General features: G+C 46.8%; 2 protein-coding genes across 4 annotated transcripts; one reads left to right on the forward strand and one right to left on the reverse strand.

Annotated features, from left to right (window-relative positions):
* Window positions 1-9,642: 9,642 nt before the first annotated feature.
* RPN1 (ribophorin I) lies at window positions 9,643-17,366 on the reverse strand. The gene is made up of 10 exons (XM_063412073.1): window positions 17,115-17,366; window positions 16,223-16,287; window positions 14,738-15,044; window positions 14,261-14,470; window positions 13,119-13,311; window positions 12,695-12,794; window positions 12,291-12,429; window positions 12,007-12,126; window positions 11,302-11,547; window positions 9,643-10,240 (listed from the first exon to the last, which is right to left on the reverse strand). Exons 1-10 carry the CDS (start codon window positions 17,340-17,342, stop codon window positions 10,058-10,060), a joined length of 1,791 nt encoding a protein of 596 aa, XP_063268143.1. The 5' UTR covers window positions 17,343-17,366; the 3' UTR covers window positions 9,643-10,057.
* Window positions 17,367-17,455: 89 nt separating this feature from the next.
* LOC134558327 (uncharacterized) lies at window positions 17,456-38,972 on the forward strand. Of its 3 annotated transcripts, none has more exons than XM_063412074.1 (2): window positions 17,456-17,591; window positions 37,118-38,972. In XM_063412074.1, exon 2 carries the CDS (start codon window positions 37,386-37,388, stop codon window positions 38,691-38,693), a length of 1,308 nt encoding a protein of 435 aa, XP_063268144.1. In that variant the 5' UTR covers window positions 17,456-17,591; window positions 37,118-37,385; the 3' UTR covers window positions 38,694-38,972. The 3 variants fall into 3 exon arrangements, 1 of the variants encoding a protein (XP_063268144.1); XR_010082333.1 differs by lacking the exon at window positions 37,118-38,972 and adding an exon at window positions 27,811-28,614 and having other exon boundaries at window positions 17,465-17,591; XR_010082334.1 differs by lacking the exon at window positions 37,118-38,972 and adding an exon at window positions 27,825-28,614 and having other exon boundaries at window positions 17,492-17,591.
* Window positions 38,973-70,916: the final 31,944 nt, after the last annotated feature.

A 70,916-nucleotide genomic window follows, 5' to 3' on the forward strand; every position in this document is an offset into this window, starting at 1 on the left:
AGCATCCGTTAGGCTGCATGACTGACATGCCGTGTTTGTGAAACCCACTGCACTTGCGGTTGACCAGAGCACTGAAATAAGCCCGTCCGGAATTGGTGTACTGCTCTGTATCCTGATGTGGTGAGCAGCTCTGACTGGTGAGGGTGGGGGCAGTCCCACAGGGGTGACTGGTGGCAGTGGGACTGCAGGAGCTTGGCAGCACCACCATGAGGACCACATGTAGGGCCCCGCCGGCACCCGGAAAGCTCAGCCAGGCATTAACGGAACTGTGATAAAAATGAACGTGACCAGGACAGCAGTGCAGGGGAGATTAATGTCAGATAGTCAGAGGGGAGGAAACTGAGGCAGACAGCATTCAAACAGATACTGAAGCACACTGAGGGGGAAGAGGAAGGGAAGGGGGTAGATGCTGCTTTTCTCAGCATTGCTGCATCTGCAGATCTCATCCCTCCCTACAGCCTTTGAGAAGAGAGGAAGGGACAAAGGGTTTACTTGAAGTGTGTCTATCACCCTTGTCAGCCCTGTCCTCCAAATCCTCACACCCCTGCAGGAGGGGGACCTGCCCCTCTATACCCACCTGAACATGCACATCAGCACTTTTCACTGCCTGAGACCTTGATCTACATCTCTTGTGGGTACCTGTCCAGGCCAGGTTTGGTCTGCTGCCTATCAGCAAACCTTTGACTGTGATCGGAGCACTCTTTGATGCAAGAAGGTGCTTTTCTGTGGCTGTGTAAAGAGCAAAGCTCCCCTCATCACTAGTATCAGCTGATCTGGCCTTGCCCACCTTGCCAGAGAAAGACTGGTTGTCCAGTATCTCTCCCACTGCCTGGTCCTCGGATTCACCACAACTTCTTCAGAACCTCACAGCTTCCATCCATGCAGGTACAAGAGCCTCCCTGAGGCCTCCTTTGGTCCATCGCCTTTGGTGCACTGGTTTCTCTCTGCCCTCCTTGCTGATGACATGCTCTTTCTCACCTGAATGAGGCAATCCATGTCCTTACCCAGCCTCCAGTGCCTCACCTTCCCTCCTGATTCCCATCTGTGCCCTGGGCACTTTGAACGTGTCTCCCAAAAAAGTATCCAAGCTCCTTAATACCTGTCCATGGCGTCACGCCAAACAAAAGTCTCACTGGGATAAATCAGAGAAAAGACATCTCCTTAGCAAGGCTTAAATAAGTAGTTAGAGGAGCTGGGGTCCAGTGGGGCTATGCACACCCTGTTCACAGCTTTGCCCTATCTCCTGCCCTCATCCTTCGTATTTCTGCCCTGCATCCCTTTCTGCATGCCGAGTCTGGGGTTCAGCTCCGTGCTGGCCCGGCTGAGCCAGCAAAACCCCTCGAAACGCCAGCCCAGGGTGGGCCGAGGCAGAGGAACCAGGTTGTCCCTTTGTCCCCGCGGCAGGCCAAGCGAGGGCCTGCAGGGACCCCTGGTGGCGGCCGGGAGCCGAGGGAGCTTCTTCAGGGGCAGCCCTGCATCCCGCGGAGCTGGAGAGTGCCCGCGCCCAGGGAGCTGCCAGGCTGGAATCTTAGAGCAAGAAGGGGGCTCCTACGTACAGCATCCCCTGAGCAGCCCCAGCTCCTGCTTTTCTGCTGCAAGAAGGAGAAGGGGAACCAAGGACTTTTTGTCTCCCCTGGACTGGATGAAGAGTCAGGGAGAGATATTTTCAATCTCAGTCCCATTCTAGTCGGTTTTCCTTCTTCCTTCCTCGCATGTCTGCCGGGGAGTGGGTGGAGGGGCCGGCTGGAAGCACATGTTCCTGTGCCGGCCGAGCTATTGCAAAGGTGATGCCTGCTCCTGGCTGTGAGGCTTGAGGTGGGTAGTGTCAGAGCTGACAGTCCTGGGCACAGACAGCACGGGTGGCTGACAAAATCTTCTTCCGTGACCAGTCAAGGGTAAATCATGTTCCTACATGCAAGGGGTGCAATGCCTGTCTGGACTGCCTTGTTCCATCACTACGTGTGTTTGGTATCCAGGGATGCTGAATATAAGTGATGAAAATTGAAGTCCACTTGCAAGTCATCAGTAAAGTGTAAAGATAACAAATTTCGGCACTGTCCTCCAATAGAATTGTTGCTAGTTCATAAAGCTGTCATGTGAAGGTGCCCTGTGGCACAATAACTGGTGTCCCAAAGGTAGCAAAAGCTGCTGCCTGTTCTAATTCTCTGGGAATGTCCCAAGGTGGAGGTTACACCCAATCTTGTGGGCAGAGCTGACCTAGGACCCTGCACAGGCCATGCAAGCAAAGGCAGGGGGCACTGCGGGCATAGGAACCAGCAGGGATGGGGTGAGAAGGGAGGGCAAGCAGCTTGCAAGCCCAGCTTGCTGCCCCTGGGATGGGCATCCTCCTGTGTTCCTGGCTCCTGTGGCTGCTCCCCCTCCTGAGTTCCTGGCTCCTGCGGCTGGTGCCCATGCTCCACTCCCATCACTCACAGAGGTGGTGCTGTTCACAGGGTACTCTTGGACTCTTGGCTAGGATAAAGCTAGGAGGTTTTTGTATCCACCCACCTCCTGGAGAGCTGCAGCCTCATTCAGAAGTGAGTGTCATTCATTTATCCGGATGATGAGGAATCCTTCAACCCCTGTAGTTTTGTACAACGAGCTCCTTTTCAAACAAGCCAGGTGGTATGTATCCCAAACAGCACCTCCTGAAATAAAGGACCAATCAATCAAGGACACTCAGCTAGGATGCTTGCTCTGATGCTCTGGTTGTATTATTTCTTTTTAGCCTTAGCACCTCAGTAATTCACCTGTCCAGAGCTGGTGCTCACTTGATCCTCCATTCCTCAGCTCACACCTTGTCCCTGCTAACCCACATCATGTGGATGTGCTCTTTCACCACCATCTTCTCTAAATCCTCTTCATCATCCCTCTCTGAATGCCTTGAGATTGTATAATCTCCCTGGGTGCCAAAGAGGCACACGACACACCACACAAGAAGCGTGTTGGTGTGTACATTGAGCAGCAGAGAAGTGTGGTTTTGGCTGCCTGGGACCCTGAGCAGCTGTATTTGGCTGAGGACACCACCCCGCCTTTTAGTGGTAGCAGCCCTGGGGGCTGGCCTTGAGCTCCTCACTGTCATTTCCTTCACCAATCCCTTTTTCTCTTTGCACAGCAGGTTTACCAAAGAGGTGCCAAGCATCACCATCACCTTCCCGCATCCCTGTTCAGAACCATTGCCACTGTGATGCTGCTCTGTGAGCGACGAGCATGAAAATGTCACCATGGGAGGGCATTTGGTAAACCAGCATCTCTGGACTTTGGTCCAAGCCCAGCAAGCCCTGAACCACTCCATTCAGGACCAGTTCAAGAGTCAGAGGGCAAGAAGTACCCATGGTCTTTTTGCTTGTGTACCTGGCTGAGAATAAAATGTTGTCCTAATGGCAAGCTCCAGGCAGAGCCTTCCTTGCACAGCCACCCAGTAGCCTTGTAGAGTCAGGAACTCTGAAGGATGGGAGGAGACCACTTATGTTGTGTCTCCAGCAGCTGGATGTGGCAGGGTATGATGGTCAGAGGCACAGTGACATGGAGGCAGCCAGCAGAGCCTGCATGCCTGAGCCAACATCTCCCCTTGGTGGGGAGGGACCCAACACAATGTGCAGTCTGGCTTCTGCTTTAGCTGTGAGCTCACAGCTTCTTTGCTATCTACCTCTATGCTCTCTGAGGTGCTGGGGGCAGCTCCTCTCTTTTGAGCATCCCATGACATGCAGAGCTCAAGAGATGTGGGATACTCCCAGGTCACTCTTTCCCGGGGTTGGCTTTCTCCAGCCTGTGCTGTCCAAGTGATCCTCTGCACTGCTGGCCAAGTGATGCTCTGCACCTCACAGCTGTGCCTCGTGAGCCCTTGCCATGCTCAGCCCTCATGTTCCCATGGGAGAAGAATGCTCCCCATCTTCTTTGGAGCCCCTGGCACAGCAGAGGCTTCAGGCTGGGCACTACAGAGAGCCACACAAGTGACACAAATGGAGCACATCCCCTGACACCAGAGCTATCAAAGCTGGGTCTGCCATGGCAGGCAAGGCCCACACTGACCCTTGTGATGATCCTCCAACTTCAGCATGCATGGTTGCTGTCCTTGGGAAGTGGAGGAAGCTCAACAGTGCAAGTTGGAGCCCCTGCAAAAGATGGCAGAGGGGCTGGACAGGGAGGATGGGGTCCCAGTGAGCCCACCATGGTCCCAGTGGGGTGGCCTGCCTTGGCTGTGCCTCAAGACCTTGGAGGAGTCCCCGAGGACATTTCCTGTTTGCTGCCCATGCTGAAGCATCGACCCTTCAACCGCCACCAGTCCTCTGCTTCCGGCAGGGGCTCCCGCCCGGAGCCCCCCTGCATTATCAGCTCACCAGATGCATTTTTCAGGATACTGTGGTAAAACTGTGCCGGGCAGGCGCTGTCATTTGGGGTTTTCTCTCATGTCAGCTTTGAAGACAAATTGGACGAGGAGGAGCAAGAAGGGGGGAAAGAAAAAATAATAAATTTAAGCCCCCCCCAAAAAAAAGAAAAAAAAAAAAAAAAGAAAAAAAAGAAAGAAAGAATGATGCTCGCCACCATCCTAGGCCAGAGCTGACCCATGTGCCAGTGTGGCAATGGGTCCCCCAAGCGGTGTGGCCAGCAGTGGCTGGGGACAGGGCAGGTGGGGGTATTCAGCATGGCAGTGTCATCCCCTGGCACTGTTGGCCTCTAGTGGCAGTGGAGGCAGTAAGGTGCCATTGCAGTACCCTGGACCTCACAGGCCCCACCAGCACCATTGGAGATCTTCTCCCATCCCTCTTGGCACTGTCACCCACTGGGAAATGGTCCTCATCCCAATGCTGCTGCTGGCAGGACATGGTCCCCCTCTAGGACACAGCCCACCTTGCACTGGTGAGGTGCTGGGAAAGAGGGTATGAGATATACCTTACCCTTTAGCCAGAGGCAGCTCAAACTGGCCAAACTAGTCTCTGGGTCTCTGGTCCAAAGCCACCAGATGGTGCTGAGCAGCTGACAGACTGGGTAGACTGGGAAATAGACAGCATTACTAGGGATGAAGGGAGGGAAACAGCAGGTGGGAAGTCCGTCTTTCCATCTGTGGAGCCTGGCAGGGAATGTTTACCAAGTCTGCCATGGGGATGGGGTACCCAAAGTTGTGGGCCCCACTGGAGGAATGGTCCATGGACAGATAAAGGGAACAGACCATGGATGCTCTTGACCCTGAGAACTTGCCAAAACTCCCTGTGCTGGTGCAGAATGTGCACAGGTGTGATGAGGGTGTGCTCCCTGAGACTGTAATACAGCAGGCAGCATTAAAGCATGACTGCTTACATGATGCTTGGCATGTGCTCAAGCTCTGCTTCCTGCTGAAGTGGCAGGGTGAGGTCGACTGGAAGAGATGTTGCTAAACCAGGCATGCTTTTGTATGTGCTCCTCCAAGGTGTACACAGACATGGCAGCTCCAGAACCAACCACAGACATGCAGGATTTGCTCCAAGGTAAGCCCAGTGATTTTCCTTCACTGGATGAAAAATACATAAAAAGGTGGTTGGTCCCTGCAGAGCAGAGGGGAAGTGTCAGCATGGGGAGGGGAGAAAGGGTCAATTGTATGGAAATAGTACTGAGCTATCCCCACTCACAGAAGATGGATGCAGGGCTGGCTAGGGCAAGAGGCTGTGGGTGGGAGTTACAATGCACTTATATAAAACCCCAAGTTTCTTTCCAGCCCTTGAGTTCAAGCATCCGCTGGAGGATGAGTTGGAACTCCTGGGCTGGTCTTCAGTTCTAGATTTTCCCTTGGATGACTGTAAACTAGAAGTCAAAGACAGAAAAGCTGTTAATTTCGCTGCCCAGGACCCCCAGGAGAAGCTGTGGGTGTGGGTATCACCGTGGTGAGCAGGGGAGGTGTGGCAAGGTGGTGGGAGCAGTGGGATGCCTGTGCAAGGCAGGTGGCTGTGCTGTGATCTGAAATCATGGCTGCTCACTTTCACCAGCAAATCTTGCATGTGTGTGGTTTCCTTTTCCCTCTGCTCCGTACACTTTTTTCTTCTCTGCATCGTGTTCCTTTTGCTGTGGAGGCAAATTTCAGCCCTTTTAATCTTTTGGTTCCAAACTCTGCACAGGAATAAAACTAAACACAAACTCCCAGAAGGGCTCAGATTTAATTACATGTGAGATGTTAATCTGCTGGAGGGTCTCAAGTGCTTCTATATATGAGCTTTTCTTTTCCTACTGCTGTTCTGCAATTCCCCTGGCAGATGCCTCCCAATTCCTAACAACCTCCCCAGGCTATTTTCTCTGAGCAAGATCACAAGTGAACTTTCTAGCTCAGAAAAGCTTCTGTGAAGAGAAGCAGAGACAGTCCTTCAGCAGCTCCCACCTCTCTCTTGAAGGTTAGGCTATTTTTGAAGGCAGCAGGAAAAGGGAGATGGTCCCCTCCATCAGCCTGGGATTCCCTTGCCCACAGGTCTCAGGTTAGATGGCCACAAGTGTGGCTGAACGCAAGAGGAGCCCTCGTGCCTGGATTCCCTGGTGGCAGTGCCTATATCCCTACCCAATGTTGGCTGTGATGCTTTGGGAACCTGCTGGCTCCAGTTCCTCACAGCTGATGACCTGCCAAGCCTGGAAGAAGTAAGGGATATCATTGCAAAGCAGCAGCTGGAGTTCAGGGAGATCCCAAAGACAGCCAAAAATGGTGCTGGCAAGGCCAGCCCTGGCCAGGGACCTGGTGGAGTGGCCCTGGTGGCAGAAGCCAGTATGGTGACAGTGGCTGAAGAAATAACTCAAGTCCCACCTGAGCCACATGGATGAGCTCCCTGACAGCTCCATTTGGGCTGCTCTGCAGTAGCTCCTTCTTGTCCTCAGTGGGCACCTTGCGTCACACATCTGGCAAGGAGCATTACCTGGGCACGTCAAGGAGTCTGAGCGGGGAGATCAATTGGAAACCTCCTTGGATGTATTTAGTTTATAAAACCCAACCATGGGAGAGAGATTTTAAAGCCAGATTCCCTAGAGCCCTCAGGGCTGATGGGGAAGACAGCAGATGAACAGGTGACCACCTTCCTGACCCAATGACATTTATCCCTTTCCCAATCCCATGGACTTGAAGCTGCTCCCTTTAAATTTGGCAGAGACAAACAGCTACAGCCCTAAACTGATTTGCTGCCATCAGGTGTTGCTGCTCTGCCCCTCCCCTGGCTCCTGCAGATCCTAAGCTCCCGGTAGGTGTTGTGGTTTTTTCCATTTTTTCTCATTTATTCACAGCAGTAAATCTGCAAGAATCCAGAAACGGCTCAGGTTTCTAGGTCACTCTGCTGCTGTGTATTTGTTAAAAGGTTCCCTGATGTATGTGCTGCTGCAGGAGCAGCACTGGGGCAGAAGGGGCCCAGGGAGCACAGTGTGGGAGGCATGTCCCCCCACAGAGGGCAGCAGAAAGGAGCTGTGTGGAGAGGAGTAAGGCATCACTTCAGCACTGGCTGTTTTATTCTCGGCCTCAGGAACTGGGGCAGCTCTCCTTGGTCGGGACCAGAAGCCTTTCTAGCTGAGGCTGCCTGCATTCATCCTATTTATAGCTGCTATCTTTGCAGATATGGTTTCCATTAACAAACATTATCTCAACCTGCCCAGTAGCTGTGTGGGCTGAGGTGTATGCTGATTGATCAGATCCCCTTGGGATAGAAAGACACAGGCACTATCAACCCCACAGGGATTAGTAACAGACACCACAAGCTCCATTGTACCCTTGGGGGTCTGAGCTGTGGGTCCAGCCAGGCAGAAATGCTATCTGGGAGGGAAGGGTGACACTGCTTTTCCTCTGCTCGGGGAATAGAAAGTTAGGGGTATCTTTGGGATCACCAGTTTTATCCCTCCTCTTATCCTCTGGACCTGCCTGCTTTGGCTGGGTACAACAGGCAGCCCTTGTCTGGCTTTGGATGCACCTGGTACTCCCTGAGTATGGTGTGTGTTCTGGCTTGATGAATTAATGATAATTTATTTGATTTTAGCTATTTGCACCTGGTCAGGCAGGACTCACTGTCTCAGGGCTCCCCATAGCAGCTGGACAGGGAGCAGATGGGCAGGGATTTAGGCTTGCTCACTCTGCTGCCAGGTGAGGTTTGTGGGCATAGGACAGAGCTGGCACCTGGTGACAATGTGGTGGTGGGTGCTGGGCTCAGGCCTGCTGCAAAATATTCCTAACAAACCACTTTGGAAGCTGTGTGGTGCCACCGCTAAGCCTGACGATAAATGAGGGACTCCATAGACATTTCTGGGTTGCGAGCAGGTCAGGGGCAGGAAGCAGGAACTCCCGAAGTTTATTTACAATGTCACTTATATACACTCCTATAATGTTCATCCATTGGAGGATGAACTCCCCACCTCCTAATCAACACTGGTCAAACTAACCGTCCATCACCTTTTCTCCTCCCAACTAGAAATATGTAAACAAGGAGAGACAGTTAGCAAAACACGGCCAGTGTTTACATTAACAGGCGGGAGAGAAGCTGCACATTCTCTTTCAATGTGAGCACTTGACACACAGGAAAAAACCTCATGGCAACAGTGTGGTCTTGGGCAGAGGGCTTTCCAACTCACTGCATCCTCTGTACAAGGAGAAAATCCCAGGAGAGGATAAAGACTACTTTTATCTCAGCTAAAAGGGGCTAGTAAGGAGCAGAGACAAGTACGTCTGAGACAGACCTGAGGTATGTAAGTCCACGACAGAGGGACAGCAGTGCAGGTAGTCTGGCAAAGGGCTGGGAAGTGTCCTGCTGCTTGTGCATATACAAGCACAGGACTTGCAGGCAGCACTAAGCCACAAGGGCTATGTTTGCCTCAAGCCTCACATGGTGCCAGTGTGAGGCACTGTGACAAACCTTCACTCCCCAGCACAGCCACATTTGGCAGTAATCTCCTTGTGAGCCACCACTCTGTGGGGAAATCATGGGCTTTGCCTGGTCTGCAGGCAACCTCCAGACTCTCTGCTGAATCTGCTTCCCACAGGAAACTGCAGGTGCCCAGCGGAGAGGGCTACATACCACTTACCACCCCTGCCCTGCACAGGCACCCAGCCATGGGCAGCTGCCACCAGTTGTAGTTCAAGGCAAAAGAGAGGGACACATAGCCCCTTCTGCCCTTCGTTTTTTTTCTATATGAGGATCTCTAACCACTTTGATCCAAACAACTATGCCAGGCAAAGGCAGTAGGGGAAAACCATATTGCTGTCTCTGCAGCCATGTCTGAGGTATTCAACAGTGAACTGAGGCAAAGATGCACAAAAAAGTCTTAGGGGACTGATACCAGCAGGGGATTGCGTACACTCCTCAAGGTATCTAAGTGTGAGTAAGGACTTACATGGACAGCACAAGGGATGCACGGACTTTTGTCACATGCAGCACAGTATGAGGATGGCAGGAGGGGTTCTGTTGTTTTTCTCTGTGAGGGTGTAGGTGCATGCACAGTTTTGGGGAATAAGGGCTTGGCCTTCTCCCTGGTCTGGGTCAGGGCTTTGTGAGGTGGCAGAGCTCTGACCTCAAGGCACACAACTGACAGGACGCAAGAGTGGTCAGGGCTGAATGCTGTTCCATAGAGAACTGCACTGCCTGGCCATGGGCAGGATGGGGCCACCCAGCCCTTTCACCTCCCCCCAGCCCAGCACAACATGTATACGCAAGGCAGTTTTATTTCAGAGTAGAACAAAGATCTCTTTTATTCTTCAGGGAGCTGAGACCTTCAGCTTTGCCATGAGTTTGTCTCTGCTCAGACTGGCTCCTTGTGTGCATTTACTCAAAGCACATCTATACAGGGCAAACCAAAAGCAGGAGACTGTTTCATAACTTGGCTGAGTCTCACCTCTGGTAAAGAAATCCCATTACCCAGCCAAACACGAAGTCATTGTCCCTTGCACAGCATGTGCTGCTGAGCAGACAGGCTCTATAGAAAAATCTAAAACCAAAATGTACTTTCAGACATTCCACATCAACTTTTCCCTAACTTTTCTGGGAGTGAGTTTTGGCTCAAAGTGTATCACACTCACCTCCCTTCACACATCTCCCTTCATACCTCTCCCCTCTGTGCAGTTGCTAAAGCAGAGTTACAGCGCATCAAGTATGTTGTCAATTTTGGAGACCAGGTCCTGGCGCTTGTTGGAATGCATCTTCTCGTTCTCAATGTACGTGTCCTTCTTGAGCTTGCCTGCCACCAGCCGCTCTGCCTCTACCGACGACTTCAGGACCAGTTCCTTTACTTGTCCATCCAGCTTCTGAATCTCACTTACCTGACAGGGTGACAAACCAAGGGAGTATTAGAGGAGACAAAACAAAACAACAAAATCCCTACAGTGAAGCTGGCATAGAAGAGATGGCAGATGATAGCAAAAGATGAAGCCAGTGCTAAGCAGAAACATCTCTCATTCCTGAATGTTGCCTCCTGAGCCGCCACATTATGAGGAATATTCTATGAATGGGTAACTAAGGAGTGCAGATAAAAGGGGCTCCAAGGACCCAGGGCAAGAGACTGTTAAAAGAGTATTTGATGATGGATTTCAAAGGCTTCAAGCTAAATCACAGCTCTGACAGCTGGAAGCTGCGTCCTTACAGTTAATGTTCATGAACATTAACTGTGTCCCTACAGTTAATGTTCATGGTGTGTGAGTGGTAGGTCTGCAATGACAGAGAGCTACTCTTTGAGTTAAATAACAGATTAACCAAGGTGGCTGTTGGCTAAATGGGCCTTAGAGACTAAAGTGTCCCTCATTTGGGGTTAAGTGTTAAAATATATTGAAGGGAAGGATAGTGGGTGTGTGTTCATTGTGCCATGGCATGATATCATGGCAACATGATAGCGCAAAAAACCCCTGGAGGAGCATCCTGTTACCAAAATTCTGTCAGCACCAAATGCGAATGTGCAAGAAAACAAGAGATGAGGAAGAAGATTTTGGGTTGACTGGTAAGTACTACTTACTACTGGTGTAAGTAGTAGAGTTAGAACTGTCACAATGTCGATAGTTTCCATTTTTGCTTAAGTGTCACTACCATAAGCTCAATGAGAAGCATCAGGATTGTGTTACAAAAGCACTGATCTGTACAAATGCAGCTGGTTCAAGGGCTGTTTAAGAAACAGCACAAGCAGCTGTTTATCAGCAACACTTACAGGCCTGCACAACTGAGATTATTGCAAAAGTAACACTATTCACACGCCCTTGCAGAGATCAAGCCATTTTCAGAGGAAAAAACCCAACCTAGACTGGCTACAAAAATTAAACCCCCAATTAAAACTCATTTATACTTGACAGAGCCAAGAACAGGAGAGCTTATAAAATAAATTTGTATTTCTTACTTTATCACATAAGTCAGAGCCTTCTGTCTTCAGTTTAGACTGCAGAGAGGCTATTTCATTCGTCAGGGCCTTGTGCTCCAACTCCAAAGACTTCTTGCCACCGTTCAGGGTGGAGATGTCCCGTGACTGCTTGTATTTATTCACTGCTTCATCAAAGTGACGGTACAGCCCAAGTCTCTTGTTCACCAGAGTAAGCACCTGCTCTGTGATGCAGGCAACCTTCATCCTAGCTTCAGCAGCTGGATCCTGCAAGAGGGCAGGAGGGAAGATCAAAGCAGTTGTATCTTTGACCTGCATCAAGCCATGCCTGCAATCTGCCACAGGACTGTTACAGAAACTGTTCCCTTTGCAATTAAGTTAAATGACAGTAATTAGGTGAATGGTGCTGATTAGGGGAAGCACCTTTCAGCACTCAGCCCAACATAGAGTTTAACAGTGAAAACAGTGCAGATGGAGAAAGGCAGACATCCCTTCTTCTCAGGGGGATTCCTTTTTATGCAGCAAGCAAAACTCTAGCTAGCTTTGTAATACCAGATCAGGCCTACAAGAGTACCAGTGCTCAGACGCAATAAAAACAGGCCTTTAAATAACCAGTAAAACATTGGAATGGCAGAAACATTCAGCAAGAATTACTGATATGAAAAATTGCCATTCAACAGCTGAGAAATCTGCTTATATTCCCACAGGGTTCTTCATCATTCAGACCTTGGTGATGGAAAAGTCCAGCCTGACATAGATGATCACAGTGAAGAACAAGATGTAAAAGGCTCCAACCACCAAGAGAGGCTCTTGCAGCATTAGGATTTTGTTGAAGGTGTAATGAACCTACAAGAGAAATTCCAAACACTGAGCAGTATCCCATGCTACTGCAGGGTTAACTCCTCAGGCAGCAGCAGAACCACCCAAGCAGTCCAACAAGTGTTTATTTCTCAAGTGTTTTGACCAAGCTACTGAATTCAGAGGCACAACTCCTTAGAGGCAACACTCACCACGATGTCTTGGATGTGCTGCTCCACCAGGTTGCTCTTGTGCGCCACAATAACAGGACGTCCAAAAGTGTCCAGATATGTGTAGTGAAGCTCATCCAAGGCACGACTGATTTCATAGGGGCTGTCCACATGGATATTCCTGTAGATAAAACCAGACAGTCCCATATGACTATGGTGTTTGAGATGACACAGCCCAGTTGTCTTGGGCAACTGTAGCCTCTAGCACAAGGTAAATGATGCAGTTTAAACAATGCTCTACAAGGAAGCAAAGCTGTGTTCCAAGATCTCCTTCATATGCAGAGTCATGGTTTTGATTCACTGTCCCCAGGCCATTAGAGCAGACTGGAGAATTGCCACCAACACAGCACTGTCTGCAGTAACAAGCCAGGCAGAATCATACTTACTTGGCTCCTTCTGGCAAGACAATCTTGACAGTCAGAGAGTCTGTAACTTGCTCATCAAACACGTGGTCAACAAACCTCATCTTCAAGGCATACTGATCACCTAAGAGTGCAAAGCAGAGTGGTTACAGTTCCTCAGAGAACAAAGGACAGCCTTGAAGCTCAGCTCCCAACCAGGGCAGGAGCAGAATTTGCATGGATAATTGTGCAGCAGGGGGACACCAGCTCACTTAGATGTATTTTAAACAGATGTCTACAAAAACCTGAAGGAAGTACAAAAAAGGTGGATTTGCATATTCTAGAAAAAATAGCTGGCAACTGTTGTTGCTAAGACCCTATGTACCACAGCTTTCAATTCTTTTTTGTACAGCAACTACCTTTAAACACATAGGAGGACGTTTTTATTCCCTTCCCCTCAGCCACCCACCAAGACTGTAGAGGTATTCGTAGCTTGGCAGGTTATAGCCAATGATGTAATGGGTTTTCCAGCCCCCAAAAAGCGGGAATCGGGGACGGATCTCCATCTCCACAGAATCATCCAGGACAAGAAGGTGGCTGGTGGAGATGTTCCCAATTTCATCTCTGTAATACACGTCCTGCGCAGCAGCTGGGAGAATGGTCTGTAAGGAAAGAAGCAGCAGTGGGTGCATCAGAGGGGAGCTACTTCCAGTGAAACTGGCAAAACCCATAAAGGCAGGTAAGTATTGAGAAACTGTGCTCCCACATGAGACATGACAAAATTCAGTTGCACTGAGTGGTAAAATTGTGCTATTATAAACAATCCCACAAGTGGCTCCCAACAATAAAATCACTCGGCCTCCAAATGAATGTGCTTTCTCCAGCTGAGTTTCTAACTACCCAGACAGCAAGGGATCTCATCATGCCCACCAGGACAACTTCCTTTTCATTCCAATCTGCTGCCCTAGCTGACTGGGCTTGCTGGCTTTACACTCAGCAAAATGAGATTTCTGTTTCGCTGCACCACCCTAGAGAATTACAACAACCAATCCTGGAGACTACAAGCAGTGAGAAAGGTTTTGGTTCAGATGAGAACATGTAATACTTTTTACATCTGTCTAGCACACCCACAGCTTTAGTTCCTGTTGAGCACTTTGTGAACAAGGAATGGATGGGTGAGTTTCCAACTAATACTGTTCAACATGAGGAGGATATGAGAGGCGACTCTGAAAATAAGGAGGTGGGGACACAATGAATGGTCCTTGCACAGTGGAAAACCCGAAGCAGGGATCTCAATACAATGGTAAGGGAGGGACTCAGAGGATCTCTAAGACTGGAGGGGTAGGAGTGTGGAGAAACACTTCGTGCCCTGGTGTGTGAAGTGTGTTAGACCAGCAAATGCAATAAGGGGTGTAACTTCCTAATGCTGCTTCCAAAAGCTATTCCTATCCAGCATAAGCTTTCTCTTAAAATAGACCAGTTTTAATATTCTTTGATTACTGGGGCATGGTTACCAAACAACAGGCAAAGAACAACTGCATTTTTTTTCCTCTGGGGATCTAAGAAAGAGCGAAGCCATAACTACAAAAAATACAAGTGCAAAATGTCAACCTTAAAAGACTTGACAGAAGAAATCCCACTGTCTGGCTGTCTCTGGTAGTCATATCTGGAGAAAGGCCCTTTCAGCACTGCTCCTGTGTGCTTTAAATCAACTGTCTCTTCAACCGCAATGTTACCCCAGTGAGACACCTCAATGACTCGTGTCATGCTGGTGATGGTTAGAAATGGACTGTTATTTTCATAGTGCACCTTCAGAGTGTCCTAATGAGGGAAAAAAAGACAAACTGTCAGTAAGTAAAAGTAAGGAGCAAGCTCCCCTCACAATGATCCACTCCATGTGTCACAGAGAACCCTCCTTGGCAGATGCACATGTTCTTGGCCTGTACACATGACCTGTACACAGGTCATGGCTGACCTGTGATTTCTATGTGAAAGCCTCTGCTTCCCACTCTCCAGCCTCTGCGACACATGTTCCATATCTGGAAGATGCTCTCTGCAGAGCCACAATCCCCTTGCACAGAAATTTACCTGGCTGTATGGAGGGATGTCCTTGAAGGGGCCATATTCTATCATGTCCTCAGTGCGGGAAGGGTTGCCCAGCTTGGTGTAACTCTCCACATTCCTGGAGGCCAGTTTGACACGGGTTGTTTGGGTCTTGGTGACATATGGTGAGTAAAAATAATGATTTCCTTCAAAGACCACAAACTGCTTCTCACTTTGGGTGATGTGAGTAGGATAAGGCTGCAAGACGTGTGTGAAAACCATTTCAACAGAGACACGGACCTTGGCTCCGGGGGCCAAAGGAGATGGCAGCTTCACTGAGAAGAACTTCCCACTGGAAGGGAGAAAAACAGGTAAGTCATGTGGGATCTCCCTTGAGAGAGCGTTCAAATTCACTCACTGCAACATCCCCTGTGGACAGGTGACCATGTATCACTTGTGTAATGTATGATTTGGGCAGGTATTTTACTTGCTCCTCCAAGACATAGAGATGTCTTGTCCCAGCAGGTGTCATTGCTGTGCTGGGGAAGCAGCACAGGCTGAACTGTGTCCAGGCACAGTTACAGTCTTTGCTTCACAAAAAACCACCTAGTTCCCTTTTTGAAAGAGGAATGGTGACCCTTCCCTAATCCTGCATTTACAAAGCTTCAGCAAGAGTATTTTCCAGTCTTCTCCAGATGACAGGAATGATCTTCATCACAGGAAGCACAGGCACAAGTCCAGAAGACAAATGACACACATCTTAAGCACCTGTTCCCACAAAGTCTGTTCACTCTCAGATTTTTGCCCACAGGATCTGAAATTAAGGAATGGCCAGAATGGGAGCAAGGTTTTGGACTGAGATTCTACAGAATGGATTGAGACTCCATCAAATCTGTAAGGATTCACTAGACAGACTGAAGTGATGCCAGAAGCAAATAAACTTCACGTCATACCTGGTGGCCCAAGGGCAGGATCACATGAGACATCCACATCCAGGCATGTCAGAACCCAAGGTCTACCTTGGCAACTTAACTCCACAGCTACTGTACTCTTGAAACCCAGCTGCATTGTGCTTTTGAGCCACTTTACAGGCACTGCTTACCTCTCAGCTCTTGTGGCTCAGAAACACCTGCCTGCAGCACCTACATAATATTCCAAGCTTGGCAGTACAGAACCTGATGCAAACAGTAGCATCCTCTCTCCCAGCAGCAGGAAGAGCCTGTACTGGGCCACAATACCCAGTGCTCTGTGGTGCTCAACACATAGCCACAGGGCACTAAACCCTCTGTAGTCACAACTGCCAACCATCTGAGAGTTCAAAATGGAGTAATGGGTACGAGCATAACCAAATGCTTCTCTCACCTGGTGTCCCAGGGGGCCAAGGCACTGAGTACAAGAGACTGAGCACAGCTGAGAAAGAAAATACTCATGATCTCTAGGTATGTGAAACTAGGGTAGTATCTCTGCTTCATTGTGAGGACAACCCCCCATGCACAGCTTTACCTGTTGACCTTAGAGGGTGATACTCACCTTTTGCCCTTAACTTTAGTCTCTTTTACTTCCAAGGTGTTATCCTCTTCTTCCTCACCTTTCACCTGTTCCCAAACAACATACAGGATCAGTGTGTTGCTATTTAAAAGACTTAAGACATCCAGGGCAAAGTCTGTATAGTCCTTGTAAGGAGTTTTTAGGGGGGATGTCTCCCAGAAAGTACAAGCTTATATATAACCAATGTAGAAAAAAAAAAAAAAATTAAAGGCCCTTTCATAATGTTCACGAATACAAATTGCAGTATAGTCAGTGTGCAAGAACACATACTGGAGGTTTGTGGTAACTCTCATGTTCCCATGTTCCCTCAGCCTGGTTCCCAAGCCAGCAGAGTCATCGTAACTTGCACAAATAAGAATATTGACCAAATGCTTTTGTGATTTCCCTTGTGACTGGGGAGTGAGCAGGCCACGGAGAATATGGCCTGACCAGTTGAGATACACTACAGAACTCTGTATAGAAGAGATATACTATAGAGCACTGTATGTAACTCTCTACTGTATGCAGAGTTTATCTGAAGTGAAAATATTTCTGAGGCTAGGACAGAAGTACTGTCCTACTGCTCCTCCAACCCTCCTGTGAGTAAGGGCCGGGTCCCCCGTCCCGGCGCTACCTGGGGCTGCCAGCCCTGCTCTGGCAGTGTTGGTGGCGACCCACGTCCAGCCGTGACGGCGTGAATCGCCCCTCTCATCGCCTCCTAGGCCTCCCATCTCCGCCCTAACCCGCGACACACACCCCTCATTCCCGGCCGGCTGCGGAATCCGGGAGAGGCGCTGAGGGCCCGGCAGTGCCGACGTGTCCCTTCGGGCGCAGGGCTAGGCAGCGCCCGCGGCACCCCGGGGCGCGGCGCTCGGTGCCTGCTCCCCTCGCTCACCTGCACACCCAGGTGGGCCAGGCGGGGCTCCAGCCCGGGCTCCAGCGCCAGCAGGAAGGCAGAGGCGGCTGCGCCGCCCGGTGCGTTGGCAAAGCTGAGCTCGGCCGAGATCTTGGCCAGGTGCGTGCTGAGGTCCAGCGAGCGCCACACCTCGTCCAGCACTAGATCGGCGTTGGTCCCGGCGGCCGCCAGGCAGAAGATCAGCAGGCGGCACAGCAGTCCCTCCATGGCCGGCACACCGCACGGGGAGGGCAGAAGATGGCGGCGCCCGCGCTGTACGGGCACGGCATAAGATGGTGGCGCCCGCTAAGGGGAGGAGGCTCGCGATGGCGGCGCCCACAGCTCTGGAGGCCCGCCCCGCCTCTTCCCTCTTTTCTGCCGTGCCTGAGGAGAGAAGCTGGGCGGGCTCTTCCGATGTTTCGGGGATGGTTTCGACTTCCCGCAGTTCCGGCGCTTCCCGGCGCCCCGGCTCTGTCGGTGAGTCTGGTGTTCTGGCGAGGCGTTGGGCCCGCGGCCTTGCTGAGCTCCCATGCCTGAGCAGGCCTCGGGGCCGGTCAAGCGCTGGTTGTTTGGCCCTGCTAGCGTTTCCCACTTCTTTTTCTACCCGAAAAAGAATGAAAAAACAACTATAACAAATCCTACAGGATGCTCAGGGCTCCTCAGCCTCCTTTCCTGCCACGGCACAAAACAGCTGTTTCTCCATGTTTTTAGTAGTGGCCAGTTCCTGTCAGGGCTTCCATGGGCCAGAGGTGTCAGTCCTGGTGGAAATGTTGGGCACAGGATGGCTGTGGAGTGGAGCTGTCGTGGATGGCACATGTAGCACTGGGCATTGCAAAGGGATGGACTTTGGTGCTTTTGATTATTCTGTTGAATTAATGAGCCTCAAATTGGAACAGTTAATCTAACTGGCCCAGCAACATTGTTGCTCTGAAAGGCAAAGTTTAACACAAACAGAGTTAAAATGAACCCAACTTTTCTGCAAAAAAACCCCACAGATAATTGACAGGTAATGCCAGAGTAGAAGTGCTGCAGGTAACCAAGGCATGGTAACCAGATCTGCACTGACTTAAAGCAGCAGGGGAAAGGAAAATGCTAGTGGTTTAACACATGACTGTGGAAGAAGTGATTGACGCTTAACTTCCAAACATCTAAAGCAGATAAAAGCAAGGAACAGATGTTGTCTGCTGTGATTGCTGGAGCAGGGCTTTTGCCTGTGGGACAAGAGACCTTTCATGTTTGCATGATGTGATCCAGGACTCAATCCTTCTTTAAGATCCTAATATGAGTCACAGAGATAATTCTTTGATTTGGCCTGCAATTGCCAAGTATCAGAAGAGGATTTCCTAAATTATGTGTTTGGATACAGAGGCAAATAGCCCCTTGGCAAAGGCTAAATAGGATGGGATGTCTCCTGCTGTGCAATGTTCAAAACAGCATAATTTCTCAGCTAGCCTTCCTTTTCTTCCCTTACCACCCCACAGCTCCCTGTATTTCGTATGGAAATTTTCTTGGCGAATTACTTAAATTTCTCTTTGATTTATGTACGCACTAGCTCTGTGAATTTGGCAACTCTCCCTGTAAGCATATCCTAGCACAAGCTGGTAGTTTTGTCACTGTGTTTCAGGTGACAATGGTATTCTCTTCCAGCAGCACAGGAGGAGATGCCTGCAGGGGTGGGTTTCACCTCCTCAGTCTCATGTTTCCAACCAGGAAATGTTCTAGGTCCCTCTGCTCTCTGCAAAAAGCCTGTTTGTCTTGGCCTTCTCCAAAGAGTTGGGCTATGGGACCTGGAACTGGGTAGGCGTGTTCAGGGGGAAGCAATCGTGAAACATGAAGGGCTGAGCAGAACAGCCACCTCTAATTAAAGGCTGACCAGTGGTACTGCATCTGGGGACTCCCTCGTGTTGTCCAGGTTGGGTTTGCAAGTTTCTCTGCAAGGAATGGCTGTCATGTCCTTCCACGTGTCACACGGAATAAATGAACTCCAGTTGGCCCCTTTAATAACACACAGAGCTCCAGCTCTTATTTCCCTCTCTCCCTTAGGGCAATTTATCCTGGTAAAGGGAGAGAAAGAAATAAAAGCAGATGTCCCTAATGTCTGGAAATAGTTGGGCTTCATCTCCCAATTGTTACATCCCAGGCCAAAAGTTGGTCTCCAATGGGTTCATCCCAGAGGCTGGATTTGACTTCGCTGGTGAATGCCATTTTCCATATGTGACCCATCCCAGGCCTTGTTGAGCTCTGAACCAGACTGTTGTACACTAACCCTGTGTTTCTATCTATTTCTAATTGTGAAAATTGAGTCATATTGAGCCTGTGCATCATTTGTTTCAAGATTTCAGCCCTATCACATAGGCTAAATTTGTCTTTGGTTGAAAAGGTGCTGCCTTTGGGCTTGTTCAAAGCTGAGTTTGGCTCTGCAGGCCTGTCTTGCCACTAACCTGTGAGCAATGCCAGGGTGCATAGATTGAGTCACAGCTGCTTATGGCCCTGGCTGGGTTTGATGGTGGCTGGGACAGCTCCAGGGATAGCTCTGGGTACAGCTCAGGGACAGCTGAGGGACCTGTGGGCAGGCTGTGTTCAGCAGGGATAGGGTATAATGCCTCTGTGCTCAGACTACCGAGGCCTGGTGTCAGGTAGCAGAGAGAGACAGGAGCTTAGAACTGCTTTTTCTCTCTTTATATGGTTGTGGGGGGGTTTGGTTGGTTGGTTGGGGGTTTTTGTTTGGTTGGTTTTTTGTTGTTTTCTTTTTGCTCTCTCATTGCAAAAAATGTCATCTTCCAGTAACATCCTAGAGAGCTGCAGGTCAGGAAGCAGCATAAGAGAGGTTACCAGACCCTGCTGCCATCCAGGTAGTGGCAAAGTGTCCCGGCCCCTATGTGCTGTGGAGAGAGTGTGTCACCCTCAGGGCCTGGGAGCAGTGGGGGGGGAACAGCCACGGTGGAGCCGGTGGCAGCCCAGCCATCTGTCAGGGCTGAGGGACCATCATGGTCTACTAAACACCTCTGGTAGCATAGGCCATGAACAGAACTGCATCCCAAGAAAAGCCCTGCATTCCTCTGTTTTTAGAGGGCTGATGCCAAACTGTGTCATCTCTCAGAGCATTTTGTTCTTAAAGAGAGAAGGAGAGATTGTTTTCTAGAAGGAGTGGGTTGACTGTAACCACAGAAGCACACTGAAGCCTGTAGCAGCAGGGAACAGGATTTATTCTGCTGTGATTCTCATGCCAGTGGGGAGCTTGCACCAGACATATACAGGGACCATGATACAGTGTGCTCTGAGGAGCCCAGGTCAGGGACAGGAGAGAGTAAAAAGGGCTGTGCATGTGTAGCAGAAGTCATCCTGGCAACACCTTGAAGACTTTACTACAAATTTATGAGTGATCCTGAAAAACCCTTCCCATGTCAGTTTTCATTGGTGTTTCATTATTTAAAACTGTGTATGTAAAATCAGCCTTTTGGCTGCTAGTGGGACACAGAGGGCATTTGTCTTTCTTTATTCAGTCCTGAGCAAGGTATTGAAGTTGCCAGCTATGAGAGCATAGGTATGAGATGGCTGAGTGATGGCACAGTTTGCTTGGACTTGCTAAGGTCCTTAAAAAGCATCTGGAGAAAAAGAAGAACGCTTCCACTTTAGTTATTTTTACAACCTCTACAACCTTTAGCTTGTCAGCAGAACTCATACTTAATGTCTGCCAAGAAAAACACACTGTTAAGAGGGGTTTGCCAGTGATTTCCAAGGAATGGTGGACTTAAAGGACTGGTTGGACCTTGGCTCCTATTCTTTGTTCAGCTACTCTGGAAACAAATCCTGCCATTGCAGACAAAAGTGGTGATGGGGCACTATCTCCTGAAATTAAGAACATGGCAGGATTTCTCCCAGATAAAACCTGCCAAAACCTAGGACTCTGGCTGCCCTTGGAGTGCCAAATGCCTCCTCCGAAGTGACATCAGGAACATTGGGGCATGAGTTTTATTCCAATGAAAAACGGCCATGGTCTGTGTCCAGTTGCCTATGGCCGGGAGTGTATGGGTGCAGACAATTGGTCTTAATTTAGGCTTCAGGCTCTGCCAGTGTCTGTGTGAAAGGCAGGCGAGCAACTTTCTCATTCTGGCCTGGAAAAATCTTAAAGAGGAATTTAAACAAACCTTAGGAAGTGAGAAACCATCCACAGGTGGTGTTTTTCCAACATGTTTACTGGCAAAAGATGTTTCTAAAAAGGTGTAGACTCTAATAACCAATCATGTTCTTTGTACTGAACTACTCTATAAAAGTAGAATAAAGAAGAATAGAAGAATAATTTTTAGAAGAATAAAGTTTGCTCTTTGTAATAAATATGGTATATTCATTCATGTTTTGGTGCATGTAAACTGTAAATATGTTTTGTAAAATAAAATGTCAGCAGGCCAGGCACAAAACCAACTAATCTCAGGTTGGGTGGCACCCTGGAACTGCTGTTCAGAAAAGGACAATGCATTGCTGGGAACTGGGACTCCGCTACTGACATCAGAATGACAGGAAAATCAAGATCGAAGTCAGCCCTCCCGGGGCAGCAGAACTGCAAACTGCTCAGTTATCACCAGAGATACTATCAGGGGGACCCTCTCCATTTGGAAATTCATCTCCCATTCATACAACGAAGGAAAGAAATTAACATCCATCCTTTCAAGAGGAGGCCCCCATTCATACAACAGAGGGGAGAGATTAACACCCATCCTTTCAAGGGGAAGCCCCCCCATTCAGCCTGATGGACAGAGGAGATGAATTTGAAAAAGCCACCTCGAACACAAACTGTGGGGAAATCCTCTGCCATGGGCCAAATAAACTGTATAAAACCAGGACCTTGAAACATACCAATTCGTGAACAAGGGGGTTACAGCACGCTAGGGGCTGTGACTGGTTCACGCAGCGGCGATCCCAGGTATCAGCGCTGTACTTCGGATTGTTGGTTTTGCCTAAATTTTTGCCATGTAATTCTTTAATTAATAAAATTATATTTTATTAATTGGAATAAAATTTGCATTTATAACACTCTCATTTTACCATCATATCGAGAGTCATGTTGTTATTTCCTGCTCTCCAAAAATCATAGCAACAGGAGTGGGCACCTGGCTCCTACTGTTACGAATATCTCAGGATTTCTCCCAGATCAAAACAGCAAAACCTAGAGCTCTAGCTTCCCCTGGAGTGCCAGATGCCTCCTCCAAATTGACATCAGATGAAACAAATCCTCCTTTTAACCCCTCCGAGGTTCCAATGCTATCTCAAGCCTTAGAAGGCTTTGGAGGAATATTTCATGGAGAGGATAAAGGACTCCAAAAGAGGCTCTGACCCCCAGCTGCAGTTCAAGATGTTTATTCCAGATGGTGTCCGGAGGGAAAGAGGGCGTGCACAGAGGGAGAGGGTCTTTTCTTAGCTCCTGCCAGGGAGGGGCAGTGTGGGACACAGCCAGTAGGGTCAGAAAGGGGAGGAAGGGTTAAACTACATGGTTAGAAACTCTAGGGGTCCCAGAGGGGGAGAAACCATTCCCACAGGGCAATGTAACATCTCCTCCTTCTTTTGTTTAAAAAGGTAACAAGAAAAACCATCAAGTTCATTTTGACACGGAGTGTGGGTTTTCCCACCATTTCCCATTGGTAGGTGTCATGGGTTAGCACTGGCCAGATGTTAATGCACTCATGAATATGTTTTTTCCCTAACAACTGCTGTGGGATGTGATCAGGAACAGAGCAGAACAGGCTTAAATCTTGAAAACAAAAAAACAAACTTTATTACATTACATAAAAACAGAGATAGAAAACTCCAAACACACACAGAGACAGAAATAAAAAACTTCTCAGAACATTTCTTCTCCTCCCCCAGTTTCTACCCTTTACACATTACCCTCTATAGACCAAACCTTTGGGTTTTAAATCAAACAATCACCACTCAAAAAAAAAAAAAACCAAAACAAAAACCAGTGTTCAATTCAGCAAGGCAGAGAAGAGTCTCTCTTGCACCACAGACTGCTCTTCAGGAAACACAAGTCTACTCTTTGTGTGTCTCCATGTCACCCGTGGCATCGCCCGGAGAAGTCTGCTAGGGGACACTTCCTTTTTCCTATGTCCAGCGCTCTTACCGCTGTCTATAGGCTGAAGCTGCATACAGGGCTCTTTTAAGGATGCTTTCATGCCGAGTTCTCCCCATTTTTTCCCAGGGGCTGAGAGTTCTAAGAGCAGGTCTCCCCTGAGGGCAGAGGGCGCCACCACACCCTCCCCCTCTCTTCTCTGCTTGCTCCACTCTTAGTGCCAGTCACTGTAACAAAAGCAAAGGCAGCTGTATCCACCCAAATTCAGTTTATGTTCAAAGGAGGCTTGAGTTCAGTCTATGGCTAACATTATGCAAGAAAAGTCCAGCTCAGAAGCCACTCTTCTTCAATTCCCTGCCCATCAGGTTCTTTTCAATCGTGCTTTATCATCTCGGTCCCAGGCTGTTTCTCTCTCTCTTCTGAAACTACCAGTCTTTAGAATCAATGTCTAAGAAAAGTTTCTTTCTGCCAAGAAAGAGTTAACAGTTTCTAGCTCTCGGCAGGGCTGCAGGCTCAGGCACTCCCAGGCTGGGCAACTCCCACGTGGCTGGGCATCTTCTCCCGGGGGGCGGGGGGAGGTTGAGCACACACAGAAGGCACTTCCACAGTTTTCTATCCCTCCATCCTGGATGGGGCTAGCTCAGTTCCAGTCTTGTCCACTCTCTTCTCCCCCCGGGGCCCCAGCTTACTTTAGTTCTGCAGCGTGGTTCTCTTCAGACCGGCCACGTGACTCCCCTTCCCCACCCAGCCTAAGAACTGGGCAGGGGAGAGGAGATGTTTCTCTGCTGAAAACTGGAACCCAAAAGAGGCCGAACCCCCCTGGAGTCCTGCTTTTAACCCCTTGTGTCCTCAGAGGCGTGTCCAAACCTCCGAGTGACCAATCCAAGTGCCAGCAGAAAACCTGATCACTGACTGGCTTGCCCATATCTCCCTGGAAAAATTCACCTCCCCCCCCAACCACGACAGTAGGGAAATCAGACCGCTTTAGGTTTGCCAACTCTGTATGGTTGACTTCTGAGGTAGAAGGTATGAGGCTGTTAATAGCCTTGAAAATCAAATAGTGTAGGATCCCAAATGCTATTGTTACAAGGAAAAGAATAACAAAAAGTAACAAAATTGTTTTAACTATAGAAGTCCACCACCCTGTGAATCCCCAACCATTGAACAGTTCCTTGATCCAATCTTCAGATTCTTGCTTCACTTGATCATGTTGTTTATGCTTTGGAAGGCAGCATGGATGTTTGGAGCTTTTGAGGACAGATTCATGCAACAGAGTCCTTCAAATTCCTGGCATTCATGTCCATAATAGGAGAAAATCAATAGCGGTGCGGTTTTTGAGAGTAGCCTGTCTGGTAATTTCCTCGTGTTCTAGGAGAGAGCTGATTGCGATGGATGTTAAGTTTGCCTGTTTGACCACCCAGCACTCTAGATGGCCCAATTCACCTAGAGCTTTGGCTGCTGCTACCCACAGAAGGAACAGGGATACAGCAACCCTTTTTGACTTTGCCCAATGAAAAATTTCTAAATTACAATTTGGGTCCAGATTGTCAGCATTCCTCTTTTGAATTTTGTTTGCTGATTTGTTTTTGTGAGTCCATTTGCCAATTAAAGTTTGGTTGGGTGTCAATATGGACAATCGCCCTATGGTACATTGTTGCCATGAATTTTCCTGGTTTGCTGAGCGTTCATATTAAAGGAGAAATGTGCAGTTTCTCACGCTGGTGAATTGTAAACACAGGACCATGTTTTGTAAATATTGGCAATGTTATGAATACTTTCTCCAAGAGAAGGGGAGGTTGAATGACAGCCTCCTGGACCAATGTGACAGGAGAGGTGGCGATACCCTTCTCCAATCCATGGTCACCTTGCCACAGATATATAATGGAAAAATAAACTAAGGGCAGTGTTCTGCCCTGCTGCTGTTGTTGCACCCAGATCTGTGTCTCCAGCCCGTTTTTCCTGGTAAGGCCTCCACGGTGATAACTGGCGCCTATACGTGGTCAAGTTGCAAGCTAGTGAGGAAAGAAAAAAGAAGAAAAAAAAAATCTGCCTTATACAGCTGCAAAAAGAAGAAACCCACGATGTTCTCAGAGGAACGATTGATGATGGAACTGCTCCACTCCTTTTTGTTGTCCTGTGACGCTGACTTGACCAGGAAACACGTGAGAGAACTGTTTAGCTGGGGAAAGAAACTTGGAATTTTTTATACTGCTGAAAAGGCACTTTATATTGGCCCATGGAGAACCCTGGGAAAAAGACTTTTCTCTGCCATCCTTGACGGAAACTCTAAGGCAGGCACTCTTTTACGGGCATGGACAACAGTCTTCCCACTTTTAAAAGAGGCTGGGGAGGACTTTGAAGTTGATTCTGGGCTTTCGACAGGAAGCAGGACTGGCTCCCCTGCGAGCTCCATCGCTTCTGACGAGGATTGCTCTGATGCAGGGTTAGAGCCGATGCAGGAGACCCCCACTCCCATGTCGGGGGTTGGGCGCGCCCAGCGGGGTTTTTGGAAGGGCTGGGAAGCTTTTCTTGGTCCGCTCCCCGCGCGGTTGGGCGGGCGGGGAGCTGGGGTGCCGAGGGGGCGGAGCGCTCGGCATCGGGTCCCACACCGAGCGCGGGGGATTGCCCACACCGCCCCAGGCCGCCGCTCTGCCAGCGCCGCGCCCCACCCCTCGCGATCCCGGCCGCGCGCCGGGACCCCGCCGCCGCCCGCGGGGGCTGCTGGGGCCCCCTCGCCGCTCGCAGCAGAGCCGCCACCGGCTGGCCCCGCCCCGCCCCCCGCCGCGCCGCGCGCGCTCCAGCAGAGGAACCCGGCAGGGGCGGCCCCCGCGCCGCCCCGGGCCCAGCCCGCCGTGGGCCCCGCCCGCCGCGGGGTCGCCCGCGCCGCCCGCCGGCACTGCAGTCTCCGCCGGGCCGCCCCTCCCTTTCCCTCCCGCGTGACCCGCGGAGTGCGGGCCGCCGGCTTGACTGAGTCCCGCCCACCCGGTCCCGGCCCCTCGCCAGTTGCTACGAGCGGATCCTGTCCCGCCACGCCCCGCGCAGGGCAGCCCCCCCGCGCTGGACAGCCCCCCCGCGCAGGACAGCCCCCCTGCTCCGGGGAGCCCCCCCCGCGCTGCCGCGCGGCCCCGCCGCACATCCCCTCCGTTCAGAGGGGACGGGGCCGAGCGCTGACACCGCAGAGCTGCCGCCGGCTCTGGCCCCAGCCACCGACCCATCGGCTGGCCGGGCAGGAGCTGAAAGCTGTGGCTGATCGGCCACGCCCCCCTGCCCAGCGCGACAGTCGCGCCCCCACTCAGAGAGGAGTCTGAGCGAGTCACTGTCCCCCGCCCGCCCCCCCTACGGGGCCGGATCGGCTGTGGGAGATGATAACAGGGCAGAAGCGTTGTCTGATGGGCACGCTTTTCCTGTCATGAAATCGGATGAGGTTTTTAGTCCTGCATCCCAGGTGAATCAGGCTGCTGACCTAACAGAGCTGCTGCCTGAAGATGCAGCTTTGCCCGAGCCAGTTCAGGGACTTGTGGTTTTGGTTCCACAACATCATAGCCATGATGACCCATCATGGGCAGTCCCGCTTCCCTTATCAAGGGACGTGGCAGAAAATAATACAAGCTTCACTGAGGCAATTCAATGGATCAGTGCAGAATTTGAGAATCTGATCTTTCCTTATGTAATAAGAGGCTTTGCAACAGTGATGTTTGAACCTCAACAGGTTTTTACCTTTGAAAGAAATTGGAAATTCCTAGCTGGACAAATGGCTGTCGTAAATAGCCACCTGCCTCGAGACGATCCCTTGTTTGGGGTCGGAGCTGATCTACTTATGGGGAGGAGTCAATATGCTTGCCCTGATGTGCAAACTGGCCTTTCTCGCACTGTTTTAGATTCGTGCAGATACATAGGGATATCTGCATTGATAAAAACCAAGTTATCCTTCTCCCCAAAGCAAGACTTCTTAGACATAGCACAGAAGCCAGAGGAAGCTTTTCATGACTTTATAGTGCGTCTGGTGAAATTTTTAGAGATGAGAGTCAAAGATAGTATCTTAAGATTGATATTATTGGAGCAATTAGCACGGAGCCATGCTAATTCTGCTTGCCAGAGGCTCCTGGGGACCATTCCAGAGATTTCTGATGTCCTGAAAATGATGCAGACCTGTGCAGTTCTAAACACCTGTGATTCTATGGTGATGACCCCAACGGCTGCTTCACAGCCGGCTGAACAGAGGCAGAATGCTGGACACGAGACACAGGCAGATATTCAGCCTAGTGGAGAACAGGAAAAGGAGGCACAGAAAGTAACTCCCTTGTTTTTCTGTGCACAATGTGGGGGTCCAGACCATACTGCAGAAACTTGCAAGGCAGTGGGTCATGCTGAGCCCACACCAAGCCCGAAAACTCGGAGGCGAAGAAAAAGACGAAGACGTCAGGGGGACGAAACAGTTTCCCAAGCTCTAGAACAAGAGCAAAATTCTCTGGCTGGTGTACAGCCATCATCTCAAGTGTAGGAAGTGTTGATGTTGCCACATAGCTATGGTCAGTTTTCCTTGGACCTTGCAGTGGGTTTCTACGTCCACATCCTATGTTGCATGCATTCTTTGAGAAAAAGTCAATTGCTCAATTTGTGCTTTTTAAGTTCTCTATCCTCAGGTTCTGCGATCCATGCTAAGAAGGCGGCCACTGAAAGTCTGCTGAGCTGCCTCAGGTGCATTGGACTGATCCTGAAACCTTGTGCATCCTGTGCCACCTAGTGCCACCCATCACAGAAGCCTCTTCGAGATCTGATTGACATGGACACAGACTGGCATCTTCTCTTTTCCTATATAGCCTCCATAGAGACTTTGGATCCTGTGGAGCTGCTGGACAAGGACTGACTAGCAGTGTGATGCTGAGAGCCAATGGACTGTTAATCATGGACTCAGAGGAATTGTTTGCTTTGGTTCAGTTTTATGTATGGTAGCCATTGTGACCTCTGTGGGGAAAGGGCACGTTGTTTGGGGGTTGTGGTTTTGGGACAGAACTTTTGGGGTTCAGAATTTTGAACTGAGTGATTAATTTTTCTTGGAATGCTCCTGCCTTTTGCACCGTATATTCCCTTGTATCTTATAAAAATTTAAATATATGAGGGTGTTGGTTGAATTATGTTAGACTATGCTCGAGATATTTTGAGCAGATTATTGCAAGAGGTTCAGGGTGAAACCCTGGGTAGCAAAGGCAGAATCAGACCAACATGTAGCCCTCACACCGTCACCTAAATGAAGGTCGGTGAACTTTATACAGGTTTTTTTTTCTTTCTTTTTTCCTGTCATAGAATTGTTCATTTTTCTTTTTTTGTTTTCTTTTTTAATATACTTAAAAGGGTGAGATGTTGCCATGAATTTTCCTGGTTTGCTGAGCGTTCATATTAAAGGAGAAATGTACAGTTTCTCACGCTGGTGAATTGTAAACACAGGACCATGTTTTGTAAATATTGGCAATGTTATGAATACTTTCTCCAAGAGAAGGGGAGGTTGAATGACAGCCTCCTGGACCAGTGTGACAGGAGAGGTGGCGATACCCTTCTCCAATCCATGGTCACCTTGCCACAGATATATAATGGAAAAATAAACTAAGGGCAGTGTTCTGCCCTGCTGCTGTTGTTGCACCCAGATCTGTGTCTCCAGCCCGTTTTTCCTGGTAAGGCCTCCACGGTAATAGGACATGGCCCTCCTAAAAGCCAGGATGGAATTCCTGCCCATGCCCGATCCCCACAAACCAAGGACAATCCCCTAGGGAGGCTTCTGAGACTAGAGTGAGATGGATTGTCTGCTGCAATGTGGCTTATATTATGACACCACCTTTTTGCAATAAACTCTCCCCGGAATTGTCTTATGAGGTGGTACTCATCAGTGCTAGAAGGTTTTGGGATGACAGAAAAATGTATGCAGTATGTTGCAGGGGAGGAACCCAATAGTTCTGATTTTTGGGGTTCCTGAGCTATCTTGGGCAAACTCCGCACCCATTCCTCTAAGGGGTTCATGGCCACCACAGCTTGCTTTTGGTGATCCTTGTGTGGTCAGGGGGTGTGTGACTCTAGAATTTCATTGGACCTATATTTGTTCAAACCTGCTGGAAATTCTCCAGCCTGCAAAGGAATTCCTAACAGATAGGTGGACACAGAATTCTTTGTTGCTGCAGTGGACAGACATATGTTTTCCTGCTGAAGTGTCTGTGCCAGGATTACCCAGACGTTCTGATGTGGCTGAGGGACGATCCATGCAGCTGCCAGACTGTTCAGCATTAGCAGGATGACAACTTGGATGGGGTTCATCATAGGGTTGAGTGGGAGGTAGGTTTTCTCTAGAAGGGAAAAACAAACATTTTTAAAACATGTTAAAAGGTTCCTGTTTCTGCCAGAAGGAATCCACACCTAGGAAGATTCTTTCTCTTCCATCTGGCGGCGTATTCTCTTCGAAGCATCGGCTACTTGCTTCTTATCCCCTTCTGCTGGAGCTGGATTTTTGGGGACAAAAGGTTTCGCCCATTTCTGGGGAATCCACCGAGGGCCTGAGGGAGTAGCCACACATGCACAGCCACGACCCCAGGTCACAAGCTCATAGGGACCTTTGGTTTCCCAAGTTTCTGGATCCCTAATCAAGACCGATGGACACTGAGACAATTTGAACTGATTGCCACTGTTAAAATGATGTACCACAGGTGGACTCGTTTTCAAATGAACAATTCAGAAAATTGATGATAGACATGGCTTTGCAGAGCTTCTGCTCTGGAGACATCCACGCAGCGGAGGTGCTCTGTCTAGCCAAAACCTGCTTGAGCGTCTGGTGTGCACGCTCAATCATAGCTTGACCTGTGGGGGAGTGGAGGATGCCAGTTTTATGTTCCACTCCCCACTGCTGGACAAATTCTAGGAACTCCTTGGACACATATGCTGGGGTGTTATCAGTTTTGATTGTTTTTGGAATTCCCAACACTGAAAAAGCTTGCACCAGGTGCTGCTTGGCATGTACAGACTTTTGTCCTGCAGAGGCATACACTGCACTCGAATATGTGTCAATGCTCACATGAACATATTTCAGGCGACCAAAACTAGGAATGTGTGTGATGTCTGTCTGCCACACTTCACAGCTGCCCAGGCCCCTGGGGTTAACCCCCATGCCCATCGATGGTATGGCCTGGAGCTGGCAGAAGGGACAGGTACTCACCATGGCTCAAGCCTGGTTTTGCGTTAGCTGGAATTGTCGGATCAGAGCTGGCACAATTTGATGGTAGTGTTGGTGACTTAGTTTTGCCTGTTGGAAGACATCAGGGAGATGTGCTTCTTCAACTGGTGCAGCAAGGGAGTCTGCCTGACAATTCCCCTCTGCGATCTCACCTGGAAAATCAGAGTGTGACCTCACATGCATCATGTAAAACGGATGCTCTTGATGAGAAACTAAATAAATTAGCTTTGAAAGCAACCTGGAGAGATGTTCATTCTCTATTTCTTTGAGTACAGCCTGCTCCGCTCTGGACACTACTCCCGCCACATAGGCAGAGTTGGTTACCAAATTAATTGGTTGTGAGAACTTCTCAAAAGCTCTTACCACTGCAGCCAGTTCAGCCACTTGGCAGGATCCCTCCACAAACTCAACATCAGCTTCCCAATGCTGAGTCTGTGGGTTCCTCCAAGTCATCACCGACTTGTTAGAAGCCCCAGATGCATCTGTGAAGACTGTGAGAGTTTTGAGTGGTCTCTTGTGGCCGAGTTTCTCAGGTATCGTGGGCATGATATGCTCACAGATACCATTTGAGCTATTCCAAACTAGGCCAAACTAGGCCTCAGGCCTGGGCCTAGTAGGCCGCAAAACGTTCAGCATACGTAGTAGCAGATAAACTTATCTCCTACTAGGTATGTGTTAAGGTATGGCCACTCGCAGCATAGAGGTAATGGCACTAGATCTCCGTAGCCACCTTAATCCTAGATTGCTTACATGCTTCTGTGTGTTCACCGCCTATCACCGTGCACCTGCGAACTGTAAACTATTCGTTCTGTACTTAACCGGCCATCTCGCGGAATAAAGCAGAGTACGTGCTGGAAACCATACTGGTTGGTCTCGCGTTACTCTAGTCCCCAGTCTTTCCAGGGTTCAACAACAGTGGCGCCCGAACAGGGACAGAGCCCTGGATTTTAATGAAATATAAAGCTTCGATGCTGTGTGATTATTTAGCTTAAATGCTGTGGATTATTTAGCTTCAATGCTGTTAATTAATTAGCTTAAATGCTGGAAGACCTCACTTGATTTCGGACGGGTGTGTGTCGCTTGCGATCTACAGTCCGGAATTCCCGAGGCAGGCTGGGGAGCGTCGGCTGATTGGATTGATTAGAAGGCGACAGTGCCACCCACTGTCAGTGGAAAGAAGGTAAGAGCAGCGGCACGGATGGATTCACTCACGGAACGCGATTACATAGCTGCCACGCAGCTGTTAGCGTCCATTGTCTCGAAACGGGGCGAAAAGATCAGAGATTCTGATATAAATCAGCTGGCCCAATGGGCTAAAAAGAAAGGAAAGTTACAGCAGCCCTCGCTTTTGTTCAGCGAGACAGAATGGAAGGAGATCGGAGATTTACTGTGGGACTCGGTAGTTTCACAGGGGAAAGACGCAAAACTCTGTTCAGAGTTAGGCGTCACGTGGAAGAAAATTATAAATACGCTACAAACCTTTGCCGCGGAGCGCAGAGCTGCCCAAGCCGCGATTTCCGCACTGGCGAGAACGGCCCCTTGCTCTCCTGAACCGGAGACCGTTCCTTCCCAAGCGGAAGAGCGGAAAAAAGTATCCAGGGTTGCGAGATTTTTCGGAATTAATTCCACGCATCCGGTGAAAGGGAACACGGCCCCCCTCTGCTCGTCCCTCCGTGATGTGGTAGACGTAGCCAGCCATGCGGTTGAGAGACCGAGCGAGAAGCCGGAAGTGTCCTTGCCGCAGTTCGGCGAGAAAGGCGTGGGGGAGGAGACGAGCCAGCCGCCAGACCCGAGGGGCGTGGCGAAAGAGGAGGCAGGCGGGACCGGCAGCGGCGCAGGGCGGGCACAAGTGACGCAGCAAGGAGGCGGACTCAGAGGCGGTGCCACCGGCGGAGCGGAGCCAAACCCCTCCCCACCGGAACGGGAGCTGACGTCAGCTGCCCACATGACAAAAACAAAAACAGAGAACATGGCGGCGCCCATGGCCGGATCGGACAACGCGAGTTCGATTCAACCTGAGATCCCTGCGCCCCCACAGCCTGCATCAGTGGGACCCGCCGCCCATCCACGAGCGTCTCACTGTCCTCTGCCAGAATCTGACTCGGATGAGGAAGTTTTGCAACCAGATAACAGTTGTGCAACGCATTCACCGGAAAAGCCGCAGAGGTCAACGGAGCTGCAGCAAATTATAGCAGAGCTTGCTAAGCTCTCTAACCGGCAAAGTCAGCTGGAACAAAGGACATTTGAATTATCCAAAATGTTCCCGCAGAAACCATGTAACGTACAATCTCTGTCGTCAATACACAGCCAGCAGGCGTTGCCATCCAATGCCCAGCAGATGGCGCTGCCTGCCGAACAATCTGATCCGCTGCTGAACCGCTGGGCCGTTAAAAAACATGCCATCCTCGATAAGGACTTTGAAGCAGCCAATGTTATAGCTTGCCCTGTGGTGATTGAGCAGAACGTTGCCAGATGGCAACTGCATGAATGGAAAGTACTGCAATCTGCAAAGCAGACAGTTAGCCAGTATGGAATTCGTGCGGAAGCTTCTAAAAGTATTATCCAATACATCTTCACTGCTGACCTCTTGTGCCCTGCTGACAGTTCTAATATTGCAGCACTTCTGCTCACGCCATCCCAATTTCTCATTTTTGAAAGAGAGTGGAGACGCCTGGCAACTGAGGAAGCCAATAGGCATCAAACAGTGGGAGATCCATTTTATGGGATTCAGCCGGACATGCTGACAGGCCAAGGAGCCTATGCCACGACGAATGTACAGCTGACTTTTCCCATCGAAATCCATCAACTCTCCCAGTCACTAGCCTACAGAGCTTTGCTGTTGGTGCCAGACAAGAAGAAGCCTCCATCCTATGCCAACATCAAGCAAGGAGCCACAGAATCGTTTGCTCAATTTATTGATCGTCTTTCTACGGCATTGAGAGATGCCCCAGATCTGCCTGAGGAGGTGCGAGACCATCTGTTTCGTTCTCTGGCATTTGAGAATGCTAACGCACGCATGAAAACCATCCTGGCCTCCCTCCCTCAAGGCTGTGGCATGGACGAAATGTTGGTGAGAGCAGCGAGAGCAGAACAGACCAACCAAACAGCAGCTTTCACAGCGGCAATGCAAAACGCAATGCAGCAACAGGGACATGTTATCGCAGCTGCATTGACAGGAAAGCCCTTTAACCGTTTTACTAATAACAAAAAATCAGCGGCAAAGTCCCAGTGCATCCGCTGTGGTGAAATGGGTCATTTCAGGCGGACCTGCCAAAAGCCTGTTTGGTGTCACAACTGCAATGTGGACACTCATGCCACAGAGGTCTGCAGGAAACAGGGAAACTTCACGGCCAGCACGCCGAGGCAGCGCGCCAAGACACAAATCGATGCCTCAGCCCACCAGACCCCAAAAATGACTCATTGAGACAGACCAGACCTGCTGCGTGGAGAAGCGTTGGTGTGGACATAACAGCAGCAGAAGAGGTCACCTTGCAAGATAAAGAAGTCACCCTAATCCCAACTAATGTCTCTGAACCCATCTATAATACAATTTCCTCAGCTGGAGGTTTGATATTAGGAGGAGCCTCCACGAGCAAACAGGGTATTATGGTGGTGCCAGGAGTCATCAACGCAAATTACACTGGACAGTTAAAAGTAATGGTTTATGCCCTGCAGCCTCCTGTGACAATCCCAAAGGGGAGCAGGATTGCTCAGATCATCCCCTTTGAGAACATCCTGCCACGTCGTCAGTCCCACAAGCAGCCTGCGAAAACCGAAGGCGGAGCTGGGAGCTTTGGATCTATGGGACACAATGTTTTCTTTACAGTGGATTTACATGAGCGGCCACGGATTGCAGTGAAACTGCAACGGGGCGATGAAATTATTGGCATGGAACCACTTCCAAACACCGGCGCAGACATATCTTTAATTAACAAATTACATTGGCCTTCTCATTGGCCTTTGAAATCCCCCTATACCCGCGTTGTGGGCGTAAGAGGCCTGACTGTCCCCTCAATAAGCGCAGATCCTATTCGGATCATCTTTGAAGATGGACAAGTGGTTGTGGCTCATCTATATGTTGTGCCAATGCATGAAGAGATTCTGGGGCTGCTAGGAAGAGATGTGCTTTCCCAAATAGGGATGGTTTTGACTACTGACCGGCATTTTCCTTAGTGGCCACTGCAGAGCAGCCACCCATTTTAAAAATCACCTGGTTAACTGATACCCCTGTGTGGGTTGAGCAGTGGCCAATGACAGAGAAGAGGCTGCGAATTACCAAGCAATTGGTGCAGGAACAATTAGAAGCAGGTCACATTCGACCCTCAGTGAGTCCATGGAACACACCGATTTTTGTCATCCCTAAAAAATCAGGGAAATGGAGACTGCTACATGACCTTCGTAAGGTTAATGAGCAGATGCAAGCGATGGGTGCTCTGCAACCAGGCTTGCCAGCACCGACCATGATTCCTCAAGGGTGGGACATTGTGATCATCGATTTGAAGGACTGTTTTTTCACTATCCCGCTCCACCCTCAAGATACTCAGCGCTTTGCCTTCACTGTGCCATCTATTAACAGAGCAGCGCCAGCACAACGGTATGAATGGGTAACTCTTCCTCAGGGAAGTCGTACCTCGCCTACCATGTGCCAGATATTCGTCAATTGGGCTTTGCAGCCAATTCGTCAGCGTTTTTTCAATGCAATAATTTATCACTACGTCGATGACATCCTTGTTGCTACTAAGGAGCCTCTGCCCACAGAGGACTTGGACTGGCTAGTCACGCAGTTAAAACATCGTGGTCTGACTGTGGCCCCAGAAAAAATACAACGATCAGCCCCGTGGAAGTACTTAGGATGGCTGATCACGAGTGCACAAATCCGGCCGCAGAAACTTACTTTACATACCAACATTTCAACGTTATATGATGCTCAGAGACTTTTTGGAGACCTGCAATGGGTTCGTACCATTGTAGGAATCACCAATGAGGACTTGCAACCGTTTCTACCATGGCTACACGGTAATGATGCCAGTAGCCTTCGACAATGTACCCCTGAACAGCAACGAGCCTTAGTCAAGGTGTCAGAGAAGCTACAACGGGGTTGGAGCATTCGCCGCATAGAACACCTGCCACTGTAACTGTTCCTCTCCAACGCAGATGTCTGTCCGTTTGCCATCATTTTTCAATGGCAAAAGAAAAAGGGGGAACACCAGTCTGGGTTAAAATCGACAGCTGGTGTGATTGAATGGGTGTTCTTGCCGGTGCAGCCGAAGAGTCGTGTTATGACAAGAACAGAAGCCCTTGCCGCGCTCATCAGGAAAGGGAGAGATAGGATTTTAGAGATTGATGGGGAAGAACCGGCAGATATCAGTGTTCCGATCAGAAATGAAGATCTGGACTGGAAGCTGAGACATTCTGTGGAGCTGCAAGAAGCATTGTTGGGTTTTACAGGTGTGGTTCACAACCGACAGCCAAAGGGTCCGATGTGGACTCTGATTGCACGCCATCAGTGGCTGGAGAAGCCTTTGTTTTCCATGACACCTGTGGAGGGCAGAACAGTTTATACGGATGCCGGCCGAAAGACACAAAGAGCTGTGTGTGTGTGGAAACAGCAAGGAGAATGGAAGCAGCATTTAATCCACAGTGAAGCCGGAGACAGCTTGCAGACCATGGAACTGGGAGCAGTGTGTTGGGCTTTGCAAACCTGGAATAAGGAACCTCTTAATGTGGTGTCAGATTCTTTGTATGTGGTTGGAGTGGTACAAAGAATCGAAGATGCACTCATTAAGACCACTCAGAATCAGCGCCTCGGAGAACTATTTCTACGACTGAGGAGTATACTCAGACAGCGTCAGCATGCCTTTTGCGTGATGCACATTCGTAGTCATCAGTGCAACAATGGTTTGGGAGAAGGCAATGCACGGGCAGATGCTGCAGTCAGTTGCATTGCCCATGTCCCTCCTGAAAGCAAATTTGTAAGAGCTCGCAACAGCCACGAGAACTTCCATCAGAATGCTAGAGCTTTGCGTCGTCAATTTCAAATATCTATGAACGATGCACAGGGGATTGTGCGTGCCTGCCCTCAATGCAGTCATCACGGGCCAGGTCTTGGCCTAGGCACGAATCCTCGAGGAATGAAAGCCCTGGAACTGTGGCAAATGGATGTAACACACATCCCAGAGTTTGGAAGGTTGAAATATGTTCATGTCACTATTGACACCTACTCCAAATTCATTTGGGCCACAGCACAAACTGGGGAAAGAGCTCTGCACGTTGAGAGACATTTGACTGTTTGCTTTTCAGTGATGGGAGTGCCTGCAGAAATCAAAACTGACAATGGTCCAGCTTATGCGGGACAACGAGTTGCTAGGTTTCTGCAAAAGTGGGGAGTCAAACATACTACCGAGATTCCTCACTCTCCTACTGGCCGAGCCATTGTGGAACGGGCTCATCGGACGCTGAAAGAGTATCTCACAAAACAGAAGCAAAGCAATGACCTAGATGTGACCAATCGTTTATCTAAAGTACTGTTCACTTTAAATTACTTATGCCTAGCAGAAGGGCGAGAAGAGCCTGCAGTTGTCATCCACCACCAGGCTGTGAAAGAAGGGAGACCACAAGCAATTCCAGGACTTTACGTATATCATAAGGACATGCGAACGGGTGAATGGCAGGGACCCAGTCCAGTCTTGTTTAATGGTCGCGGTTATATGTGTGTTTCTGCAGGAGAAGCAGGACCTGTCTGGGTGCCGAGTCGCTTTACCTGTGCGTGTCCACAGGAAAAGATACCAACCGGCGGTGACACTCCTAGAGACACTCACAGAGACAGCGACGACTTACCTGAAGCACCTCAAGAAGACGTGGAGAGTGCTGAAAATTGACTGTTTTAATACTATATCATTGCACTGTTATTGTGTGATACTTAGAGGCACGATAAGTTATTGGTTAGGGTTTTAGGTTGATAGCCTGCGTGCTACACTGTGTGCTTTTCACAATGGGTGAAATGTTAAGCATGAGGGTGTTGGTTTTGATCAGTGTGGTAGTAAAAACAAGAGCAGGGATGTTTAACATTGACACAAGGGAGAACATGTGGGTTACTTGGGCCAAACAAACTAAACAGGATTCCTTTTGTTTATCTCTAGCGACACCATCCAATCCTTTTAGAACCTGCTTGATTGGAGTTCCACTGACCTCCATGGCAGAGTTCAAGTCTTTAACCCCTGTCAGCATTGACCCAAAAGGTGCTTTAGGGCCACAAGCTGCTGCCATAGCGCGAAACCTTAGAACTGCTGGTCCAGAACCTCAGGAGCTTGATCTTTTAGGTTCTGTGCCAGGAAACTATTGTCTTGTCTTTGGGCGCTTTGCAGTGAATTCAAGTCTATTAATCATAGATGAGCAGCAATTGAAAGGCCACGCTACGTGGCTGTCCCCTCATTCACCATTGTATTACAATTACTCTGAGTATTGTAATAGTTGGGTCAGATCTGTCACGCAATTGACAACAGCTGCTAAGAGATTGCCACCAGGAATCTTTTTAGTTTGTGGAGATAGAGCATGGTCCACAGTACCTCCAAACAGTGTCGGAGGACCGTGTTATTTTGGTAAACTAACTCTGTTCGCACCTAGTATTCACCAGGTTCTAGGCTTGCCAATGAAGGCTCAACGAGTCAAGCGCAGTATGTCTCAACTAGGTCACGACTGCAGAGATCAAGTTAAGTTATGGCAGCCTGCAGCCGTGATCTCAGCATCCATTTTTGCCCCAGGAGTTGCTTCAGCACAAGCCCTCACGCAACTGAAACATTTAGCCTGCTGGACAGGGAAACAGATTAACATAACGACGAAGTTGTTGAGTGGGCTTGCTGAAGATGTTAGTGGCATTCGCCATTCAGTGCTCCAGAACCGAGCCGCAATTGACTTCCTTCTTTTGGCTCAGGGGCATGGATGCGAAGAGTTTGAAGGCATGTGCTGCATGAATTTATCAGACCACTCACGGTCGATACATCAGCAGTTAGCGCAGTTGAGGGACAACATGAAACACCTTGTAGTTGAAAACACTCCGTTTGACAATTGGCTGAAGTCTTGGAATCTCACTGGGTGGATTGTGGATTTAATTCGTTTTGGTATAATGATCTTTATTGCTGTCATAGTGGTTTTGACAATAGTGCCTTGCTTGATACAATGCATGCGCAAATTAGCCGACCGTGCCTTAACGTCAGTTTGGATAGCCCAAAAAGAAAAAGGGGGAACTGTGGCCGAGTTTCTCAGGTATCGTGGGCATGATATGCTCACAGATACCATTTGAGCTATTCCAAACTAGGCCAAACTAGGCCTCAGGCCTGGGCCTAGTAGGCCGCAAAACGTTCAGCATACGTAGTAGCAGATAAACTTATCTCCTACTAGGTATGTGTTAAGGTATGGCCACTCGCAGCATAGAGGTAATGGCACTAGATCTCCGTAGCCACCTTAATCCTAGATTGCTTACATGCTTCTGTGTGTTCACCACCTATCACCGTGCACCTGCGAACTGTAAACTATTCGTTCTGTACTTAACCGGCCATCTCGTGGAATAAAGCAGAGTACGTGCTGGAAACCATACTGGTTGGTCTCGCGTTACTCTAGTCCCCAGTCTTTCCAGGGTTCAACAACAGTCTCTGACTTCTCTTCTCGCGAGGAATGAGGTGGAATTCCCCACTGAACAACTTGTGGGATGGGGCATGGACTGATATTTGTCCCTGATTACTATCAGGGATATTTGTCCCTGATTACATTTGTCCATGATTACTATCATGGACAGTAGCTGTCCAGAGATAATTGGAGACTGGCATTGCTCTGCAGCAAATGCTCAAACATCTCTTTGGTCAGTCTCTCAAGAGAGTTCTTTCCCTCCTCAGAAAGTCTGACTGAGAGGTGAATACATGCAAAGTCACAACCCGCCAATTCACACAATCTTACACTGGCCTTCTGAATCAGCTGAGCTATCAACTCCTGTGGCTCTGTGATGGCCTTGGATCTTTGGTGAGAGAGGAAGACCCACTCTATGATCAAGAGTGAATCTCTCTGCTCCTTGATCCATTGGAAAATCAAACCATGCAGATGTGGCAGCTTTCCTAGAACAATGAAATGGAAAGGCACCTTTGGCTCACATCGATGAGCCTGCCTCTCTGACAAGGCCTTTTGTACTTTTTCGATTGCTGTCTTCACCTCAGGGGTCAGCTCCCTGGGAGACATCAGCTCCTTCTCCCCCTTCAATAAATTGAAGAGGGGTTCTAGATCTTGATTTGTGAAGCCTAGCCAGGGTCTTACCCAATTCAAAGACCCACACAAGGAGTGGAGATCCACTAGGGTTTTTGGATTGCAACCAATTTCTAGGCTCTGTGGAACAAGTCCTTGCAGTGATTAGCAAACCCAGGTACTTCCAAGGTGACATCCTTTGAACCTTGTTCTCCTGTAATTGAAATCCAGCAGAGGTTAAAACTTTAACCACTAGGTCAAGCATGTGTTGGAGTATAGAGTCATTGGGGGCACACACTAGCACATCATCCATGTAGTGAAGGATGATGGCTTCTTTCCTCTTGGCACATAGCAGAGACAGTAATGAGGCTACATATTGTTGGCATATGAAAGGACTTGATTTGAGACCCTGGGGAAGGACCCTCCAGTGATAATGCTTCATTGGGGCTTGTCTATTAACAGTGGGAACTGAGAATGCAAACCGTGGGGCATCTTCAGGGTGCAATGGAATTTGGAAGAAACAGTCCTTGATGTCTAAGACAGCCAATTGCCAATCTCGAGGGACCATTGTTGGAGTGGGCATCCCTGGTTGGAGAGGTCCCATGTCTTCTACAATTTTGTTAATTTCTCTTACATCATGGAGCAACCTCCACTTGTCCTTCCCCGGTTCCTTTATTACAAAGACCAGGAAATTCCAGGGGCCTGTTGTCTCTACGATGTGTCCCTGAGCCAATTGCTCTTCCACGAGCTCCTCAAGCGCCTTGAGCTTTTCTTTACTCAAAGGCCACTGTGCTACCCATCTTGGGGTGTTTTCCAACCACTTTAACTTTTGGGTAGGGTGCTTCACAGTGGCTATTTGCAAAAATCCTGGGGTGTCTTAGGAATGACCAATTGGACTCCCCACTGAGACATGGTGTCTCTCCCCCACAGTGGAGCCTTATAATCTGCTACAAAAGGACGGACATTCGCCACCTTTCCGTCAGGTCCCTCAATTTGCATGATGTTTTTTGAAATCCTTGCCAATGTGATTCCTCCTATGCCCTGAAGTCTGCCAGCCACAGGCTGTAATTCCCAGTTTGATGGGCACACGCTTTGCAGGACTACAGTTATGTCGGCGCCTGTGTCCAACACACCCACCACTAAGAGGCGCTCTGACCCACAAGCAATGTTGCATGCCATAGAGGGTTTATGTTCTCCCACCACTTCTGCCCAATCGACCTCTGGTGATTTTCCGTCTGCTGTGATCTCTGCTGGAACTGGAATGGCTTGGGCAAGAATTTGCCCCTCTATGAGATAAAAGGGTGGGTATATGCAGCGTGCCAACAACATGAGGCCTATTATCTTTCCCTTAATGGTCATGGGAGCTGTCTCAATTTCCAAGGGTGTGTGTGCTGTTTCCCCAATAACAAAATACTCACTGTCCAATCCCATGTAATAAAACATCAGGTCCTGTGAGATGTTTGACAGGTCCACTGTTATGACCATCCACTCAGTGGATCTGAAATGAAAACCTTTGGTAGTCACAAGCCTGAATGGGCCTAGTGACTGCCAAACCTTGTTAGTTGAACATTTAAGATTTACATTTTTCTGCACCCCCACACTGTGTGACCTGCCCTCCCCCCTTTTTTTTTAAGAGAGAGGCTTTCGCCAATGTGAGTCCTGCTATATCTATATCTTTGCTCGTTGTAGTATCAACAGCGCGTACGTGCTGTAAATTCAGATTTTTTGTTTGTTTTATTTCTTCTGCTTCTGGTTCTGAGGACAGGTTCTGGCAAAGTGTCCTGGTTTCTTGCAGCGGAGGCAGATGATGCGTTTCAGCTGGTCTGTTGACATTGGTTGCCTGTTCGGGTTTGGTACCACAGGTGCTGTAGGCTGTTGGGTGTGCAGGTCCTGGATTCCTTTCAGGTGTGCAGAACATTTCTGCCTTCCTTGAACAAGCCTCTATCATCTGGGACAGATTAGGTGGAGGTTCTAGGGGAAAGCTAAGAATAATTCTACAATAGGTCTCGTTAGCATTCCTTTGACCCATCTCCTTAATCAGTTCTGCCTGCACCATGGGGTCTTGTACTTCTTGTTCCACCTGTGTCCTCAGACAATCTGCAAGAAATTCTCTGTAGCAAATTGTTTAATATTGACATAGCTGCCCTTCCCTTCCATTGTTGGTAGCTGATAAAACATTTTCTCTGCAACAGCACTAATCCTAAGTAAAACTGGCTTGGATAACACTTGAGTTTGTTTTTCTGGGCAATGCCAGACACCTTCACCACACAGATGTTCAAGTGTAATATCATGTCCCTCAGTGTCTTTAGCTGCATTAGGGGTTTGATGAATCTCATGTAATAATGTTTTTAACGCTCTTTTCCACATGTCTTCCCACAGATCATACTCTGAGGGAGATAACAGACATCTAAATAAGTCTTTGATGTCACTGGGCACCATTTCATTAGAATTAAATATGGCTCGAAACACGCTCTTAAAGATTGCACTAGGTCTGCCAAATTCACATTGTATTTTGCAAAGTTCTTTCTTGTCCTGGTAGGAAAGTGGCTGGTATTGCCTGGTTCCATGCTTTTTACCAACATATGTGACAGGAGCTACAGAGAAAATGCTTTCATCCACATTTGCCAAAGGTCTTAAAATTTCTGCTGGTGTCCCAGTGTCTGGGGATATAGGAGGTACAATGTTTGCAATCCCTTGGGGCTTGGGAAGAGAAGGCTTGCCGCGGCGTGCGTTTCCCAGGACGTGCACGGCAGCATTGGGTTGCAACACATTCCCCCTGGGGAGACTCTTCCTCCCCTCTCAGGAACTCCGATGGTCTCAGCGAGTACTTTTGGGGCACAGAGATGAAGCAGAGGCGAGATGGGTCTTGGGGTAAACTGAGGATATTTATTAAAGGTACAACTGAAGGATAAAAGCTAAAACTGAACCCCAAGGACCGGGAACACACTTCCCGCCGTGGGTTTTATAGACAGGGCAATACAAAGCAAATGAACAATGAAAATACACTCAGGGAGGAGTCTAAGGCGGGTAATACCGAACTAAATCCAATGGGAATAGCAAAAGCAGTGTAATGATACAAAATAGCAAATGATATATTGAGCTAAGGAAGATTGGCAAAGAAGATTCTAGTAACAGAGGCAGGGATATAGAGAATTGACACATAATGGTATGCATAATTTAAATCATAACACACAAATGAAATAGAAAGCTGGCCTGAAAACTCAAAGCAAAAACCCACACCACAGCAAAGGCTCTCTCCTCTGTCCTGGCTCCGCAGCAGAGGCTGTTCCCGTCCCCCTGCTGTGAGGCAATCGCCCCTCTCCGCTGTGAGGCAATCACACCCCCTGCTGTGGCTGTAAGGCAAGATGGGCCCGCCCCCCTCACTGCTGCCGTGGCAGCCGGGAGGGAGGCAGGGGGAGGAGGGGTGGGGCAGGGCTCGGGGGAAGAAGGGGTTATGGGAAGAAGGAATCAGCAGCTGGTCAGCGCCATTATGGTTCTGCACGTGGAGTGTGGCTCCCTGGGGACTTGCAGCATGGCCAGAGCTCTGGAGAGGCTTGCTCCCACACCTGGAGGAGTCTGCCCGAGAAAAACCTGGTGTGTTAAAGGGGTACTGGGAGGATGGTAAACCAGGGTATAAGGGAGGGTCGGAGAGGGGGTTACATGGGAAGGTTTTCTGTGGCTGGCTGGTTTTCTAGAAGCTGTTTACGCGCTTGCAAAAATATGGGAATAAATAGAGAAGCTACTTTATGATATTCCTTCGCTTTTTTTGTGGGTACACTACCAACGGTATCCCAAAAGGATATAGTATGTATTTGCAGGAGGTCAGCCTCTGGCAACTCAGTTTCCAGCCAGCGAACGAATTTTTTTTCAGCCTTTTGGAAATTCTAACATTAATTAAAAGATCTTGAAGCTGTTTTAATACACTCTTTTGGTGAACAGATAACTGAATGCCCATTTTTCGATATTTCTGAAAGCTATTTGTTCAAAATCTACCCTCCAGATGCAATAAGGCTGGCTTTACAGTCCTGTGTCTCCTAGATACAGAGAGTACAGGCAGGGAAAACTCCAGGGCTGAGATTGCTTTTTGCGCTGCTTTTTTTCAGCTCCAATGGCACCGGGGCGGGGGGGGGGGGGCACAGCCTTGCCTGGCTTGTGGGGGACCTGCCCGAGACGGGGATTGCCCAAAAACACAGCTCCCTGGGGTGGGGCGACTCCAGGGCCAACAGGCTCTGACCAGCAGAAAAAAAAAAAAAGAAGGGGAAAAAAACCCCAAAACAAAAACAAAAACAAAACAAAAACAAAAAAACCAAAAAACGTGATTCCGGCCGCAGGGTCCTAGTGCCCATCTACCACAAACCTGATGGTAAGAAATTACTCCCTCCCAGTTGGGTAACAGTCAAAAGCCAAATTACTCCCTCCCAGTTGGGTATACCTGGGATGACAGCCAAACGGAGGGACTTACCTGTCCTGAGAGAGTGTGGTGCCCAGCCAGGGGCATCCGAAGTTCCTGTCGTAAGCCCACACATGGTTGGGTGAAAACACGAGCTACAAGCTTGATCCCTACACACTTATAGCTACAGAATGTGGCAAAAAATGCTGTAGGGGAATTGATCTTCCACAAAGCTTCTGAGACCCTAGCTGGGGCTCTCCAGCTCACATGTGGTTTTCTAGAAATTCATAAAACTCCACTTGGGTGCAAACTGAAACAAATCCTCCTTTTAGCCCCTCCAAAGTTCCAATGCTCGCTCAGGCCTTAGAAGGCTTTGGAGGAATATTTCATGGACAGGATAAAAAACCCAAAAGAGGCTCTGACCCCCAGCTGCAGTTCAGACGTTTATTCCAGGTGGTGTCCACAGGGAAAGAGAACGTGCTCCTGCCAAGGAGGGGCAGTTTGGGACACAGCCAATAAGGTCAGAAAAGGGAAGGAGGGTTAAAGTACATTGTACAACCTCAAGGGGTCCCTGAGGGAGGAGAAACCATTCCCACAGGGGAATGTAACAGCTCTTCCATGGAAATCAAGAAATTAGGCAGGAACAGCTTTGCTCTTGCTCTACAGACATGGAAAAGACCAAGTGGTGCAGAACGTAAGCCAGTGCTGGAATAGGCTGGGAAGTGTCAGAAGCAGCTTCTCTGCTTGCTGGGAACACAGAAAGCATCCAGAGGTTTTGTTTTGAGAAGACCAAGGAACTGAGGCACAAAACTTGAAATGTGACTGCACTGTTAACTCTAAATAGCAAAGCTTTGTGTTCTAAAAAATACCTTTAATAGAAATCAAGCAAATTAGGCAGTAACAGCTTTGCTTTTTGCTCTGCAGAGGTGGAAAACACCAACTGGTGCAGAACATAAGCAAATACTGGAAAAGGAAGGAAAGTGCTTCTTTCCTTGCTGGGAACAAGGCAACCAAAAGAGCTTGTGTTTTCAGCAAACCAAGAAAGCAAGACACACAACCTGAAAAGTGACGGCACTGTTGACTTTGTTGACTTTGAAATGGAGAGATATGTGTTCAACATAGCTCTTCCATGGAAATCTAGCAAAGTAGGCAGGAACACCTTTCCTCTTGCTCTGCTGTCATGGAAAACACTAACGAGTGCAGATGGTAGTCAAGTACTTGAAAAGGCAGGAAATTGTCTGTAGCAGCTTCTCTGCTTGCTGGGAACACAGACAACCAACAGGGCTTCTGTTTTGAGAAAACCAAAAAGCAAGAAACACAACCTGAAAGGGCACTGCACTGTTCACTATCAAAAGCAGAGCTTAGTGTTCTATATAGCTCTTCATGGAAATCAATCAAATTAGGCAGGAACAGCTTTGCTCTTGCTCTGCAGTTGAGGAACACACCAACTGGTACAAAATGTAAGCCAGTAGTGGAAAAGGCAGGAAAGTGTCTGCAGCAGTTTCTCTGCTTCCTGGGAACAAAGAAAACATCCAGGGAATTTGTTTTGAGCAACTGAGGACTTGGGACAAGCAAGCTGAAAGGAGACTGCATTGTTCACTATCAAAAGAAAACTTTGCAGTCTTCATAGCTCTTCAATGGAAATGAAGCAAATTAGGCCATAACAGCTTTCCTCTTGGTTGACAGATGTGGAAAACAACAAAGGGTTCAACTGGTAGGCAACTATCGGAAAAAGCAGGAAAGTGTCTGCAGCAGCTTCTCTGCTTGCTAGGAAGAGAGAACACATCCTGTGCTGGTGTTTTCAGAAGACCAAGGAAGAGAGACACACAAACTTGAAAGGAGACTGCACTGTTCACTCCGAAAACCAAAGCTTTGCTGTCTTCATAGCTCTTCCATGAAAATCAATCAAATTAGGCAGTAACAGCTTTGCTCTTGCTCTGCAGATGTGGAAAACACCAACTGGTGCTGATGGTTGTCAAGTACTGGAAAAGGCTAAAAAGTTTCTGCAGCAGCTTCTCTGCTCTCTGGGAACACAAAGAACCAACAGGGCTTGTGTTTTGAGAAAACCAAAAAGCAAGACACACAACCTGAAAGGAGACAGCAGCGTTCACTCTGCTAAACAAAGCTTTGTCTTCTATATAGCTCTTCCATGGAAATTAATCAAATTAGGCAGGAACAGCTTTGCTCTTGCTCTGCAGACGTGGAAAACACTAAGGAGTGCAGATGGGAGTCAAGTACTTGAAAAAGCTGGAAATTGTCTGCAGCAGCTTCTCTGCTTGCTGTGAACACAGAGAACCAACAGGGCTTGTGTTTCAGCAAATGGAGAGAGCACAACACAGCAACCAAAAGCAGACTTCACTGTCCACTCTGCTGAACAAAACTTTCTGTTGTCCATAGTTCTTGCACAGAAATCAAGGAAAATAGGCAGTAACAGCTTTGCTCCTGGTCTGTAGAAGTGGAAAACACCACCTGATGCGGAATGTAAGGCAGTACTGGAATAGGCTGGGAAGTGTCTGCAGCAGCTTCTCTGCTTCCTGGGAACACAGAAAACATCCAGAGCTTCTGTTTTGAGAAGACCAAGGAAGCAAGGCACAAAACTTGAAAATTAACTGCACTGTTCACCCTGAAAAGCAAAGCTTTGTGTTCTACTTGAATCTTTAATAGAAATCAATCAAATTAGGCAATAACAGTTTTGCTCTTGCTCTGCAGTCATAGAAAACACCAACTGGTGCATATACTAAGAAAGTACTGGAAAAGGCAGGAAAGTGTCTGCAGCAGCTTCTTTGCTTGCTGGGAACAAGGACAACCAACAGGGCTGGTGTTTTGAGCAAACCAAGAAAGCATGACACACACCCTGAAAGGAGACTGCACTGTTCACTTTGAAATGGAAAGATATGTGTTCTACATAGCTCTTCCATGGAAATCAAGCAAATTAGGCTGTAAAAGCTTTGCCCTTGCTCTCCAGTCGAGGAAAAAACTAATAAGTGCAGATGGTAGTCAAGTACTTGAAAGGGCAGGAAAGTGTCTGCAGTAGCTTCTCTACCTTGCTGCGAACATAGAGAAACAACAGGGCTTGTGTCTTGAGGAAACCAAATCAACAACATCAAAGCATTGTGTTCTACATAGCTCTTCCATGGAAATCCAACAATTCAGGATGTAACTGCTTTGCTCTTACTCCACAGTCGTGGAACACACCAGCTGGTACAAAATGTAAGTCAGTAGTGGCAAAGACAGGGAAGTGTCTGCAGGAGCTTCTCTGCTTGCTGCAAACACAGAGAACCAACAGGGCTTGTGATTTTAGCTCAGCAAGAAAGCAAGACACAGAACCTGAAAGGAGACAGCACTCTTCACTGTGAAATCGAAAGATATGTGTTCTACATAGCTCTTCCATGGAAATCAAGCAATTTAGGTCGTAACAGCTTTGCCCTTTCTCTCCAGTCGTGGAACACACCAGCTGGTACAAAATGTAAGCCAGTAGTGGAGTAAGCATGAAAAGTGTCTGCAGCATCTTCTCTGCTTGCTGTGAACACAGAGAAACAAACAGGGCTTGTGTCTTGAGAAAACCAACACAGCAACAGCAAAGCATACAGCAAAGCATAGTGTTCTACATAGCTCTTCAATGGAAATCAAGCAATTTAGGTCCTAACACCTTTGCTCTTGCTCTCCAGACGAGGAACACACCAACTGGTACAAAATATACGTCAGTAGTGGAAAAGGGGCAAGAAAGTGTCTTCAAGAGCTTCTCTGCTTGCTGCAAATACAGAGAACCAACAGGGCTTGTGTCTTGAGAAAACCAACACAGCAACAGCAAAGCATAGTGTTCTACATACCTCTTCCATGGAAATCAAGCAATTTAAGCCGTAACATCTTTACTCTTGCTCTCCAGTCATGGAACACACCAGCTGGTACAAAAGTCAGTAGTGGAAAAGGCAGGAAAGTGTCTTCAAGAGCTTCTCTGCTTGCTGCAAACACAGACAACCAACAGGGCTTGTGTCTTGAGAAAACCAACACAGCAACAGCAAAGCATAGTGTTCTACATAGCTCTTCCATGGAAATCAAGCAATTTAGGTTGTAACAGCTTTCCTCTTGCTCTCCAGTCAAGAAACACACCAACTGGTACACAGTGTAAGCTGTTATAGGTACAGAAATGTTCCTAAACATATAAGTTCAATTGGTCTGATGTTTCAAATTGTATAGTTAAGTCAATGTTTCTATGTTTCTAATTGTTTAAGTTTAAATAGATTAATGTTTCCGGGGTGTTAGGTTGAATGTTGCATTGAATAAGTAACAGTTCCTAAGTTTGTTTGTTTGGGCTACAAGTTAGTTAATGTCTCTGTAAACCCTGAAGGTGTGACAACTAGAATAGCTCCACAGATGACATCATGCAGGCAGCATCCAAACCACGAGCCTGGATTGGTAGGGGCAACGGACCAATCACTCAACGCCCTTGCAGAATGATGGGTCCAGGATGACTCTCGTTATAAACCAATCAATCCCTAGACAACTGGCCAATCAGAGAGAGGATCCTAAATGCCCCAATCAGAAGAGAGCAGGAGCAGAAAAAAGGGAGTGTTGAGGCTCAGCCAAGTGTTCTCCAGCAGACACAATGTATCCAAAGGAGCACCCGGTGTACTGAATTGTTACACTGTTGTTTTGTATGTGTTCTCTGGCTTGTTATGAGGAGTCCATCTTTGGTAGTTAACAGAATAAATGAGGAATTTTTTTGTTTTTCCATTTGAGTTCTGGCCTCGTTTATAACAATTTTGGGACTCGTCCGGGATAAGCCACGCCCAGAGGCAGTCCCGAGGACTGACAGATTCAAGGAAGATGCACCTGAGAGGAATCTTTTTTTCTTCCACCTTGGATTACGAATTTCTTTGAGACCGTGAGAAGGAGCGCTGGTTTTCCCGAAGAACTACCAAGGACACGGCAACTTAGACTGAGAAGACCCTCCGAGAGGGAGCGGGGCTCGCGGTGCACAGGTCGCTACTGGGAGTGGGGACTGGCATAAGGGGGTGCGAGACTGTATGAGTGAGTGAATGAGACGCTTGGTAATCCAGACCCCTGAAGTGAGTGCAGACCTCCAACAGAGGGGAGTGAGTGAGGAGGGAGTGTGTGTGGTACCTCTAGGGACCCTTAAAGGCGGGAGACGAGGGAGTACTCTCCTTTTCGCCACCCTTACCCGTGCAGGCTCCCGTTTCCCCTGTGGTTCCAACAGGAGGGACGCAGCGTGTGAGGTTTACTGGCCTGACCCCCGGGTGGGACAGGAGAACTCCAAGAGGTGGGCTTTGGGACTGGGGTGCCATTGGGCTCCTACCTAATAGGAATCCAAGGGGGATTCACAGGTAAGGGGGTGGCAGAGGTAGAGTTCCAGAAGTCCACCTGGAGGGTTATTCTTCAAAGCAGATCTAGTACCGGTGAGGGTCTGTCTGTGGGGAATTAGGACCCTTAAGACTGGGAAAATACTCCTACAGGGTGACCAACAGGTTGGGGTGGCCACCAGATAGGGGATTGCCCCCTTTTTGGCAGGAGAGGGGGAGAGGGCCCAGTTTAAGGGGAATTAGTACCCCGATTATTAGAGATCTAAGGCGGATTTATAGTCGAGGGAGAGAAGACTCGCCTCACAAAGGGAGGGTGAGAGCGGGTTCCTCACGGTGCGGCCACCAAGTGATGGGGCCACCAGCTGTGGAAGGACCTTTGCACTTACTAAGAGTGTGAAGGACGGTAGAACCTGTCCGAATAGGGAAATTAACCTTTTCTTTCCTCCAAGAGTCTGAGTTAATTGAGTTTTAACTTTGAGTCTAAGACTACTTAGGCACATTTTGTTGGTAACAGTTGCTTTAAGTAACAAGTTTTCATGTGAATAGTATATTGTGTGCCGACTTTGTAAGATTTTATTTGAATTGCGATTGTGGCAAATCTAGTGAGCAAGGTTCTGAGATGAGGAGAGACCAAGAGTCCTCAGACCACTCATTAGAAAAAGGAGAAGTGGTTCGGTGATTGTGAAGAGTCTGGTGAAGTGAATTTTTGAGTGCGTCAGGGTAGCGTCGCCATTTTGTGAATCCTGGTTGTGAGGCGAAGTCGCCATTTTGAGTTTCTGAAGTGCAGCAAGGTGACGTCGCCATCTCGTGACTCTTGTGATTCTTGTCAGGGCGACGCCACCATTTTGTGGTTGCTCCAGTCACAGAGTTAAGGCCCGCTTCCTCCTTTTAGTAAGCAGCCATCTTTGAAAGGTTCTGTAATAATTTCATTTATTTTATACCTTTTGAAAGTAATTATTATTATTTTTATAAGCTACTATATTTATTAGTACATTTAATTGGCCACCTTTATTGACATTTTTTAAGAATAATTTTTAAAGTCAAATAATTTGAAAATTTTATTATTATATCATTTGTTCTAAACTAGTAATTATTATTTTTCCCACAAGCTGCCATATTTAGTTTTCCCATGAGTAGCCATATTTAGTTTTCCCACAGGTAGCCATATTTTTTTTCCCACAGAAAGCCATATTTATTTTTCTTACAGTATATTTGCTTAAGCAAATATTGCAATTAACACTATCACATTTGTACAGTAACTCTAACAGTATTTAAAGGTTTAATTGAGATTACCACTTGAGTATTTAAGATGGGGAAATGTGTAAGTAAGAATTCAAAAAGAACAAAGGAAGAAAGTTAAGTAAGAAGTATTCCTCCAAATAGTCTTCTAGGAGAAATGCTAGAAAATTGGGAGGAAAATAGTAATCTAAAGAATTTGAACAAAATAACAATGATAAAATACAGCATGGAAATTTGGCCAAAAGAAATTAACCATGGAGGAGCAGTTTATTTGCCCTGGTATGGATCTAAAGAAAAGTGGCTATGTGCTGCTCTAAATAAACATGTAAGATTAAAGAAGTGTGAAAACAAAGAGGAAATACAATACGCAGTATGTTGGTTAGGGAATGAAATTTGGGACAAGAAGATAAGAGTATATAAAGTCTCAAAGCAACCAGAAAATGACAAACACAAGAGAACAGAAAAGAAATGGGATCCCTAAATTGTCTTCCCCCCCTCCACCATTAACTCCAACTGTAGCTCCTTCCCCTAGTTCTTATACACCCCCTCAGATTCAATCTCCACCTCCCTTAGCCCAACCTCTACAACCCTCATTATCCCTAGCCCCTCCTCCAGTCTGTCCCACAACATCCCCAGCTCTTGCCTCAGTTCCCCCAGTCACACCTTCAGCTATTTCCCCTGTATTCTCGGTAGCATCCCAAGTTCCTTCGTCAGCCTCACAGGTCCCTCCCCTGGTCCCTCCCACAGTTCCACCTGCTGAGTGCCCAGTTCCTCACCCTTCAAACTCTAACCCAAGTCCCCTGTTCACCTCAACAGTTACTCCCTCACCATCCTTAAACCCCATTATGTCCACAACCTTTTCTTCAGCCCCTCCAGCCACTCTTCCAAATTCCTCCCTGATACACCCTACCAATTCAGCTCCTTCCCCTACACCCACTGCAATTCCCTTTCCTCCTCCCAACTGGGAATCGAGCCAACCAAATACTGTATCCCCTAGTACATTCTGAGGAAATAGTCAAGCAGAAGGGCTGTATTGTAACACAAGGTCAAAGGTAACAAAAGTAAAGAGGCTCTTCCCTCTTAGGGAAGTCCCAATGGGTAGAGTAGTAGGAAGCATTGGATTCATGAACGCACCCTTGACAGCCTCAGAAGTGAGAAACTTTAAAAAGGAAATAAAGACTTTGTTAGAAGATCCTATTGGGATTTCAAATCAGTTAGATCAGTTCTTGGGTCCCAGTGTTTATACCTGGGAAGAGCTAAATTCAATATTAAATATCCTCTTTTCCCCAGAAGAAATTCAATTAATTCGAGCAGAAGGGATGATATGGGAGAGAGAAAACCAAGTTGGTCCACAAGGAGAAACTAAGCTACTGCATGATCCACCAGATTGGGACCACAATGATGAACTTGGAAGAAGGAATATGAGGGATTACAAGTCTTTGATAATAAGAGGGATAAGGGAGGCTATCCCGAGAACAAATAATGCCAAGCTGGCTTTTGACAGCCAGCAAGAAACAGATGAGTCACCTAGTGTGTGGCTCGAGAGACTGAAGAGAAACTTCCAATTGTACTCCAATGTTGACCCAGAAAGCACGGAGGGGCAAGTGTTAGTAAAAGTGCAATTTGTAACCCGAGCATGGGCAGATATCAGAAGGAAATTAGAGAAATTAGATGATTGGCATGAGAAAGGACTGAATGAGTTGTTACGGGAAGCACAGAAAGTCTGTCTAAGGAGAGAAGAGGAAAAAACAAAGACAAAAGCAAAGGTGATGATAGCAGTAGCCAGGGAAAGTGTAAGAGACAAGAGAGATGAGCCAAAAAGAGATGAACCAAGGAATGATAAGCCAAGAGGACATGGACCGAGAGGAGAAGTAGAGAGGAGAAGAGAGTCAGACAGAGAAAAAGTTACCCTGGGCAGATAGTGACTCTGATATCACCTGTTATTATTGCCAAGAGAAAGGGCAAATACAGAGATTTTGTAAGAAGAGAAAGATGGATGAAGCTATTGCAAAGGAACAAGACACCTTAGAACGGATCCTCAGAGGAGATAGAGGAGATAACAACTAGGGGTGTCAGAGGCTCTATGCTCTGGGGGAGGAAAAAGAAGATCAAGATGAGCCCTGGGTAAAATTAGAAATTAGCCCCCAGAGTGATGAATATGAATTTTTATTTGATACTGGAGCTGACAGATAGAGTGTTTGTATGATTCCGAAAGCATGTGTGGTGAGTGAGAGGAAGTGTAAAGTTAAAGGTGCAGAGAGCAAACCATTTGAGGTCTTGATTATAGAACAGGTTCCTGTGAAAGGGAGCTTTAGGGAAGGGTGTGTAGATATGTTGTACATGCCAAAAATAGGTGGTAATCTTCTAGGGTGGGTGTTGCTATGGTTTTCGAATAACACAGAAATAACAACATGACTCTCCGTGATGGTAAAAATGAGAGCAAACTTTATTCTTCTAAATTCTACTTTTATAGAGTAGTTCGATACAAAGAACATGATTGGTTACTCAGTGTCTACACCCTTTAGTAAACATTTCTTTCCAGTAAACATGTTGGAAAAACACCACCTGTGGATGGTTTCTCACTTCCCAAGGTTTGTTTGAATTCCTCCTTTAGATTTCTCAGGCTAACATGAGAAAGTTGCTCACTTGCCTTTCACACAGACACTAGCAGAGCCTGAAGCCTAAATTCAGAACAATGTCAGGCCCACATCTCCCCCTTTTAGTTTTTGCTGAGGGCGGAGTCTGTGTCTGTGTCCTCTCCTGCAGGGCCCTTGCAAGAGAAAAAAGACAAACATGACACCAGAAGTCCCATTAGTAATCAACCAATCACTAAATAGAACTTCCATTGGGCACCGACTTAAATGGTCAGGGAAGTTCTGTGGCATTTGGTTTTGACCCTTCATAACCATGTCCATGCACCAGTGTCAAGCTTAGCTATTTACTAATTCTAATACAGAAAAAACCAAAACATCATTAGTCTGCTCAAAAATGGCAGTCTAATTTGTCAAGATTCATCACTCTAGGAATCATCCTTTCAGATAACGAGGACTTTTCCTGCCTTTTAGCAAAAGACAGTCGTCCTTGCATTACACCTGCAACAGCAAACTGATTTAATTTTCCAATTATTTGGACAACCTGAGTTGACCCTTTTTTTTTTGTTTGGTTTGTTTTGTTTTTTTGGTTTTTTTTTAATGCAAAAATGCATGCGATGTTTGAAAGGGCAAAGACCCATTGCGGGATGTGCAGGATTGGACCATTGTTCACTCAATTGGCCCGTGACATCTGTAGGTTGTCACCTAGAAAGAAAGAATAACAATAATAAAATTAATAAAAATATCAATAAAAAGATATCTGACTCCAAAAATATCTATGTGATCCCAGCGACCAGAAAGGCAAAAACCACAAAGTGAAATAACAGCCCGTAATAACTATAAAACATACACCGAAGGCACGTGAAATATTACCTAAAATACAACTACATCTATGTAGGAAAACTTAAATGAAACAACATCTACTATAAAATTAAAACATATGAAAAGGAAAAGTCCATTGAGACAAGATGTTGATCCTTAGCATCACTGGATGTCTTCTTGAAGTCTGGAGCAGGGAGTGACTTGAGGAAGATCGATGAAAACAAGACCGTGCTGCTGACACAGGACTTCTGTTGTCTCCATAACTTCCAACCACACGATCATCTTTGCAGTCTATGTGACAGCCACTAAGGCTATGCAATGTCCCTTTTCACTCCTCAAAGGTGATGGGTAACACGACTGCTGAACCTGCTAATGATAAAACACAGGCACATCTTCTCCTTAAGTTAACAAACTTGTCAACCTCCACTGCCTAAATTGATAACTTGTCAGACTCCATTGTCTAAATTCAACATCCAGGTTTCATAATTATTTTTTCTTCAGATTCATAACATAAATGTTACATTGTTGCACATTATCTTTTTGTTAATAATTTTCATCAGCCCAGAAACTGAAAAAGCTGAAGTGCTTCTTTTCCAGTGACAACCTGTTCATCCTTCCGGGCAGGAATTCCAGGTTCACCAAAGATCAATTCAACTATTATATTTAAAGGTCAAATTGTTGAGTAAAATAACTCATATGTAATTTTTACTAAAACATCTGGGCAAACAGGCAATTCCCATCCAGAGAGAGCCAAGGCATGGCCAGTGCCCAGCTCTAACTGCAGAGGAATCCCTTACACTAATTTTAAAGACAAGCTTCTTTAAAATCTTAAAATAAAAAACTAATATAATAATTGACACCTACTAAATTTGTCAGGGTAGAGATGTTCTGAGCTCAGCAGACTCCTGAGACAGTCTGTGACCAGGATTGGAACTGCATCCCAAACCGTCAGGACAGAGGAGGCATTCTTACAAACTCAGATAACCTTATCTGGAAATCTGAAAATATTTAGAAAATCATGAATGCAAAACTAGCATAGACAGCTAGAAAACAAGGAAAATTCTTGGATGACACGTGTCTTACAGGCAATTATAGACAAATAGCAAAGTACATGAGAAGAAGAAGCAGAAGCAGCAGCAGTAGCAGCCGGCTGTAGAACTGTGATAACTTTATCATATCAGTGAATTCACATCAAATATCTTAAAAACTGAGATAACACTTAAAACTCATAACTGATGGTTATACTATAGAATTGTTAATAATACTTGTGTTATCTGCGAAAGGCAACAAAGGTTGCTTATTTGTTTTTTGTACTTCTTGTCATTTTTCTTCTATTATGAACAGGCATTTAAGGCTCCAATTCTGTTCACAGAGACGCCTTGAGAAGAAATGTTTTGAGGGAGGGGGGGAGGGAAAAAACCCAAACAAAAATCAACTGTCCCTCTAAAAGGAAAAGCTTCCGCTCACCTCAAAGGCGGCAAAACTATTTGGCCCTCCCTGAGTGGGGTTTTGGGGGCTCAAAGGCCCCAGGGCCACCCTGCGGAGCTGGGGGAAATCCAAACAAATGTGGCCCCCATTTTTCTGTAAAGGAAAAAGCTTCTGCTTGCCTTAAAGGCAGCAAAGCTATTTGGCCCTGCCCTGAGTGGGGATTTGGGGGCTCAAAGGCCCCAGGGCCGCTCCGCAGAGCTGGGAGAAATCCAAACAAACGTGGCCCACATTTCTATGTAAAAAAAAAAAAAAAAATTCAAGCGAAGCAACTCCTACAGCATTATAAGCTGTCTAGAGGAACGGCAAGTTCCTCATGCCCTATTCCCAGTTGCCACTCAGCCCGCAGGGAAGGAGTCGGGGAGCCAACCCCGCCGCTCATGGTGGGGGGAAGGGGGAAAAGGAGCGAGGAGACCGCTCCTCCGTTCCTATGATGACTTGCTGTGTGTGAAAAAGGCATATTGTATGTGTGGCTCTACGCAGATATTTACTATATGTAATCTGATAGATAGAAAAGTTATACTACATTAACATTAGAATAATGTAGTGAATGTAGTTTTGTAATTAACAATAAGTTATAGTACAATAGAAGCTGTGTATGTGTGTTATATTTTTTTGCTCAAGAAGAAAAATTCCTCAGCACAGAGATAACATTCACAGAGGCCCCTAAACCTTACAGAGGCCTCTAAACCTTCTAGTGAAGAAGAATTTATGGCCTCTTATCCACAGAACCTAACTTTCTCAAGGACGTATGCTCTCATGCGTTCTTTTAATTAACAGAAAGCTTTTGTGACAAGAAACAGCTGAAAATTACTTGTTTTACGTAAGATATGAATAGTCATAAACTGAAGGCTTAAAAAAGAAGACTTCTCTTTGTTCTGGGCCCTTCTCCTTCCTAGCCTTTGTCTGTGAGGGAGGGGGGACAAAAGCCCGGGCTACCTTCTTTGCACTTGTTGCCTCATTATTTGTCCTGTCTCTGAAAACTTTTTAAACTTTTATTATTGTATTAATATTTTTGTAACCAATTTTTATTCTTTATTAAATATTCATAAATTTCAAAAAAGCTAGTGATTGGCGTTTATCACACTGTGCAAATTCACGCGGGAAGGAAATGAAAACAGCGGTGAAGTGTGTGCCGGCGGGACAGGGACCACTGGCCCTGCTCTCATCGCCACTGCTCATGGCAGGGGAAAAGCCTCCGCCAGGGGGGGAAACGGGGAGGGGACAACAGAGCGGGGTTCGGCAGGGCTCAGCCCGCCGCCACCCTGCCGCCGCCTGTCTCAAGCGGAGAGCTGGCGGCCCCCCCTCACTGCCCTGGGAGGAAGGGGGGAACGAAGCGGCAAAGCCCCGCTCCAAGCCACCAGTCTCAGCGGCACCGCGCGGGGAAGGGACCTGCGCGCCCCCCCGACCTGTGCGCTGGCGGGGAGGGGGGGAAACCAAGTACAGAAAAACGAGAGAGAGAGAGATTGCAGACGACGCCGCGTCAGGCGCAGCGCCCTGGGGCAGGGTGGGAGGAAACCCGAGCGAGAGAGGGAGAAACTGCGGGCCACCGGTGTTGCCGGCCCGGAGTGCCTGCCGCCCGCTGGAAGGCTGGAGAGGGAGGCGGGGGCCGGCACCAGCTGCCGCCCTCCCTCTATGGCACGGGTCTCCCTTCTCCCATCGTGCCTGTGAAACCATGGGTGTGGGGAGAGAACTGCCCATAGGGAAAACAGAAAAGGTGTGTGTGTGTGTGGGGAGAATGGTCTGATCCCGTTCCACTGCAGGGAGAAAGAGGGACTAGGCACGGCAAGAGACAGAGAGAGAGAGAGAGAGAAGGCAGGGAGATCGCATCCGTGCTGCCATGCCTCTGTCTCACCGCACCCCCCATCCCCGCGCAAGGGAAAGAACAAAGTTAAAACAGAGAGAAACAAAGAAAGACAAGTCCAAAACTCACCCAGGCAGTCATAAAAACAAGCACAGGTAGCATAAAACACTCATAAAGTGAACTTTTTGCCTTAAACACACAGAAGGATACAGAGGGATCAAAGGTTTTCGATCCCTGTCCCATCCACAGGCCAGATGCTGGGCCACGCCGAGGAGGAAATGATCGTTGTGTCACACTCTGGGTTGGAATCTGACCGGCTGAATCTTGGATGGGCTAGCATCTTTTAAAGTCACGGTACAGACCAGTCGCAGTGGCTGATAATGCAGGAACCACTGCCAGCCATCCGTGGTATGAAGAAAGGAGAAGGAAAAGCCAAGGAAGCGCCATCTCTGCCGGCTAGGAGAGGCTTGCAGACGCTCACTTTGATCTTGACCAGATAGAACCGAAAGAGGTCAGGGGAGTGAAAGAATTTGTCGGCAGCAAAGAATTCCAGCTGCTCTTGTCAGGAAGGGCACAAGCTGTCCTTTCTCAGGCTGGTTCCCCAGGTTTTTTTGGAACATTTGCCCAGCTGTCTGTTCTAGAAATTAAAGTCCAGCTGTGCTGGGTGCCGTCCGACCTGCTGCTTTTGGCAAGATTGATCTTTTTCCATGGTCAGCAGAACCAGCTTCTTTAGAAAAAGCATGGGGATATTTCGCTTACCTCTCTTACCTCGCTTACCTCCTCTCTGAGGAGGCAGGTAGCAATTTTCAGGCTTTGCTGCATCAATCAGTCCCGGCTGCACTGAACTTCTTCGAAAACGTCAGGTCACCAGATGTTGCTGTGGTTTTTGGATGGCACAGAAATAACATGACTCTCCATGATGGTAAAAATGAGAGCAAACTTTATTCTTCTAAATTCTACTTTTATAGAGTAGTTCGGTACAAAGAACATGATTGGTTATTCAGCGTCTACACCCTTTAGTAAACATTTCTTTCTGGTAAACATGTTGGAAAAATACCACTTGTGGATGGTTTCTCACTTCCCAAGGTTTGTTTGAATTCCTCCTTTAGATTTCTCAGGCTAACATGAGAAAGTTGCTCACTTGCCTTTCACACAGACACTACCAGAGCCTGAAGCCTAAATTCAGACCAGTGTCAGGCCCACAGGTGGGATTTGCAAATAGAACTAAATATTGGTGTAGTGCCAGAAGAAGGTCGGATGGTAGCAAAAATGATGGTTTTAAAACAAGAAGATGAGGGAGAAATAGATCCAACAGTATGGGCAGAAGAAGGGGGTTGAAGATTACTGGCAATTCCCCCAATAGAGGTCAAGATGAAACCTAATATACCTCCAATTTGGAAGAAGAAATATCCCATCTCAGCAGAAGGAAAACAAGGATTGAGCCCAGTAATTAAAGAATTGATAAAAGATAGGATCTTAGAACTATGCATGCCCCCTCATAATACACAGATTTTACCAGTTAAGAAACTGGATGGTACCTATCGCTTGGTGCAAGATCTGAGGAAGTAAACAAGCAGACTATTGCTCGTTATCCAGTAGTAACCAATCCCTATACATTATTGAGCAGAGTACCATCAGATCATGTGTGGTTCAGTGTTATAGATTTAAAGGATGCCTTTTGGGCCTGCCCCCTAGAAAAACAAAGGCGAAGTTGGTTCGCCTTTGAATGGCATGACAAGAGCATGGGAAGAAAACAACAACTACAGTGGACCCAACTCCCGCAGGGGTTTACTGAATCCCCTAATTTATTCGGTTGGGCACTAGAAGAGATACTGCAACAATTCATTCCAATTGGGGAAGTCCAAATTCTACAGTATGTTGATGATCTTTTAGTCTTAGGAAAATTAGAAGAAGAAGTTAAACAGACAACTGTTAAACTGCTAAATTTCCTAGGTGAAAAAGGGTTGAAAGTCTCTAAAAAGAAGTTGCAATTTGTAGAGCCCGAGGTTCGGTATTTAGGACACTTAATTGGGAGAGGTTATAAAAAGTTAGATGTAAACCGAGTACAGGGCATTCTATCATTACCAACACCAAAAACCAAAACAGATATAAGAAAATTATTAGGTTTAATTGGGTACTGTAAAATGTGGATCGATAGGCACACCCAATTAGTAAAATTTTTATAAGAAAAGCTAGTAGGGAGTGAACCTGTGACATGGAGTGAAGAAGATGAAGAGAAACTGAAAGAACTGAAAGGTAACTTGGTTACAGCTCCAGTGTTAAGTCTGCCAAATTTAAACAAGTTGTTTGAGTTATATGTGAATGTAGAAGAAGGAGTGGCTTATGGAGTTTTAACTCAGGACTGGTGTAGAGTTAAGAAACCGATTGCTTACATATCCAAGCTACTAGACCCAGTTGTGAGAGGGTGGCCTACTTGTCTCCAAGCGGTAGCAACTACTGTAGTTCTGGCAGAAGAAAGCTACAAGTTAACATTTAGAAATAAAAGTGTACACCTCACATGACCTCAAAGCAATATTGAACGAAAAAGCCAGTCAATGGATCTCAGATAGCCAATTGTTAAAATATGAATTAATATTAAATAATATTGAGAATTTAGAATTGGCCACTACAAGAGTACAGAACCCAGCCCAATTTTTGTATGGAACATCTGAAAGTACATTGGTGCCTTGAGATCATTGATTTACAAACCAAAATCAGAGAAGATTTATCAGAGTATCCACTACCTAAAAGAGAAGTCCTCTTTGTAGATGGCTCCTCAAGAATAGTAGAAGGGAAATGAGTGTCAGGGTATGCAGTTATAAATGGGAAAGATATGATGGTAATAGAAAAGAGGAAATTATCTGCAAAGTGGTCAGCTCAATGTTGTGAAATTTATGCATTGTTAAAAGGACTTAAATAGCTTGAGTACAAAAAGGGAACTATATACACCAATTCCAAATATGCCTATGGAGTGGTGCATACCTTTGGAAAAATACGGGTAGAGAGGGGCTTTTTGAACTCAAAGGGGAAAACACTAGTTCACAAAAATCTAATCAGGGAAGTGTTAGAAGTCCTAAGGACTCCCTTAGAAATTGCAGTAGTCCATGTTAGAGGCCATCAAAAGGGAAATTCAAAAGAGGTCCAAGGCAATAACTTAGCAGACTGTCCTAGTTTAGGACAAAATTCCACAACTCCCTCCCCCACCACCGGGTTCGGGAGGAATTTCCTCAGAGGAGAAAGTGGAAAAAACTTGTTTATTGAGAAACAACGAAAAAATCCCACTCCCCAACACAAGGAAAACAGTCCGAGATGACAGCAAATGTTTTCACCAGTCCAAGAGAGGGTGAGCAGTCTCTGCTGGGGAGGGTGCCAAAGCTTCTTTCAGGTGCAGACTCTGGGGGGTGTTCCCTTGATGTTCCCGAAATCAGGGCCCGAAGCAGGTCTGATGTCTTCAGGGAAGGGAGGAAGGAAAGAAGGGGAAACACAAAAGCAGAAAAATGGCAAAAAAACAAGCAAAAACAGAAAGCAAGAGAGCAAAGCCAGCAAAGCAGCCTAAAGCTAGCAGCAAGCCAGAAGCAAGCAGCCGGGGGAGGGGCTCAGCCACAGACAAAACAAACTGAGAACACGGGAACAGGGGAAAAAAAGAAAAAACAAAAAAAACCCACCATGATTTGGGATACAAAGCATGAAAATGTCCTGTCACCCCAGGACACAGACTAAATAGCCAAGGAAGCTGCTTTAGAAGATCAAAGTAAAGTTTTCTATTTAAACTATCTGGGAGACAAAGATGACAAAGAAGTACCAACATTTAGTGAAAAAGAACTAGAAGAGTTACAAAAGCATGGAGCTGTTCAGAATGAAAAAGGGGAATGGAACATGCCTGACGGGAGGCAAGTGTTGAATAAGGCACTAACTAGGAAAGTGTTAGAAAGTCTCCATGCCTCAACTCACTGGGGAACTCAAGCACTCTATGACCATTTTATGAGAACTTATGTGTGCAGAGGAGCCTTTGAGGTAGCAAAAACCGTAACTCAGGATTGTATGCTTTGTCAGTGGGTAAACAGGAAAGTAATGAGAAAAATGCCACCAGGAGGAAGAGAGCTAGCAACGAGACCGTTTCAAAGTATCCAAGTAGATTTTACTGAGATGCTTCAAGTGTAGAGATATAAATATCTATTAGTTATCACAGACCACTTAACACATCGGGTTGGAGGAATTTCCAATAATAAAGGCAACAGCTGAAGCAGTTAGTAAAGTTTTGTTAGAACAAGTAATCCCGAGGTACGGAGTTATAAACATCATAGATTCAGATAGAGGCCCTCACTTTACAGCGAATATTTTACAACAAGTAACCGAGGCTTTAAATATTACCTGGACTTTCCATACCTCCTGGATACCTCAGAGCTCAGGATGAGTCAAAAGAATTAATCAGACATTGAAAATAATACTTACAAAATTAACAGAAGAGACAAACATGAACTGGTTGAAATGTCTACCTTTGGCTCTAATGAGAATTAGAACAAAGCCCAGAGCAGATTTAGGGATCTCTCCATGAAATGATGTTCGGTTTGCCCTTTTTGACTGCCGGAGATAATTTTGGAACCTACGAAGAAGGGGAGCAGAGTGTTCAAAAGTATGTACAGACTATTAGTAAGACCCTGAAGGAATTAAGAGAAAAATGTTATCTCCCTCAGACCACCCTCATTGATTTTAAAATTCACGGATTCCAAACTGGGGACTGGGTTTTGATAAAAACTTGGAAGGAACAACCTTTAATCCCGAAATGGGAAGGTCCTTTTCAGGTTCTGGTCACAGAGACTGCAGTACGTACCCAAGAAAAAGGATAGACACATGCTTCCAGAGTAAAAGGACCAGTTTCCTCCCCAACTGAATGGACAATAGTAAAAGCAGAAGATACTAAACTGATTCTGAAGAAGAAGCCACTAGAGAGACCAGAGGAGTAAAAAGTTTCTTTACAACAGTTAAAAGTTTTCTTTTAAAAAAAGCTAAAATCTGAGGTTATCTGTATGAGTTAAATCTAAGAGTTCTAAAAAGGTTGGTTGTTAACAATCTATGATATCAAAATGTTAGAAACTGGATCTAACTTCTGGTATTTTTCATTGCAGATCTTAGAGCCTGAGAAAATAGAGCATCCTCCCATGCACCTAGTAATCTGACCCCAAAAGAAGAAAAAGAAACAAGTCAATACAAAAAGGGAAAGTGAGTTCCTGGAACCAGGAGGAGAATAGTAGCCGGTAAGACCATCACGGGGGGCAAGACTGGGTCAGAGTACATTCTTGCCACAGGGAGTCGTAGATCCTCTAGGAAAAGAGCAGAGGAGAGATATGAGTGGAAGAGTGTTCTGTGCCAGACCCCCGTTGATCTGGGCCCTCCTAGTGAAAACTATTACAAAAGGAGACGGGTCCTGCGATAAGTGCTACTATGTGCAGGAGACTCTCGGACAGCTGTCCTCAGAATACATTCCAATCTGAGCCCTGCTTGTATTGACTTTTCACAATTAATAACCTGTAAAGAAGATGGCAAAATCTATTCGCTTTTCGAAAATGTAGGGAATTTTAAGCAATAATTTCTGGGAGAATGCCCTATGAGGGAAAAATGGATCTGCACTGACAAAAAGCCCAAGCTCCAAGAAACAAACAAACAAAAAAGTCTATGAACCAGATTTAATTAAAAAGAGAGAGGTAAAAGGGATAATTAAAACAGGACCTGAAATTCAAGTATATGGAGGGAAAAATTTGGTTTTAGATCTAGTAGAGAAAATAAGTCATGAGTTCAATGTCACTAACTGTTGGATTTGTGGAGATACCAGAATGGCAGTGATTTGGCCTTGGGAAGGGATTCCTCTAAATCCACAGACTGTACTAACAATAGAAAAAGAGAGACCGGGACCAGAACGAAGGTTTGAAGAAGAGATGTGGAGCATAAGGTCGCAAGTAATCGGAGAAGAATGTTTGTAGAGAAGAGGAGCCCAATATACCATTCCTGTAGGAGAATTCCCATGCAAAAGGTATTACGTAACATCAGAAAATTAGCTCATGTCCCAGTCCAAAAATGGAATCCCCTGTTCAAAAGTAATTAGTGAGATGACTTGTTAAAAGGAGAATGGTGGAGGAAAAAAGGTCTGTTGATTGTTGGAGGTGCACTAATCAGTGTTATTTTTCTTCCATGTATTACCCCTTGTTTAATCCAAATTGTTACAAGCATTGTGAAAAATTCAATTCTTGAAAGTCTGAGTGAAGACAAAATTGCAAAAATTAGACTGATGAAACGTGAGAACCAACCAGAAAGCCCAGAAACAGCGAAAGAAATATATAACAATTACAAGAAGATGCGAGAAATAAATCAAGTTTATAAAGAGACAGTTTAATATAAAGGACAGTTCAATATTAAGTAGTTGATGAAAGCAAAAGGCCCAATCAAATTCTTAGAGGGGAGAAATTGTTAAAAGTAAAGAAATGTTCCTAAATGTATAAGTTCAATTCGTTTTGAGTCTGATGTTTCAAATTGTATAGTTAAGTCAATGTTTCTACGTTTCTAATTGTTTAAGTTTAAATAGATTAATGTTTCCGGGGTGTTAGGTTGAATGTTGCAATGTATAAGTAACAGTTCTTAAGTTTGTATGTTAGGGCTATGAGTTAGTTAATGTCTCTGTAAACCCTGAAAGTGTGACAACTAGAATAGCTCCACAGATGACATCATGCAGGCAGCATCCAAACCACGAGCCTGGATTGGTAGGGACAACGGACCAATCACTCGACGCCCTTGCAGAATGATGGGTCCAGGATGACTCTCGTTATAAACCAATCAATCCCTAGACAACTGGCCAATCAGAGAGAGGATCCTAAACGCCCCAATCAGAAGAGAGCAGGAGCAGATAAAAGGGAGTGTTGAGGCTCAGCCAAGTGTTCTCCAGCAGACACAATGTATCCAAAGGAGCACCCGGTGTACTGAATTGTTGCACTGTTGTTTTGTATGTGTTCTCTGGCTTGTCCTGATGAGTCTGGGCTTATCCTGGGCTCCAGTCTTTAGTAGTTAACAGCATAAATAAGGAATTTTAATTTTATTTTTCCATTTGAGTCCTGGCCTCGTTTATAAAATAAGCCAGAAGTGGAGAAAGCAGGAAAGTGACTGCAGCAGCTTCTCTGCTTGTCATGAACAAGAAAAAAATCCAGGGTTTGTGTTTTAAGGAATCAGAGAAAGGAAGACACAACAACCACATGCAGACTTCCCTTTTCACTCTGAAAACCAATGCTTTGTGTTCTAAATAACTCTTCCATGGAAATCAAGCAATTTGGGCCGCAACATCTTTGCTCTGGCTCTGCAGATGTGGAAAACAACACAGGTTGCTGAAGGTAAGGACCACTTGAAATGGCAGGAAAGTATCTGCAGCAGTTTCTTGCCTTGCTGGGGACAAGGACAACCAAGAGGGAGGGTGTTTTGAGGAAACCAAGAAAGCACATTACACATCCTTAAAGGAGACTACACTGTTCACTTTGAAATGGAAAGATATGCGTTCTACAGAGCTCTTCCATAAAAATAAAGCAAAATAGGCAGAAACACCTTTGCAATTGCCCTGCAAAAGTGGAAAATACCAATGGGTGCAAGTGGGAGGCAATTACCAGAATGCCAGGAAAGTGTCTGCAGCAGCATCTCTGCTTGCTAGGAACACAGAAAAAATCCTGTACTGTTGTTTTGAGAAGACCAAAGAAGATACACATACAAACATGAAAGGAGACTGTGAACAGCAAAGCTTTGCTGTCTTCATAGCTGTACCATGGAAATCACCCAAATTAGGCAGGAACAATTTTGTTCTTACTCTACAGTGGTGGAAATCACTAACGAGTGCAGACGGTAGTCAAGTATTGAAAAGGCAGGAAAGTCTCTGCAGGAGCTTCTCCACTTACTGAGAAACACAGAGAACCAACAGGGCTTGTGTCTTGAGAAAACCAACACAGCAACAGCAAAGCATAGTGTACTCCATAGCTCTTCCATGGAAATAAAGCAATTTAGGCTGTAAAAGATTTATGCCTCTTTGCTGTAGGGGAACACTCCAACTGGTACAAAATGTAAGCCAGCAGTGGAGAAACCAGAAAAGTGTCTGCAGCATCTCCTCTGCTTGCTGCAAACACAGACAACCAACAAGGCTTGTGTCTTGAGAAAACCATTACAGCAACAGCGAAGCATAGTGTTCTTCAGAGCTTTTCCATGGAAATCAACCAATTTAGGCTGTAAAAGCTTTCTTCTTCCTCTGCAGACGAGAAACACAACAACTGGTACAAAATATACGTCAGTAGTGCAAAAGGGGAAAGAAAGTGTCTTCCAGAGCTTCTCTGCTTGCTGTGAGCACAGAGAACCAACAGGGCTTGCGTCTTGAGAAAACAAACACAGCAACCGAAAACCAGAGTGTTCTACATAGATCTTCCATGGAAATCAAGCAATTTAGGTCCTAAAACCTTTGCTTTATCTCTGCAGACGAGGAATACACCAACTGGTACAAAATATACGTCAGTAGTGGAAAAGCGGCAAGAAAGTGTCTGCAGCAGCTTCTCTACTCGGTGAAAACACAGACAACCAACAGGGCTTGTGTCTTGAGAAAACCAAAACAGCAACAGCAAAGCATAGTGTTCTACATAGCTCTTCCATGGAAATCAAGCAATTTAAGCCGTAAGAGCTTTCCTCTTGCTCTGCAGATGAGGAACACAGTAACTGGTACAAAATATACTTCACTTGTGGAAAAGGGGCAAGAAAGTTTCTGCAGCAGCTTCTCTACTCGGTGAAAACACAGAGAACTACAGGACTTGTGTCTTGAGAAAACCAACACAGCAACAGCAAAGCATGGTGTTCTACATAGCTCTTCCATGGATATCAAGCAATTAAAGCCGTAAGAGTTTTAATGCCTCTCTGCACTAGAGGAACACACCAACTGGTACAAAATGTAAGCCAGCAGTGGAGAAAGCAGGTACGTGTCTTCAAGAGCTTCTCTGCTTGCTGCAAACACAGAGAACCAACAGGGCTTGTTTCTTGAGAAAACCAACACAGCAACCGAAAACCATAGTGTTCTACATACCTCTTCCATGGAAATCAAGCAATATAGATCCTAACACCTTTCCTCTTACTCTGCAGACGAGGAACACACAAACTGGTACAAAATATAAGTCAGTAGTGGAAAAGGGGCAAGAATGTGTCTTCAAGAGCTTCTCTGCTCGCTGCAAGCACAGAGAACCAACAGGGCTTGTGTCTTGAGAAAACCAACACAGTAACAGCAAAGCATAGTGTTCTACATAGCTCTTCCATGGAAATCAAGCAATTTAGGTTGTAACAGCTTTCCTCTTGATCTGCAGACGAGGAACAAACCAACTGGTACAAAATGTAAGGCAACAGTGGAGAAAGCAGGAAAGGGTCTGCAGCAGCTTTTCTGCTCACTGGAAACACAGACAACCAACAAGGCTTGTGTCTTGAGAAAACCAACACAGCAACAGCAAATCACAGTGTTCTACATAGCTCTTCCAAGGAAATCAAGCAATTTAGGTCCTAAAACCTTTGCTCCTGCTCTGCAGACGAGGAATACACCAACTGGTACAAAATATACGTCAGTAGTGGAGAAAGCAGGTACGTGTCTTCAAGAGCTTCTCTGCTCGCTGAAAACACAGAGATCTACAGGACCTGTGTCTTGAGAAAACCAATACTGTAACAGCAAGGCATAGTGTTCTACATAGCTCTTCCATGGAAATCAAGCAATTTAGGCCGCAACAGATTTAATGCCTCTCTGCACTAGAGGAACACACCAACTGGTACAAAATGTAAGCCAGAAGTGGAAAAAGCGGCAACAAAGTGTCTGCAGCACCTTCACTACTTGCTGAAAACACAGACAACCAACAGGGCTTGTGTCTTGAGAAAACCAACACAGCAACCGAAAACCAGAGTATTCTACTGAGCTCTTCCATGGAAATCAAGCAGTTTAGGTCCTAAAACCTTTGCTCTTGCTCTGCAGGCGAGGAATACACAAACTAGTACAAAATATAAGTCAGTAGTGGAAAAGCGGCAAGAAAGTGTCTGCAGCAGCTTCTCTACTTGCTGAAAACACAGACAACCAACAGGGCTTGTGTCTTGAGAAAACCAACACAGCAACAACACAGCATAGTGTTCTACATAGCTCTTCCATGGAAATCAAGCAATTTAGGCCGCAACAGCTTTGCTCTTGCTCTGCAGACGAGGAACACACAAACCAGTACAAAAAATACTTCACTTGTGGAAAAGGGGCAGGAAAGTGTCTTCCAGAGCTTCTCCGCTTGCTGAAAACACAGACAACCAACAGGGCTTGTGTCTTGAGAAAACCAACACAGCAACAGCAAAGCATAGTGTCCTACATAGCTCTTCCATGGAAATCAAGCACTTTAGGTCCTAACACTTTTGCTCTTGCTTTGCAGACGAGGAACACACCAACTGGTACAAAATATACTTCACTTGTGGAAAAGGGGCAAGGAAGTGTCTTCAAGAGCTTCTCTGCTCGCTGCAAACACAGAGAACCAACAGGGCTTGTGTCTTGAGAAAACAAACACAGCAACCGAAAACCATAGTGTTCTACAGAGCTCTTCCATGGAAATCAAGCAGTTTAGGTCTTAACACCTTTGCTCTTGCTTTGCAGACGAGGAATACACAAACTACTACAAAATATACGTCAGTAGTGGAGAAAGCAGGTACGTGTTTTCAAGAGCTTCTCTGCTTGCTGCAAACACAGAGAACCAACAGGGCTTGTGTCTTGAGAAAACCAACACAGCAACAGCAAAGCATAGTGTTCTACATACCTCTTCCAAGGAAATCAAGCAATTTAGGCCGCAACAGCTTTAATGCCTCTCTGCACTAGAGGAACACACCACCTGGTACAAAATGTAAGGCAGCAGTGGAGAAAGCAGGTACGTGTCTTCAAGAGCTTCTCTGCTTGCTGCAAACACAGAGAACCAACAGGGCTTGTGTGTTGAGAAAACCAACACAGCAACAGCAAAGCATAGGATTCTACCGAGCTCTTCCATGGTAATAAAACAGTTTAGGCCGTAAAAGCTTTCCTCTTTCTCTGCAGATGAGGAATACACCAACTGGTACAAAATATACGTCAGTAGTGGAGAAAGCAGGTATGTGTCTTCAAGAGCTTCTCCGCTCGCTGAAAACACAGAGAACTACAGGACCTGCGTCTTGAGAAAACCAGTACTGTAACAGCAAGGCATGGTGTTCTACATAGCTCTTCCATGGAAATCAAGCCATTTAGGCCGCAACGGCTTTTCTCCTTGCTGTGCAGACGAGGAACACACCAACTGGTACAAAATATACTTCACTTGTGGAAAATAGGCAAGAAAGTGTCTTCAAGAGCTTCTCTGCTTGCTGCAAACACAGACAACCAACAGGGCTTGTGTCTTGAGAAAACAAACACAGCAACTGAAAACCATAGTGTTCTACAGAGCTCTTCCATGGAAATCAAGCAGTTTAGGTCCTAACACCTTTGCTCTTGCTTTGCAGACGAGGAATACAAAAACCAGTACAAAATATACGTCAGTAGTGGAGAAAGCAGGTACGTGTCTTCAAGAGCTTCTCTGCTTGCTGCAAACACAGAGAACCAACAGGGCTTGTGTCTTGAGAAAACCAACACAGCAACAGCAAAGCATAGTGTTCTACATAGCTCTTCCAAGGAAATTAAGCAATTTAGGCCGCAACAGCTTTAAAGCCTCTCTGCACTAGAGGAACACACCACCTGGTACAAAATGTAAGGCAGCAGTGGAGAAAGCAGGTACGTGTCTTCAAGAGCTTCTGTGCTTGCTGCAAACACAGAGAACCAACAGGGCTTGTGTGTTGAGAAAACCAACACAGCAACAGCAAAGCACAGTGTTCTACCTAGCTCTTCCATGGTAATCAAAGAGTTTAGGCAGTAAAAGCTTTCCTCTTTCTCTGCAGATGAGGAACACACCAACTGGTACAAAATATACGTCAGTAGTGGAGAAAGCAGGTACGTTTCTTCAAGAGCTTCTCTGCTCGCTGCAAACACAGGAAACCAACAGGGCTTGTGTCTTGAGAAAACCAACACAGCAACCGAAAACCATAGTGTTCTACAGAGCTCTTCCAAGGAAATCAAGCACTTTAGGTCCTAACAACTTTGCTCTTGCTCTGCAGACGAGGAACACACCAACTGGTACAAAATATACGTCAGTAGTGGAAAAGCGGCAAGAAAGTGTCTCCAGCAGCTTCTCTGCTTGCTGCAAACACAGACAACCAACAGGGCTTGTTTCTTGAGAAAACCAACACAGCAACCGAAAACCATAGTGTTCTACATAGCTCTTCCATGGAAATCAAGCAATTTATGTCCTAAAACCTTTGCTCTTGCACTGCAGACGAGGAATACACCAACTGGTTCAAAATGTAAGGCACTAGTGGAGAAAGCAGGAAAGGGTCTGCAGCAGCTTTTCTGCTCGCTGGAAACACAGACAACCAACAAGGCTTGTGTCTTGAGAAAACCAACACAGCAACAGCAAAGCACAGTGTTCTACTTAGCTCTTCCAAAAAAATCAAGGAATTTAGGTCCTAAAAACTTTGCTCCTGCTCTGCAGACGAGGAATACACCAACTGGTACAAAATATACGTCAGTAGTGGAGAAAGCAGGTACGTGTCTTCAAGAGCTTCTCTGCTCGCTGCAAGCACAGGAAACCAACAGGGCTTGTGTCTTGAGAAAACCAACACAGCAACCGAAAACCATAGTGTTCTACAGAGCTCTTCCATGGAAATCAAGCAGTTTAGGTCCTAACAACTTTGCTCTTGCTCCGCAGACGAGGAATACACCAACTGGTACAAAATATACGTCAGTAGTGGAAAAGCGGCAAGAAAGTGTCTGCAGCAGCTTCTCTGCTTGCTGCAAACACAGAGAACCAACAGGGCTTGTGTGTTGAGAAAACCAACACAGCAACAGCAAAGCATAGGATTCTACCGAGCTCTTCCATGGTAATCAAACAGTTTAGGCCGTAAAAGCTTTCCTCTTTCTCTGCAGATGAGGAATACACCAACTGGTACAAAATATACGTCAGTGGTGGAGAAAGCAGGTACGTGTCTTCAAGAGCTTCTCTGCTTGCTGCAAGCACAGGAAACCAACAGGGCTTGTGTCTTGAGAAAACCAACACAGCAACCGAAAACCATAGTGTTCTACAGAGCTCTTCCATGGAAATAGAGCAGTTTAGGTCCTAACAACTTTGCTCTTGCTCTGCAGACGAGGAACACACCAACTGGTACAAAATATACGTCAGTAGTGGAAAAAGGGAAAGAAAGTGTCTGCAGCAGCTTCACTACTTGCTGAAAACACAGAGAACCAACAGGGCTTGTGTCTTGAGAAAACCAACACAGCAACCGAAAACCAGAGGGTTCTACAGAGCTCTTCCATGAAAATCAAGCAGTTTAGGTCCTAAAACCTTTGCTCTTGCTCTGCAGGCGAGGAATACACAAACTAGTACAAAATATAAGTCAGTAGTGGAAAAGCGGCAAGAAAGTGTCTGCAGCAGCTTCTCTACTTGCTGAAAACACAGACAACCAACAGGGCTTGTGTCTTGAGAAAACCAACACAGCAACCGAAAACCATAGTGTTCTACAG

Source organism: Prinia subflava, chromosome 14 (genome assembly GCF_021018805.1).
Source record: "Prinia subflava isolate CZ2003 ecotype Zambia chromosome 14, Cam_Psub_1.2, whole genome shotgun sequence".
NCBI classification, from domain to species: domain Eukaryota; kingdom Metazoa; phylum Chordata; class Aves; order Passeriformes; family Cisticolidae; genus Prinia; species Prinia subflava.

Coding starts and splice junctions, on each gene's coding strand:
- RPN1 (XM_063412073.1), bottom strand. CDS start 17,342: ATGGAGGGACTGCTGTGCCGCCTGCTGATCTTCTGCCTGGCGGCCGCC. Junction 14,471..14,737: donor ACATCCCTCCATACAGCCAG/GTAAATTTCTGT, acceptor TTCCCTCATTAG/GACACTCTGAAGGTGCACTA. Junction 12,127..12,290: donor AGCACATCCAAGACATCGTG/GTGAGTGTTGCC, acceptor TTTCTCTTGTAG/GTTCATTACACCTTCAACAA.
- LOC134558327 (XM_063412074.1), top strand. CDS start 37,386: ATGGGTGAAATGTTAAGCATGAGGGTGTTGGTTTTGATCAGTGTGGTA.